Source organism: Staurois parvus, unplaced genomic scaffold (assembly GCF_062004578.1).
Source record: "Staurois parvus isolate SC_StPar_1 unplaced genomic scaffold, SC_StPar_1.0 ptg000417l, whole genome shotgun sequence".
NCBI lineage: Eukaryota > Metazoa > Chordata > Amphibia > Anura > Ranidae > Staurois > Staurois parvus.
This window is the reverse complement of record NW_028318213.1, coordinates 2,674,438-2,746,526: the sequence shown is the minus strand read 5'-3', so window position 1 is coordinate 2,746,526 and position 72,089 is coordinate 2,674,438. Positions and strand designations below refer to the sequence as shown.

The 72,089-nt window shown below is 42.6% G+C and overlaps 1 protein-coding gene across 1 annotated transcript; it reads left to right on the top strand.

The window, feature by feature from the left end:
* The first annotated feature begins 30,709 nt into the window (after window positions 1–30,709).
* On the top strand, window positions 30,710–68,330 carry LOC149454792 (ribosomal protein S6 kinase 2 beta-like). Its single transcript, XM_089687115.1, has 10 exons — window positions 30,710–30,775; window positions 39,896–40,064; window positions 40,733–40,935; window positions 41,220–41,819; window positions 41,913–42,002; window positions 47,955–48,001; window positions 64,140–64,256; window positions 66,455–66,630; window positions 67,206–67,408; window positions 67,797–68,330. The coding sequence occupies exons 1-10, from the start codon at window positions 30,710–30,712 to the stop codon at window positions 68,328–68,330; spliced, it is 2,205 nt and encodes a 734-aa protein (XP_089543241.1).
* The last annotated feature ends 3,759 nt before the right edge of the window (window positions 68,331–72,089 follow it).

Sequence of the window (72,089 nt, the reverse complement as noted above, 5' to 3'; positions counted from 1 at the left end):
ACTTCTCTCTGTCCCCAATTCTCGTTTCTGTGGCCCTAACTCTGTCCCTGTCCCTAGTACAGAGCGGTCTGCCTCTGTTCAATGACTGCAGGCAAATGAAGATTTCCAAAATGGCCGCTATATATACCTCGACCATTACACAGTGCTGGCTGGCTGGCTGCTGATTGGCTGATGCGATCACATGTCGTTGAGGAATGCATTATGGGGCAGCGCGCCTTGTCTGCGCGCCTTCCCCGACATCCCCGCTCCGTCGCCGCACATGTCAGCCGCCATTTTCGGAAAAATTTCGATTCGCGCGTCCGAATTAGGCTGTTTTTCGGATTCGGCACGAATCGAAATTTTTCCGATATTCGACTCGAATTCCACTTCGGATGCTTCGATTCGCTCATCTCTACTCATTATAAGGAGAATCTGATTCCATCTTATCATATTTGTTGTAATTCACCTCTTCTCATTATTGTTCTACCTGTCTGAACAGACTGAATAAAATCAATACACTTGCTGTGTAGCTTCCCCCTCATGTCAGCTGTTGTTCATCAAGGAGGCCTACTGCATGGAGATGGTCACTAAAAGAAGCACCTAAAATCTGAAATGTAGTGAAAAATATAAAACAAATAATGTAACAATTTAGGTAAATGTAACAATACAATAGAGATTGTGATATTCACTAAAATACACTTTGGTTTTGCTTCATAGCAAAATGTAGTTGCTAAATATAGAGAGAACTTTTACCCCCAGGACAGAACTGACCATAATAATGGTGATGGACTTGTGAACTGATATGGTAAAGAGGAGGTAGAACACCTGGCTGAGGTGTGACTGATGATACTGTTCCCATCACAATGGACATATTTATGGAAGCCACCCTCCATTGTTGGGACTAGGGGTGTCCAACTGTGGCCCTCAGGACTGCCAATTTTGCATGATAATCTTAGTATTGGAAGGGACACAACTGCTTACATTAGCAACCATTGCAAGAGTTGCCATAAACATCAACAACGCAACTATTACACAGGTCTGCAAAAAATACATATCAGACCAGTTGGACAACTAAAATACCTTAAGATACATGCATCTGCACAAAGGCAATGGGAGGGAGCATCCGGGCATACCATGAGAGGCCAGTCAATGAGGGGACCCCACAAAGTTGGGGGGGGGCAAGCCGCCTGCCCTGTGTAAATACCTGATGTATAGAAAGTATGTAATATTTGAAAACAGTATAATTGGACCCTCTTAATGGTTAATACCACTATGATTATAAAAATCCGAGGAAAGGAGAGGAGAGGAGAGATTGGGAAAGAGAGAGAGAACAGGGGAGGAGGATGAGAGAGAGAAGGAGTAGAAATGAGGAAGAAAGAATGGAAAAGAGAGGAAGCGAGAATGGTGGGTAGGGAAGGCAAAGAGAGAAAGGAAAGGGGACAGGATGGGTGAAAGAAAGGAGGGGAAGAGAGAAAAGAGAGGAGAAAGATTGGAAGGGATGGAAAGAGAGAGAGAGAGGGTGGAGGAAAGTGAGAGAGTGAAGGGGGGGGGTAAAGAAAAGGGAAGAGAAAATGGAAAGAGAGAGAGAGCAGGAAATTGGAGTGGAAGGAGGATGGAGAGGAGAATAGAAAGTTGAGAGGAAAATGGATAAAAAGAGAGAAGGAAAAACAAGGGAGTGAGAGAGAGAACCTCTAATGAGATCATTACAGAGTCACTGCTGACCTTTCATTCTAAAGATTCTATGTACCTGACTGTCCTACACAATCTGGTTGTTTTGCTGAGGATTAAAGATGAAGAGATGATGAACCCAATTCATGCAAGAAATATGGCTAAGTGGTTGACTTACTAATGTATGCATATAGGCATGTATTTCTAAACCTGGCGGCTGAAAGATTTGCTTGAAATTTCAGTGCAACAGAAAAAGTGTTGTTAGATCAAACAGGAATTTAGGAGCTCACTGGACTTCTGGCAGGATCAAACTGTATTTTTCTGTACAGAGACACATCAAGAGCACCACCCGGTGCAAAGGAGGAGTAACTACTTATATATGTACAAGTTACATCTCCCATGTACCAGGCAGGGGTCTTGTTCATCCATTGGGGATAGTCCAGACTTGTCATCTAAAAAAATTAAAGAAATATTGTTAGAAGAAAATAAAGAAATGATCTGTGAAATGCAAACAAGAAAATGAAATTTATAATGATAAACTGCATGTGGTCAGTTCAACAGTGGTAATATGGTGGGACAAAGAGTAATGACTACACACTTAGATCAGAAATGCTAGTGTGGCTTGCCCCTAAAAGTTTGAATTGTGGAGCTGACTACTACAAAATACATATAGGATCTTTTGATGCTTTAATTTTCTCAAGAAAGCCACATACCTGAGAAAGTTGACCATATGTGATGTTCTTTCAGATGTGCCATCACTCACCAATTCTTCTTTACTCAATGTGTATTTCTGCTCCAATGTGTAAAGAGAATTCATTGTCAAAAATCACTAGTGCCTCTTCCATGTCATCTTTGGGTGGATCTGGAGTCATCTCCGACTGGGATTCAGAAGTGTCTATGATCAACTGGCCAGATGTGGAGCTGAAACTTGACACAATGGATTTGCTGCTCTGGTGGGAGGCCTCACACAAGGGTTCATCAGATTCCAAAGACGAATAGATTTCTATGGCATCTTCATCCTTTTGCCTTGTGGCTAAACCTGGGCTTTCTGCTTTCCAGCTTTCCTTTGTGTATTTCAGCACTTCCGTAGTCCAACTTCTTTTAGTATGGTCAATGGCCAGAAGATCACTAATCATCCTTTGTATCCCAGAGGCGACCTTGGTCAATGCTTCCGGAGGATTCTCACTCTTGACATTGTTTTGCCAGTCAACAAAACCTTGATATTTTTCATCGTCCGGAATGGCATCCTCCCATGGAAGCTCTCCTGTAAGTAGACAACAGATGACTACTCCAAACGCCCACACATCAAGGCTGCCACCTACAACCAGGCCAACTGAAGTGTCAATTTGGAACATTTCTGGAGCCATGAAGGACATGGTGCCACACTTGCCTCGAATCACTGTGCCTTTGACCTTAGCAAGGCCAAAGTCTGTGAGCTTGATGGAATAGCAGTCCCGGTCAAAGACTAAAACATTCTCTGGCTTCACATCCATGTGCACCAGTCCTTTTTCTGACATGAATTCAAGGGCACTTGAAATTTGCACAGAACACCTCTTTACTGCATCTTCTGGAATTCCCACCTAAAAAAATAAAGGGGAACTTCAGATTAATTATCCAGAGATTGGAAATATAGAGTATTTATCCAGAAACAATTAAATGATATGTATAGCTGCAACATTTTTAGTTTTAGACTAGGGATGGATTATTTTGTCATAAGTATATCTGTATGTGCTCAGAACAAGTACGAGTAGTCAGAACAAAAGGCAAGTGAAAATCTTTCAACATGGACACCTCTACTAATGTCAAATAAGAGAGTTTCCCTCACTTCCTGTTGCATCTCTAGGCGAGGAAGTGAAAGGAAATCTTTCCAAAAGGATACAGACAACATAAAATAACTTGACAGGAGTTGTAACTCTTCTTAACTCTATGCAAACCAAAGAAAAAATAATTCTCTATACTTCAATCTTAATGTACTTACATTTGGTATAATCATGGAGAGCAGATCACCAAAAGGTGCCAATTCTTGGATAAATCCAAAGTGGTCGGTGGTGGTGAAGGCGTTGCCATAGCATCTGATGATGTTAGGATGAATGGAAAGTAAGCACGAAATACTGAATTCCCAGAGGAAAGACCGCTGAGTGGTTCGGTTTTTTTCTGTGACCTTCAATGCCATTCTTCCACCTGTGCAAAAAAAATAAATTTACCTTAGATCAATAACTGGACATTTTAAGCCAGTAATTTCTGAATATTTTACTTGAAAATCATTCTAATAAGATCTCTTGCACCCAGATGTATTCCTTTCATAAAGATGTCATAAATTCTATCATTGGGCCATATAGGTTCACTCCATATTCCTGATATTCTTCATTTAAAGTGTTACATGGGAATTCTACTTTACTTCTGCTTTTAGAGTACATCTAAAATCAGTGAGCTCTTGAAAAAAAAGTCTATGTGTTGCAGATCGTATTTACATGCATATACATAAATATTTATAGAGGATATTGAAATGGTGGATAGAAATATTCACTGACCTGTTTTCCTGTCGTTTGCCAAGAATACTTTCCCAAATCCACCTTCTCCAAGTTTCTTCACAATGTGGACGTGCTTCTCTAAGTCTATCTTCTTTAATCCTCGGGAATAGAAGGAGACCTTTCTATCCAGAAGACGTTCCACATAATAAGCACCGGAGTCCATAGTGTGCTGGAGAGAAAAAAAAGAAAAGGATGAAAGTGACCTTACCCTAATGTGGTGAAGATTCCGCTGTGATGAAGTCCAATTAGTTTTCTTTGAGTATTGGGTTCCTCTGCAGATCAACACCGGACAACGTCCCCAAATCTCCAGCTGGGCTGTAGTAGATGAGTATACCGGAATCTCTGGAAGTAGAGTCACTGATTAGAGGAGGGAGAGGCCCGCTTTATACAAGGGAGATGGGCGGGAAAGGCAGAGAAGGGAGGTTTTTGATTGGCTGACTTCTAATAGAAATGTTGTGTAAATAAACCCGGACTGTTGCTGCTGATTTGCATATTAAAAGGTTTTCTAGAGAATAGGTGATACAATTAAACATGATGAAACCCAAGAATGTTGAAACTTTACTGAATTTTAAAATGAAACTTTCCACCATATTAACAATGAAATGGAAAATTAGTTTTATTTTATAAGATTTATATTTTTAGAAGAACTTAGAATTTTAAAATAACTAATGCAAGAGTGAGTATTAACCAGATAATGAAATATGAAAAAAAATGAAAAAAATCTCATTGTCACAATGGCTGTAGGTTCTTACTGTTCTTTTATACCATTAGGTCTTATTTCTGGCAGCATTGTACACCAATGGGGTTAGTTTAAAAATGACTTGATTGAAAATAAAAAATAAATGACTATAAACTGTAATCAATAGAAAACGAGTTTTCAGGATTAAAAGGACCTGTCAGGATAGAAATATTGGAGCTTCCATATCTGAGTTTATTTCTAGAGATTCATCTCCAAACATCCTCATCATTTCTTCACTACTTGGTGGGTCAGTGACCTAGAACAAGCCATGTGTAGATCAAGTAATGGAAAATATCATACTGACATGATGTTCTGGGTGAATGACAAACCAAGTGTTGAGGCAAGGAACCCAGATCTGTAGATATTTAGATATCCCATAAATATGTTGGAAGAACCATCAAAAACAATTCAATTGAATGGGGAGGATATCAGAAGGAATTTTTGGGTTTAATTTGATATGTTTAAAAATGTGCTCAACTTACTTCAGTTTCTTAGGTTTGTGTTTTTGTTGGTGACATAATTTTATGAGAAAGAAGCAATTTCTGCCACTGACACCAATGATCTTTTCAAGCTATCTGTAGGGGGCATTTTCTTCCATTGACCACAAATGTAAGGAACATTCTTCCCACTGACCATCACACTAATGTACACAGAGATGAAGCTCTATCTATTATTAGCAGAGGTTCTCTGAGACTTGGAAGTTATGTCAAAGGTTCCTCCTTGTTGAAAAAGTTGAGAATGGATGGCATAGACACTCTTTCTACAAAATGTAAATCATTTAGATTTGTATATGACAATGTTCAGCTTAAAGTGGAATTATACATAATGGTCCCCATGAGTTACAATCTACGTTTATGTGACATCTCCATTGACAGATGTAAATAATCTGATAACAAGAAATATATTTTATTTAGAGTTTGATGGATGTGGTTGTGTAATATGTTGTCTTATCTGTCCAAGTTCTGAAGAAAGATGGGAATTGTTTGATATTCTATTATTAATTACAGGTGATACTGTATGCCTGAAAGTGTGACAATAGGTGGAGATTATCCAGTGCCTGGGTAGTTATCTAGACAATGGGATCCAAATCTTTGTTTTCCAGATATCCATTTCAAAGGATCCTCTTGGTTAGATATTCAATAAGGGTGTCCAGCCTTCCAGGAATGCATAACTTGACCATTGGAGACCCTGTAATTCTTGTTCCAAAAAAATGTGCTGAAAGGTTGCTGAGACAATGAACTCTCTGAGATCTATTATCTCTAGTGGTATAATTTAGTAAAGTATATTGATTGGGTAACTGAATTTGTGACCACTTGTCAGAACACTCAACTGAGGGTTTCAGGGCAACATAGTGGGTATTAGAAGACCTCCAAAACAAACAGGGAGGATACACCACAGAATTGTTTTTCAATATTTAGATCTCCCATAAATATATTGGAAGAACCATTAAACACAGTTCAATTTAATGGGGAGGATACCAGTAGAGGGAATTTTTGGGTTTAATTTGATTTGGTTAAAATGTGCTCAACTTACTTCAGTTTCTTGGGTTTGTGTTTTTGTTGGTGACATATTTTTATTAAGAAGGAACAGAAAGATTGTTTTTTTTTTTGTTAAAGTTTTTACTTATTTTTTTCTCAGTATGGTTTTTTTTTTTTATAAGGCAAAAAAGCTTGACTTTTTTTAATAAAAGCATTAACAGTTTTTTCATTATTGAAATTTTGTGTCACCTAAATGCATTGGGGTTGATTTATTAAAACTGGAGAGTGAAAAATCTGGTTCAACTTTGCATGGCAGCCAATCAGCTTCTAACTTCAGCTCGTTCAGTTAAGCTTTGACAAAAAAACCTGGAAGCTGATTGGTTTCTATGCAGGGATGCACCAGATTTTGCACTCTCCAGTTTTACTAAATCAACCCCATTGCATTTTGCAGGAAAGTGAAACTAGGAGAAACTTATGGAGATGATTTTAATGTTTTAAGCATTCTCATTGCTGGGAAAGTGGAAATGAATTCATTACTTCCAATTATTTTAAATAGATGAGTTTTGGTCTTTCTGTGCAAGGCTAAAAAACACGTTCTAGGGTATGGAGCTGTGTATGTGTGGTCAGTTTAGCAGATACGTATTTGTTGGATTGTGTTTTTAATATCTGTTACATCTAGAATACATTATTATAAGTTGAGGATGACTTTTGAGGTGTACTGCCCCCCTAACATTGGCTGTTGAATGGGTTGTGGTAGTTATTAGCATAACACTGCCAATGTTTACTGTTCCTATTGTCTTCCTGGGGGGTCCACCTGTACTATTGTTCATTCCATGCTTACTGTACATACAGGATCCCATCACCATTGTTCATCATGTCCCCTCTGTCTATTGACTATCAGGTGTTGGCTATTCAAAGTAGACACCATTGTTATTCTAAATTTTGTGCCTCAATCCTGTGTATGGGATATTCCAGTCTTAGAACATTGTGGGATACGTTTTTTTTTATTTGGTGGTGGTGTACCCATGAATAGCTACTAAAAATGTTGAGCTTTATGGAGAAGTTGATGGACAAGATTGGTTAAGTTGAAGAAAGGACTGAAATGATAAAAGTAATGAAGGAAGCCCATGGCACCAGACACAGGAGGATGTGAAATTAAAGCTTATCGATAAAATTCAGTAAATGTGATGGAAAGACTAGACTAACATTTGCTGCTGTTGGTTGGCTGAGCAGTGTGAATATTTAAAGGTTCAAAAAGAAGAACTTTGAATGAGTATCTTTGGATACCCGGGCCTCCTATCCCTCTTGTATTGAACTGTATTGTTGCTGTATTGTCTCCCGTTATATTGTAAAGCGCTGAGCAAACTGCTGGCGCTATATAAATCCTGTATAATAATAATAATTTGTGCTCACACTAAAAAAGTATAATTTCAGGAAGTCAAGAGAGCTGATCCAAAGGACTTAACTAAGTCAGCTATACCAAATTAAAATCTTTATGGAAGGATGTTCAAGAAAAAAATGCAACATGATCAGATCGCATTTCAGACTTATTTATTATTGGACTGCTGAGAACTGTGATCTGTGATTTTTTTTTCTTTTGTGATTATGAACTTAGTACATCCAGAGCAAATGATGGACTACAGATATTGAGATCCAGATCTATGGAAGAGAGATCACAGAGCTGTACTGGAGTCTACCTCCATGCTGCCTGCCAATGGGGTCCAATCTGCCTCCATTCTGCCTGGCTATGGGGTCTAGTCCCCCTCCCTGCTGCCTGCCTATGGGGTCTAGTCCCCCCAAAGCTAGAGTTTGATCAATGTGGTTGTGTAATATGTCTTATATTGTATGTCTGGTTCTGAAGATAGAAGGGAATTGTTTGATTTAAATGTAAGCTGCCAAGGGGCGATATTCTATTAATTACAGGTGATACTGTATGACATAACAATAGACCGGGTTGCAGGAAGGTAGTCATATTGGCTCATTATAAGGAGAATCTGATTCCATCTTATCATATTTGTTGTAATTCACCTCTTCTCATTATTGTTCTACCTGTCTGAACAGACTGAATACAATCAATACACTTGCTGTGTAGCTTCCCCCTCATGTCAGCTGTTGTTCATCAAGGAGGCCTACTGCATGGAGATGGTCACTAAAAGAAGCACCTAAAATCTGAAATGTAGTGAAAAATATAAAACAAATAATGTAACAATTTAGGTAAATGTAACAATACAATAGAGATTGTGATATTCACTAAAATACACTTTGGTTTTGCTTCATAGCAAAATGTAGTTGCTAAATATAGAGAGAACTTTTACCCCCAGGACAGAACTGACCATAATAATGGTGATGGACTTGTGAACTGATATGGTAAAGAGGAGGTAGAACACCTGGCTGAGGCGTGACTGATGATACTGTTCCCATCACAATGGACATGTTTATGGAAGCCACCCTCCATTGTTGGGACTAGGGGTGTCCAACTGTGGCCCTCAGGAATGCCAATTTTGCATGATAATCTTAGTATTGGAAGGGACACAACTGCTTACATTAGCAACCATTGCAAGAGTTGCCATAAACATCAACAACCCAACTATTACACAGGTCTGCAAAAAAATTTTTTTGAAGAGCTGTTTTGGTTATTTCCCGTAATCTTTATGTTTTTTTGGTGCGCTGAACCTGAACATGACCTCCATTTTGTCATAGGACATCACGTTTCCTGACAATTTAGGTAACTATGTTAAATAAGGCAATACCTCAAAATAAATGGAAATAGACTTATAAAATTAAAGTTTTATTACAATTTTTTCATGAAAATCCTTTTTTGAACTGAAATGAGCTCACCTACACACACTAAACTCGATTCTTCTTCCCTGTGAGGCTCCTCTTGGTGCATTTAGGCTTGTGAGTAGCATCTGGAATGTCTCTCTGAAGCATTCAACAGTAGTCTGCCATCATTGTAATTAGAGATGAGCAAATCGAACATGACGAAGTGGAATTCGTTCCGAAGATTTGGAAAAATTATATTCGCGACGAATCCGAAGATTAGCAAACTTCGGATGCACGAATCGAATTTTCCCAAAAATGGCGGCGACGTGTGTGGCGACGGAGAAAATGGACAGAGAAGATGGGGCGGGGATCTCTGGGAAGGCGCAGACAAGGTGCGCTGACCCATAATGCATTCATGACATGTGATCGCATTAGCCAATCAGCAGCCAGCCAGCACTGTGTAATGTTGGAGCTATAAATCGCGGCCATCTTAGAATTCTCCATTAGCCTCCGGTCATTCAAGAGAGACAGACCTGTGTGTATTAAGGGACAGAGTTAGGGCCACAGAGACTTTAGGGCCACAGAATCGTTACTCAGGGACACAGAATCGTTACTCAGGGACACAGAATCGTTACTCAGGGACACAGAATCGTTACTTAGGGCCACAGCTATCAAAGAATCAAAAATTTAAAGGGACTTACACCCTTTTTTTTTTGGTGGCTGTCGTGCACAGTTGGTGCTGCAGTTTGCCGATTGTGCAAAATAAACTGACTTTCTGCTTCACAACCACTATTGTACGTTCAAAGAGTTAGATCCATTTACACGCCGGGTGGCGGTAAATATATAATATACGATGTGAAGATCCTTCTGAAAGGACTTGTCTCCTCATCATCACAAGGTCTACAGGAGATAGACTTACAGGAGAGATTCCACCTCATAAAGGAACTTGGAAGTGGAAGACACGGTTCAGTGCTGCTGGTGGAGAACAAAGAAACAAGTAAGTGCCCAGTTATACAGGATGTTTTAATTTTCTACATCTCTCCATACCCATAACATGATTTAAATATATATGTACACAAATGCTGTGCTTAATATCAATCTAATCATGTCCTATTTACAGATCAGAAGATGGCTTTGAAGATTATGGAAAAGAAAAGAACAAGTAAAAGGCAATTTCTGATAGAGTTCAGTGTGTCCTCCTACCTTTCTCCTCATCCCAACATCATCAGGAGTTTTGGCATGGCCTTCAAGACCCAAGACCACTTCGTATTTGGCCTAGAGGCGGCACCAATTGGTGACCTGTCCTCTATAATTGTACGCAATGTAAGTCTGATTCCAGCTGATTCCGAATTTTAGCAATTTTCTGGATCATTCTATTTCAGGGTAATAACTTTTTTTTTCTATATTCCAGGTTGGACTTCCAGAGGTCAGTGTTAAAAGATGTGCCATGCAGATTTCCAGTGCTCTGGAATTTATTGCCGAGAAAGGACTGGTGCACATGGACATAAAATGTAAAAACATTTTGGTATTTGACCAGGAGTGTCGTTGTGTGAAAATCACTGACTTTGGCCTTACTCGTATGAAAGGAACAGTGATTAGATCTAAGTCTGGCAGCACCTCCTACAGGGCCCCTGAGATGTGTGAACTCACTGGACAGGAAGAACTGGCTGTAGACTCCACTCTGGATGTATGGAGTTTTGGAGTGCTCCTCTACTGCCTGATCACAGGAAAATTTCCCTGGAAGGTGGCCACAGATAAAGACAAAAGATTCAGCAGATTTGTTGCCTGGCAAAACAATCATTGTGATGACCCTCCAGCATCATGGAACAAACTGCCCACATGTCTGCAGAGAATGTTCGGATGTCTCTTAGCTGTGGACTACAGTCAGAGGACCAAAACCGACTGAAGTCTTGTGTTATATGGAGGAGAGCTGGAAATCAGATTCAACCTATTCAACAGATTGAACCTAAGTGGCATCCATTCCAGCTAATCTACAAGATCTAATGACTCCTTCAGACACTTCCAGTTCACTCACCAGATCTAAGGACTCTTTCAGCCATTACACAACTTGTTTAATCAACCACCTTGACAGAAGTGTTGGTTCTCACCTCCATATCTTCCCATTTCTGGATCTCAGTTCAGGCGGTTACCAAGTCAAAGGCAGGATAATACCTTATATCCAGTAATATCGATGGATGATGAAATGTCCATCAAATGGGCACACTGCTATCTGGGTCATTGTGGATTTCTTAGGTAAAATGATGTAAGAAATGCCCATCACCAATATGTAATATGTTTATATATGTTATATGGGAATAATAGGATATTTGTGACTACATAGTGATATGACTATGCAAGTAGCTGGTTTAAAGTAAGTTTGTAAACCATATGGGACAAAATGTCTTCCTGATTCTCAAAAGAACTAACCGTCCATGACTTTATTAGTATTTCAAAGCCAAATGCTAGACATTGTAAATAAGATGGCCATTTTTGTCTTTAGGGCCTGCTGAAAGGTGGTGGTCAGACACTGGGTCTCCATTTTGTTAAAGGGCTTTAGCATGATAATATGGGGTCTGTTTATCTAAAAGTCTAGGGTGATGGCAGATTTAATGAATGCATACATCCTGTAGACATCTTGTCACCAACTAGTAGGCAGAGGTGTTAACATTGGACAGCCATCACATTAAAGTAGGACTTGAGCTCCATCCAATCGCTTTCTCCGGAAAGATATGATTGTACCACTTAGAAATTCCTTGATGATGGGTAATGGAGGGAACTAGTATAAGAATAGCTAGACTGGATATTAAAGGGGGGGCTTTATTGACAAGCTCTACTGGAGACTTGATGGGGGGAGCTTGACTGGGGAGTTGCCTGGAGACCTTGAGTGGAGGCTGACTATGGAGAGTGGTAATATGTGATATACTTGCTAGCTAGATATCTTGTTGGCTAGCTAAATATATTTACTGGACTTTTGGTTTTTTTTTGGATTTGTTTCCCATGATGCAGAGGTTCTATTGCTTGAAGGTATTGGGTCATATTGCTGCTAATCCTTGTCTATGATTTATATGCCTATTGGTTATATTTCTATGTAATTAAAGTTATATTTTCTTGTCTGCAGCAAAGCTGTTCATGTTTATTCTTTGTACAATAGAATCTTTTTCACCTACAGTGTGTGTTTCCTTGCTGTCCTACCCCTGAAAGAACAGTGAGAAGTGGGTGGGGGTCAATAACAATTATATTATTATTAATGTCTGTATTATTTGTTTAATCACACTCCCCATTTCCTTACAATGGCCCACGCAATTCTATTTCTTAAGCTACCCTTTTTATATTCTAATATTTTTATTTAATTTTTGTCTTCCTGGGGGGGTCCACCTGTACTATTGTTCATTCCATGCTTACTATACATACAGGTTCCCATCACCATTGTTATTCATGTCCCCTCTGTCTATTGACTATCAGGTGTTGGCTATTCAAAGTAGACACCATTGTTATTCTAAATTTTGTGTCTCAATCCTTTCTATGGAATATTCCAGTCTTAGAACATTGTGGGATACGGTTTTCTTTTTTATTTGGTGGTGGTGTACTGTTGAATAGCTACTAAAAATTTTGAGCTTTATGGAGAAGTTGATGGACAAGATTGGTAAAGTTGAAGAAAGGACTGAAATGATAAAAGTAATGAAGGAAGCCCATGGCACCAGACACAGGAGGATGTGAAATGAAGGCTTATTGATAAAATTCAGTAAATGTGATGGAAAGACAAGGCTAACATTTGCTGCTGTTGGTTGGTTGAGCAATGTGAACATTTAAAGGTTCAAAAAGAACTTTGAATGAGTATCTTTGGATACCCGGGCCTCCTATCCTTCTTGTATTGAACTGTATTGTCTCCCGTTATATTGTAAAGCGCTGAGAAAACTGTTGACGCCATAAATCCTGTATAATAATATTAAATTAATTTTCTTTTGTGATTATGAACTGAGTACATCCAGAGCAAATGATGGACTAAAGATATTGAGATCCAGATCTATGGAAGAGAGATCACAGAGCTGTACTGGAGTCTACATCCATGCTGCCTGCCAATGGGGTCCATTCTGCCTGGCTATGGGGTCTAGTCCCCCTCCCTGCCAAAGGGGTCCAATGTGTCAGTAGATATCATTTTGTGCTTAAAGCGTCTTCAGAATACAAAGGCAAAAAACTTTAAATCTTAAAGGAGATTGCATATAAACCATTATTACATGTGTGGTCTAGTTTTACTGGCTACAAGGGGGTGACGGTTACAATATGAGTTTATGTGAAATCTCCATTGGTAGATATCAATAGTTCTTGTACTGAGAAATATATATTAGCTAGAGTTTGATCAATGTGGTTGTGTAATACGTCTTATACTGTATGTCCGGGTTATGAAGATAGATGGGAATTGTTTGATTTAAATGTAAGCTGCCAAGGGGCGATATTCTATTAATTACAGGTGATACTGTATGACATAACAATAGACCGGGGTGCAGGAAGGTAGTCATATTGGCTCATTATAAGGAGAATCTGTTTCCATCTTATCATATTTGTTGTAATTCACCTCTTCTCATTATTGTTCTACCTGTCTGAACCGACTGAATACAATCAATACACTTGCTGTGTAGCTTCCCCCTCATGTCAGCTGTTGTTCATCAAGGAGGCCTACTGCATGGAGATGGTCACTAAAAGAAACAGCTGAAATATAGTGAAAACTATAAAACAAATTTTACAAGTTAGGTAAATGTAACAATACAACAGAGATTGTGATATTCACTGAAATATGCTTTTGGTTTTTCTTCATTCTATGACAATGACTATGTAGTTGCAGAATAAAGAGAAATGTTACCCCCCAGGACAGAACTGATCATCTCAATGGTGAAGGGCTTGTGAATAGATGTTAAAGAGGAGGTAGAACACCTGGCTGAGATGTAACTGATGATACTGTTTCTTTCACAATGGCCTTGTTTATGGAAGCCAACCTCCATTGTTGGGACTAGTAATGTCCAACTGTGGACTTCTGGTAATGACAAATTTGCAGGATTATCTCAGCATAGGAAAGGACACAGCTGCTTACATTAGTAACTGCTACAAGAGTTGCCATAAACAACCCAACTATTATCAGATCAAATGTGTTGTGCTAGCCCTGTATCATCTCAATGAATCCAGGGATGCATATAATCAAATCATGAAAATTACAAATTTGTATTAAACCATATAAATAATTCATTGCATATCCTTGTGGGGGTGGAGAAACATGAATACCAGCTGCGTTTTTGGCTGAATTCCTGGAAGTGGATCATTTGCACTAAGTCACTTCTTTTGCACGCAGCTCAGTTATATTTTATTGATCACAAGGATATGTAATGGTTTAACTAGAAGTATAATTTATAGGAATTGATGAGAATTAATGTGTCACTTTCATGGATTATATGCTTCACTGCGGAAGTGTGAATCTTGATGGAAAATGATGGGTGAATCCTCTTTGAATTTAAATGCGATGGACAAATCTTAGTTTAGTTGACATTATGCTGTATGTAGATGACGGTTAAATATTGTTTACCTTTCTCAAATAAGATTCATCCATCTGCTGCATTTTTCCAAGAGAATGAATCTCCAGTTAGTGGCATAAAATACAGATGAATGAATGTCCATCAAACCTTTGCCGTAAATACTTTAGAAATATTGCATTATAACAAAACCAAATCTGGCTATTTATAAACATGTTAGAGAGAAGTTTAAGTGAAGAATTAAAAAAAAAAAAAAAAAAAAAAGCTGTATCAAATCTTAGTTCAGTTTATTTTTTTGTTTACAAAGTTTTTATTGAAAGATAGACTACAAAAACTGCACATCATACATGAGGTAGAATGAACAGCAGGAAAAAAATGCACATAATAATTTACAATGAAATAAAGCTAATCACAAAAAAAGATCAAATACATGAAAGAGGAAGTCAACATTGTAGGCAGATTAACCACATAACTGACAAGAGTCAAAGACAAATAATGGTACAGCTGAGATTTAATCATTAAGTGCCAATGCATCATCCAACCATCCCATTTTCTGTTGAATAAATGCATCCTGTCCAGTAATGTGTACTGAATACGTTCCATGAGCATGACCATATCAACTACCCACAATACAGAGACCAGAGGGACTACTGGGGACTTCCAATGGCCCATAGGGTGGAAATGCAAATACTATGGAGTATCCTATTATGTTCACTGGAATCCTCCTCATATTGATTGGACACAAGGATTTCCCATTCTTTACCTTTGTAGTAGGTCATAATGATTAAAAACCAGTGCAAAAAAGAAAAAAATAAATTAATTAAGCACATATATGTATAATAATGCAATTCACAGTATATAAACACAGACTTGTGGTTGGGCAGAAGGAATTTAAGGATTCTGAACTCAGCCTTTTAAATTATGTAAAATGTTGTAGAGAAAAGTATTTTTTTGGCACGTACAATCTTTTGAAAATTACATCAAAGAGGATATCAATCCCAAGTTCAAATCCTTCCACCTTGGAAAAAGGTCAGTTCAACTTTGGAGGAATGAGGGAAAAAAAAAAAACACACCTCACAATACACTCAAAAAATATGATGTCTATTGATTGATGATTGATGAGTATAATCGTAAATTAAAAGAAATTGATGATATACATGCAAAGTCATTGACTAAACAATCATCCTAAATGTGTTCAATTTACTGTACTGTGTAATATACTGTATATAAAGTGATCATCTATAGCCCAGCAAACGCTGATACTCCTGAACCTCAAGTCTTCCTTGTTTCTTTGTATTCATTCTCACATTCTGATTACAGTCTACAAGTGATCAGTTCAAATGCAAATTGGCAAAAACAATGTTGGCTTACTTGTACAACGTATGTAAATTCCCAGGCCAATCAGAATGCTTCAACTTTACCCCCCCCCCCCCCAATTAAACTCTCATTTGAAGGTGACCTTCTCTTCCCTCTTTCGTTCCTCTCCAACACCAGATCTATGGTGACATTGGAGAATAGCTGAAGATCTCACCTTGAAATCAGTGGAGCCTGATAACAGAGGAACACTTTGTAGGATACATTGAAGAGTCATCTCAGCATTTCCTAAGGTAAGTCATTATATTTGTACTATTATAAGGAATATTTTGTTACTTCCTCACTATTATAGAATGACACTTGTCAATCAATACACAAATATAACTGAGCTGTATATAGTAATGTTGTAGTTTTACATCGGCCTTCAGTTGTATGTGTTTATGAAAATGTGAATTTAATTGGAGCTTTTTCTATCAATCCTATTTTCCATCTCATTCCCTACCAGCCTGTACATATAGTTGGTACAAATGAAGACTTTAAGTCAATATTTTAGTATATGTTTTATTATGTTGTGTGTTTTGGTTGTATTACAAGAAGGATATTTTACATATTCAAATAACATCTCAACCCCCCCAAATAAACCACATTTTCCATGTTATTTCTTACCAGTCTGTACATATAGTTGGTACAAATGAAGACTTTAAGTCGATATTTTAATATGTTTTATTATTAGAGATGAGCGAATTATTCAAAAATTCGATTCGGCTGATTCGCCGAATTCGCGGAATAAATTCGATTTGAGGCAAATATATTCGCTGCGAATTTAACTTATAAAAAGGGTGTTTCTAGGCTTCAGAGAGCCTTTATATTAGTGCAGAACACTGTACCTTTAATTTAAATGCCCTTGGAGTCTGCTGGGGAAGAGAAATAATACTGTCAGTCAGTATGACATGCAGATGAGTGCCGTCGATCTTAGAATCACCGCACACTTCACTCATTTGGGCAGTCACGGGGCCAAAACCAGAGTGTGGAGCCACAGTGTGGCGGTGGAGGCAGCAGCAATGGGAGGCCATACAGCACCCTATGACAAAATGGAACCCACCTGCAGTGTGAGGAGACCTGAAAGTGGCACATGGCAGAGTGTGTCGATGGAGACAGCAGCAATGGGAGGCCGTACAGGGACCCATGACACACTCTGGACCTGGCAGCAGCATGAGGAGGCGGTACAGGGGCCCATGACAGATTACGGGCCTGGCAGCAGCATGAGGAGTCGGTACGGGGGCCCATGGCAGATTACGGGCCTGGCAGCAGCATGAGGAGGCGGTACAGGGGCCCATGGCAGAGTGGCGGAGCGTAAGCAGCTAAAATTGAAGGCCATACAGAGGCCTATGTTAAAAAGTCCCCCCAGCAGCAGCGTGGGGAGACGACTATCAAGAGTCCAATGGCAGAGTGGCGGAGCAGAAGCAGCTTCAATTGAAGGCCATACACAGGCCTAGGTTAAAAAGCGGAAGCCATCAGCAGCGTGAGCAGACGACAGAGACAGATGGCGCAGGGTGACGGTGGAGGCAGCAGTATTCGGAAGCCAAACACAGGCCTCGGTTAAAAAGCGGAAGCTGTCAGCAGCGTGAGCAGACGACAGAGACACATGGCGCAGGGTGGCGGTGGAGGCAGCAGTATTCGGAAGCCAAACACAGGCCTCGGTTAAAAAGCGGAAGCCGTCATCAGCGTGAGCAGACGACAGAGGCACATGGCGCAGGGTGGCGGTGGAGGCAGCAGCATTGGAAGGCCATACAGCACCCTATCACAAAATGGAACCCACCAACAGTGTAAGGAGACCTGAAAGTGGCACATGGCGCAGGGTGGCGGTGGAGGCAGCAGTATTCGGAAGCCAAACACAGGCCTCGGTTAAAAAGCGGAAGCTGTCAGCAGCGTGAGCAGACGACAGAGACACATGGCGCAGGGTGGCGGTGGATGCAGCAGTATTCGGAAGCCATACACAGGCCTAGGTTTAAAACTGGAACCCAGCAGCCTGAGCAGACGACAAAGACGCACATGGCAGAGGATGGATCTGGCAGCAGTATGAGAAGGCGGTACAGGGGCCCGTGGCACAGTGTGGTGATGGGGGCTACAGCAACTGGATGCCAGAAAGTGGCCGATAGGGCTATATACTGCATGGAATTATAAAGTTGTAAAGACAGCGGCCTATTTGTCCCTAATAACATGTTTGGGGCATGATTCATGGCGGATTTAGTCAGTTGTGTCAGGAACTGGTGGTTTGAAATCCAGACTAATCCACGCCTGATTCATTTTCACAAACGTGAGTCTCTCCACACTTTGGGTGGACAGTCGTGTCCTCCGCGGAGTTACAATACCTCCTGCCACGCTACTGGCCGGGCATGACAGCCTTTCAAGGGCAAATTCAGCTAGTTGGGGCCAAAGGTCAAGTTTTGTTGCCCAGTAGTCAAGGGGATTGTCTACCTCGGTTGGCAGGGTGCTGTCCAAGTAGGCCCAAGCCTGTTGTTTGAGGTCCTGCTCCAGGTCCACCTGATGCTGCTGCGGCTGGTTAGTAGTTTCCTCACTGCGCTGGTGAAGAAAGCTACTCATCATCGACTGCAGACTGAGGCAGCCGCTGCTGGTGGAGCTGCCACTGCTCCTACAACCCCACCCCTCCCCTGCTGCCATGGCAGCGGAACGCGAGCGCACAGGGCCCACAGTGTCTGAGGATGGACGTTGGTGCAGAAAGGCAGAGACCAGCTGACTACATAGGTGGTTTTTATAGTACTTTATTTTGGCCTCCCTCTCAGCAGGTGTGAAAGGCTACCATTTTTGAACGGTAGCGAGGGTCCAACAAGGTGGACAGCCAAAAGTCATCCCTCTGTCTGATGGTTATTATTCGGCTGTCGCTACGCAAGCAACCGAGCATGCTATGGGCCATTTGTGCCAAGGAATGCGAGGGACTCCCTGCCTCCATCTCCACAGCATACTGCCACGGTGCGTCTGGGTCCTCTGTCTCCTCCTCCTCCTCTACCAGATGCTCCTGCTCCTCCACTCCTGTCCGCTGAGTGGAAAAACCACCCATTTCACTCAATAATTCCTGAGCACCAATGTCCTCCTCTACCTCCTCCTCTTCTTCCTGTCCTGCCCCCACAGGGGTCATGTGGCGTTGAGATCTGTGCGCCACGTCTACCGCACCCTGACCAGCCATTGTTAACAGCATTTGTTCCAGGACGTGCAACAGAGGAATGACGTCGTTCATTCCATAGTCCTGCCGACTCACGAATAGCGTGGCCTCCTCAAAGGGCCTGAGCAAGCGGCAGGTGTCACGCATGAGCTGCCAATGGCTGACATCAAAGTTACACAGGGGAGTACCTTTATCCGCTTGTAACATCAGGAAATCGGTGATGGCCTTTCGCTGTTCGTAAAGGCGGTCTAACATATGTAGGGTTGAATTCCACCTTGTTGCAACGTCGCAGATCAGGCGATGCTGTGGAATTCCGTTCTGCCGCTGCAGCTCAAGGAGGGTGTGCTTTGCGGTGTAGGAATGGCTGAAATGCATGCAAAGTTTACGTGACATTTTAAGGATGTCTTGCAGTGGGATGGTGGATTTTAGGAACTGCTTGACAACCAGATTGAACACGTGAGCCATGCATGGCGCATGGCACAACCTTCCTTGACGCAGAGCAGACACCATGTTCTTTCCGTTGTCGGTCAACATGGTTCCGATTTTCAGTTTGCGCGGAGACAGCCATCTGTCGATTTCTCTGTTCATTACACTCAGAAGTTCCTCCCCTGTGTGACTACGTTCGCCAAGGCATACCAGGTGCAGCACAGCGTGACACCGTTGCGCCCTGCACATGTGATATGCCGGTCGGGTAATGGGACTTGGCACGGGGGTGGCGGCTGAAGACACGGCGGAAGAAGAGGTGGTAGAGGCGGACATCTTTGCTGGACCAAGGACGTGCAAACGTGGAGGCAAAAGCGGCGTGACCTGTCCAAGTTGCTGGTGCGGCTGTGACGGCACCACGTTCACCCAGTGGGCCGTAAATGACATGTACTGTCCCTGACCGTAGTTACAGCTCCACACGTTGGCGCTGCCGTGCACTTTGGCAGAGACCGACATGCTCAAAGACTGGCCCACCATCTCTTCTACATGTGAATGGAGGGCTGGCGCTGCCTTTTTGGCGAAGAAATGCCGGCTTGGCACTCTCCACCGCGGCTCGGCACAAGCCATCATTTCTCGGAAAGGTGCTGAGTCCACCACTTGGAAAGGGAGGGACTGCAGCACCAGCAACTTGGACAGGAGGACGTTCAGCTTCTGCACCGTCGGGTGCGTGCTCGCAAACTGTTGTCTCTTGGAAACGGATTCCAAGAAAGACTGCTGACGGAATCCGTGAAGAGGAGTAGCAGGAGAAGGAGCATCTGAATGAGCGGAAGATGCCAACGAGCGACAACTCCCCTCAGCAGAGGTGTTTGAGCCTTGACTGGCTGATAGAGGGCGATTGACGTCGGGTGACGGAGCAAGTAACGGAGCGGGTGATGGAGCTGGGGCTGGGGCAGGCAGAACCGCCGTATCTTTATCACGGTTTTCCCAGGCCACCAAATGGCGACGCTGCATATGCTGACGCAACGCTGTAGTCCCAACATGGGCCCCCTGGCCACGCTTGACTTTCTGGCCACATAGTTGACATACGGCTACGTTTACTTCCTCAGGCGGCTTGACGAAAAATTGCCACACCGCCGAGTAGGAAACTTTGCCCCCGCTACTCCTCACTGGCTGACTGCTACTTCCTCCGTGCACACAGGCACCACTACTGGCCGTGGTGGTAGGCTGCAGTGGAGCTGGTGCTCTACTCCGTGGCCGTTTGGCTCCACTGACACTGCTGCGACCCTGCTGCCTCCTGGGCAACCCACCGACTGTTTTGCTCGCTGCCAAGCTGGCACCCTCTTCTCCTGATGATGCGGAAGCAATAGCCTGATGACGACGAGGCTGCCAAGTGCGATCAGCCTCATCATCATCAATTAGGGTCTCCGCGTCACTACTAGCCCCCTCGGCTGCGTGTGGGTCAGGAGACAGACCTGTCTCTAGACCGACTACCGAGCCACTCTCCTCGCCAGTACTTCTTCGCCTGGCTGCTGAAGAGGCGGATGTCTCCCCCCGTTCCTGACCGCCCTCTGTTAGCTCTTCCTCACTGTACAGTGGGGCTGAGCCCACAGCATGCGATACTTCGCTTGGTGAGAGGAACACCAAAGGACAGAGGCAGGTAGAGGACACGTGATTTCAGTGGGCTTGGTCCCGGGCCATGCCAACTAACGGTTGTGTCTGACGTACCCACCGACCGTTGGCTGTAGGTGTCAGAGGTGACCTGGGAAGAGGAAGACGACCGAGTCAACCAATCGATGACGGCAGGGTTGTCGGTGGAGACACGACCGCTGGATGACACCGGGAGCAATGGCCTCTGGCTGCGACTAGTGCTGCCTCGACCCCTTCCTCTGCTGCCACGTCTGCTCGCTCCTAAAACATTGCCTCCTCTGCCACTCCTCTGCGTGTTGTCTGACATACTCTTTAATTCAATAGTGGTTGTGAAGCAGAAAGTAACGATTCTGTGTCCCTGAGTAACGATTCTGTGTCCCCGAGTAACGATTCTGTGTCCCCGAGTAACGATTCTGTGTCCCCGAGTAACGATTCTGTGTCCCCGAGTAACGATTCTGTGTCTGTCCCTGAGTAACGATTCTGTGTCCCTGAGTAACGATTCTGTGTCCCTGAGTAACGATTCTGTGGCCCTCAAGTCTCTGTGGCCCTAACTCTGTCCCTAATACAGACAGGTCTGTCTCTCTTGAATGACCGGAGGCTAATGGAGAATTCTAAGATGGCCGCGATTTATAGCTCCACCATTACACAGTGCTGGCTGGCTGGCTGCTGATTGGCTAATGCGATCACATGTCATGAATGAATGCATTATGGGTCAGCGCGCCTTGTCTGCGCGCCTTCCCAGAGATCCCCGCTCCGTGGCCACACATGTCGCCGCCACTTTTGGGAAAATTCGATTCGTGCATCCGAAGTTTGCTAATTTTCGGATTTGGTGCTAATCGAATTTTTCCTAATCTTCGAAACGAATTCCACTTCGCCATGTTCAATTCGCTCATCTCTAGTTACAATGTTGAAAAGTTTAATATTAAAACTCTGTAAAGTTTCAAAGTATTTGGTTTTCATCATGTTTAATCCTATCACCTATTCTCAGGGCACACTTTTTATATGCAAATCAGCAAGAACAATCCGGGGTTATTTACACAACATTTACATCAGGAGTCAGCCAATGGAAAGCCTTCATTCTCTGCCTTCCCCACCCATCTCCCTTGTATAAAGAGGTCCTCTCCTTCCCCTATTCAATGACTCTACTTCCAGAGATACCGGTATACTCATCTATTACAGCCCAGCTGGAGATTTGGTGACGTTGTCCGGAGCTGATCTGCAGAGGAACCCAATACTCAAGAAAACTAATTGGACTTCATCACAGCGGAATCCTCACCACATTAAGGTAAGGTCACTTTCATCTAACCAATCAATGGATCTTTATTATTTAATGAACATTCTGATAATTATCCTGCAGAGGTTTATGAGGCATATTTAATAAATATATGGAAAACTGACACAAAGGGGCAAGGAGTGGAGGTTTAGGACAGGAAATTGACTGAACAATGTTGAATTCTTTGCTATGAAATACTACCTCTCACCAAAACAGGAGTACAACATTCTACTTCATAATCTCACTGAAAATTCACTTCATGATGTCTGTCCGTCTGATGCTATGTGGTCTTCCTGAGAACATAAAGATGACATTTAGCAGGAAAACGCCTTGAAAATGTTTTTAAGATGCTTGAAAAGGGATGTGACAGTTGAGTGTTTGGATGATATGACATCACTCATGGTTATTGTGGATCATTCTGGGACTTCACAGTTTTGGAGAGAATGTTTTAGGGAAATGCCACTAATATCTTCTGATATCCTTTAGCATGACCTCTGCTGTCTTCTGAGTACAAAAAGTGAGGCATCCGTTTTTTATATTTTCCTTGAGAGTTTTGATTAAATTACACTTTTTAACTGCCTGAGCTCCGTGTTCATCCTCCTGAATTTATGTAATCAAAACTGGAAAGTTGGCATAGCTGGTCGGCAACAAGAGAGCAGAGTATCTCTTGTAGATTATTCTTAAGGAATGTTTAATCTTTTCATGGAAGTATCTGCCAGAAATATGAGGGTCACCAAAACTCTTCTGGCAGCAGATACACCTTTCCATCAATGATGACCAAAGTTTATTACATTCTCTTCCTGAAGGATACTTGGGGGTTAAATGAGTCTCCTGACCACCAATTACCAATAGCCTCTCCCCCCGCACACAACTGCACTTATAGCTATTGGATATATTTATGTGTTGCTATGTCTTGGCTTTTCCATTTGTTTTGCACTTGATAAAGTTATAACCTTACTTGATAATTTTCTTATATAAGGATTGCTGGCTTTCCATATTCAGCTCATTTAACTATACTCCATAAATTTCTATTGTTGTGTTCAAACTCTTACCTTAATAACTGAACCTTATTCCCGAGCCCCATTCAATAAGATGTGAAGCTTTAGTGAGCATCTCATATATATATATATGTATATCAATGTGGGTAATAGTATTCATATTTGAAACATTTCTATAGTTTTTCTAAAACAATTTGTTTTCTTCTTAATAATTCAACAAGTTTTCTTTTTTCGCTCTCCAGGACACTATGGCCTCCATTACTCATGGTGTTGAAGGATTTCTGAATAGAATGATCTCCTTCTATTCACAAGAAATAAAGCAGGTAGACTTACAGGAGTACTTCACCATTATGAAGGAACTTGGAGAAGGTGGATATGGAAGAGTATTATTGGCAAAGGACAAGATAACAGGTCAGTGAACTATTCTAAGTACCGTTTCAGTATCCTCTGCAAATATGTATGTATATGTTTGTACATTTGTACACTATAGACTTTATATTTATTAAATCTCCATAATATATCATGTTTAAATATTTTTTCATGTTGGTAGAATGATTTAGGGAACTAAGCATTGGGCTGATTCTTGGGAGCAGTTATGCAAATATTAAAATGCCTTGATGGGTACATATCTGTCTGGAGCAGTGGACTGTATTTCCATGCAGACTGTCCTAGATAATGATGATCACATGTGATGCTGAGCCTCCATGATTAAAAGGACAGACATATAATGAATGAAAGGGGCAGGCCAGCAATAGTCAGGCTGGGAAGGCTTTGATGCTAACAATGCTGGACGTCCTCCAGCCAGGAAACGAGATGGGATCTGTATGACTTGCTGAAGCTTCCGATGCACAATGAGAGACTATCCCTGTGTTCAGTGAAATCAAAGTAGGACATTTCAGCCCAGGAAAGGTTCTTGTACAGCTGATTGATGGCTGAAATTTAGCTATGAATGAAGCATAATACATTCTCAAACATTTTAATAAGATCCGTTGCTCGAATATTGAGATTTTCAAGTGGCTAGAAAAAATGATCAGCTAAAAATTTCCATTTCTTAATCAAAGTTAAATTATTTTTTTCTACAGGTCAAAGAATGGCATTGAAGACCATGGATAAAAACAGAACCAGCCAGCGGTCTTTCCTCCAGGAGTTCTGCGTTTCATACTTTCTTTCATCTCATCCCAATATCATTGGATGTAATGGCATCGCCTTCACCCCCATCGACTACTTTGTGTTTGCCCAGGAACTAGCCCCTGTTGGTGATCTCTTCTCCATGATTACACCATACGTAAGTATATTAAGGTTTCAGTATGCCCTTTTTTTTTAAGTTTTGGATAAGGGAGGGATAAAACTAATGTTTTGAATTGCCCATCACTTTGTCTTAATAATGGAGATCACCGGAACATTTAGAAAAAGAGAATCTCTTTTGGGGAACACAAACGGCAATAGACTCCACTCCTAGTCTAAAACTAGATCAAAAGTGATGGCCATGCTTATACTTTAACTGATTCTGAATTACTCTTTATATTCTATCTTACTGTATTTAACAACTATTGTATTTTGATTTTGTTTTCCTAGGTGGGAATTCCAGAAGACTCAGTTAAGAGGTGTGCTCTTCAGATCTCCAATGCTCTCGAATTCATATCCGAGAAAGGACTGGTGCATATGGATTTGAAGCCAGAAAACATTTTGGTGTTTGACCAGGACTGTCACTTCATCAAGATCACAGACTTTGGTCTTGCGAAGGTCAGAGGGACAGTGATAACATCCAGGTGTGGTAGAAAAACCTACATGGCCCCAGAACTACGTGACATGACCATTACGGATGGACTGGTTGTAGATGGCAGCCTTGATGTGTGGGCGTTTGGTGTTACCATCTACTGCCTACTCCTAGGGGAGTATCCGTGGCAGGTGGCCATGCCTGAAGATGAAGGATATAGAGGTTTTGCTGACTGGCAAAACAATTTTCATCTGGACAATCCTCCTGAAGCATGGAGAAAGTTTTCAACTGGAATAAGAAGGATGTTTGGTGATCTTTTGGCCATTGACTTTTCTAAAAGAAGTAAATCTACAGAAATCCTGAAATACATGAACGAAAGCTGGAAGGAAGAAATCCCAGATGCAATCACAGGACAAGAAGATGAGGATCCCATCAAAAGCAGCTCTGTACAATCTGAGGTAACCTCCATTTCTCACCTGAACACCTCACAGCGTAGTGTTACTAACAAGTCCTTGTCTTACTTTTTGACCACAGACACTTCTGTATCTCAGTCTGAGATGACTCCATTGCCCCAGAAGGATGACATGGAAGAAGCACTGATCATATTCGATGATGAGTTCTCCTTACTTGTTGGTGCAGAGGTAAACATTGGATGAAGAAGAATCATGAGTGATGGTACGTCTGAAAGAACATCACATATGGCCAACTTCCCCAGGTATGTGCCTTTCTCAATTCACAATTTAATCTTTTAGGGCCATGTCACACTAGCAGTTCAGCACTAAGTCATCACTTTTTCCACCACAATATCCATCACTGATTTTGCTTTGATACTAAAGCAATCCAGTTTAAGTCAATAAATAGCCGCCACCTTATCTTCCTATAGAGGGATTATATTCTTTTAGAGGCTCTCTGTACCTCTTCTGATCTGCAGATCTCTATAAAATGTATTACCGATCTACCAAGAATGTTGTAACACACTAAACCTTTCATCCCAACTCTACATTTTTGTAAGAATGGCAGGGGTGCAGTCTATACCTACATACGTGCATTATGCAGCCTTCACTTTCATCTCAGATGGTTGGGGGGGGGGGGGGGTACGTCAGTGATAGAACTCTTGTTAGCAACTCACAAAGGGGTTGGGTTAGGCCTTGTAGTTCAGAAGTTTAAAGTGAAGCTTGAAGCAAAGGGGCCGATACTATAGTCCTTCTAGCTAACAATGGTACCTACCTACCTTCTAGCTAACAGGACTATTGTTGGATATGATATTAGAAGTTTGCGGTAAAATATTTGAAATTGTTAGTATTTTATTATGGCATTGCCAAGACCATTTATAGTACATTTAGAGAGAGCCTTCGTCATTCATTTTATTTATGAATCTAGAGCAGTCAGATCAGTGAAGGATGGTTGCTTTTTGGTTGCTGTAGGTCTCTATCCATTTTTATTTTGTCTTTTTGACTAGATTTGTGTACTCTGTGGATAGTTTGTAATTTACACAACCACAATCTGTCATATAACCTCTTGGCGGAACCTTTTAAACATTTTTGTAACGTTTTTAACTGAACCACAACCGGTGATTTCATTTATTACTCCAGGATACTCAGTTTTTCTATATAGATATTCAGAACTGACCACATGCATTTTGTCCTGTTACATTTCCTGTTCATGTTTGCATTTCACAGATCATTTCTATATTTTGCTCTAACAATATTTCTTTACATTTTTCAGATGACAAGTCTGGACTATCCCCAGTGGATGAACAAGGCCCCTGCCTGGTACATGGGGGAATGTAACTTGTAGATATATGAGTAGTTACTCCTCCTGTGCACTGGGTGGGGCTCTTGAATTTTCTCTGTACAGAAAAATGCCCATTGATCCTGCCAGAAATCCTTTGAGTTCATAAATTACTTTTTGAGCTGACAACACTGCCTCTGTTGCATCTGAAATGCTAAGCAGTGTTGTCAGCCAGGTTTAGAAGGACCTGTTTAGCACTGACAGAGGTATATACTGGTAGGTCAACCACTTTGCCACATGATTTAACATTTGTAACTGTGTGTACTGGTAAGTCAACCACCAAATTACTTTTTGGTGAATTGGATTCATCATTGAGGCAAATTGTAGCTTCCAGGCAACTCCTGCTTGGAGTAAACCATGAGAATCATATAGTATATCCGGGTAAATAGTATCTTCAGGTTTTCTTTAAATTCACCATTTTCACCTCACTATGTGAATTATTCTCAAAATTTATCATATTTTTGGGGGCGCATCCGCGGCCGGCTCTGGGATTACAGCTCCGTGAAGAGAGCTCCGCATCCCCGCCAGCAATAACCCGGCACTCACCAATCCCAGCAGCGGCACTGACCTCTCCCCACGCTGATAAGGGGACGCAGGTCTCCACTGGATCCCCAGGGAATATGCCCCGATGCCGCAGATCACCAGGGAAGCCAGGAAAGCTGACAAACTTTTTCCAAGCTCTCAGCCCCTGCAGGCAAGATGGTGCCGGCTCCTCACAGACAGATGCCTTACAGACAGAACGGAGACCAGAGCACACCACAGACCCCAGGCTCAAAGCAGCATTATACCCTGGAGACCCTGGTGAGTCCTCTACGCCCCAGTCTCCCACCACAAGTAGCCCTGCTAAGTCCAGACCTAGGCTGGACATAGAAAATCCTCCTGTCACTCAGCCTTCCTATTCTACACTCAATCCTGCTATTTCTACTCCATCCTTAATAGAAAATTTTCCTGCTTCAGACCAACCTATCACTGAACTGTCTATGAACAGTATGCTTCTCTCACTGTGACAAACATTACATGATGACCTGACGACGACACTATCGCAAATTTCAACCGCGGTACAACGACAGGACCACCGTATCCGCCATATTGAAAATAAAATGGGGGAAATGTTCGCAGCTCACAACGACCTAATAGACGCATACACCGACCAGGGCACCGACATAGAACAGATTAACCTCAAACTAGCGGATCCTGAAGACCGCTCTAGGCGGAACAACATCAAATTCCACGCAATCCTAGAAAACATCAATTTGGACACCATAGAACCATATTTACAACAATACATGAAACACCTCATTCCTTCCCTATCAGATGTAGAGCTCGCTATAGGTCCTGTGCGCAGATTACCAAAACCATTGTTCCTACCGGCCGCAGTCCCTAGGGACATCCTGGCACGCATCCACTTTTACCATGTGAAAGAAAAAATTACGATAACCACGAGAAACATTGCATGACTACCGCCAGACCAAGCAAATATAAAATTATTTGCAGACCTATCTAAAGCCACTCTTCTAAACCTCAAGAAGCATGTCACCATAACAAAAGTGCTGTGGAACCACGGAATTGGCTACCAATGGGGTTTCCCCACAAAGGTCATTGTTAAACAACAAGGAAGGTTCTTTACAAGTAAATCTCTTGAAGCAGGCATCGACCTCTTGAAAGTTTGGAAGATCCTATCAGCGAACTCCCACCAACCCACCTCCAACCATACGCAACACATGGAAGCAGAATGGTCAAGATCCTAAGATCACCACCATCAACAACCAACCAACAAGCTGGGACCCTATAAACCACTAATGGCTGGCAGACGGCCCCATTACAACCATCATCAAACTCCAAGTTACCCGTCAATATGACTTACCATGTAAGTCATGTATGTTCAAATCCCCCCGTTACATAGTAGCAATAAGTGCTACACATACCACTTGTGTTTTCAACAAGTTTTTTTTACCCCCTTACCCTCCTAGTTATACCAGTCGATTGACTCAACCTCTCCACATTCGAAATACCGTCCTACAAGATGAAACATCCTCATCAAACCAGCGACCACATCCAGCATGTTACCTCTTCTTTGTGGAAACTTCTCAAAAACATAAGATATGCCATTACTCTACATTATCCATGAAATACCTCTGCTACTTCGAACAACTCGCCTACATCCAGGACTATGATTAAAATATCATCCTTAAATGTCCGTGGCCTCAACTCACCATTCACAAGATCTCTACTACAAAAAGAAGCTCGCTCGTTGCAGGCTGATGTCCTATTCCTTCAAGAATCCCACTTTGCCACCAACAAAATCCACAAATTTCACTTACACCATTTTTCTCCAATCTATATGGCAACCAGCCAAAAGAAGACCGGTGTCATCACAGCCATTAGAGACTCTCTCCAATACCACTGCATCTCAGCAGTCGCAGACCCTCAAGGGCGCTACCATATCCTGATATGCAAAATTAATGGAATCCTGTACACCCTGGTCAACATCTATGGTCCAAACACCAATCAACTCCAATTCTACAACAAAATCATTTCCACTATTTCCGCTCAGAAACAAGGCAGACTAATTATAGGAGAAGACTTCAACATTATCAGCAACCCACTCCTGGACTCTTCTTCTAGCAAACGCACCTCCAAACAATCGTTTAACGTCTTTCTACACAAAAATGACCTCTACGACATCTGGCGATGCCATCACAGTACAGAAAAAGACTACACCTACTACTCCCCTCTCAACTCTCCTACTCCAGAATTTACTTTTTCATCACGGACAAGTGGACTTTACAACACGCCACATCCTCCAAAATTGGTACCATAACCTGGTCAGATCGCGCTCCAATCTCCATCTCCTTAGATCACAATCAACACTCAACAATCCCCTGTATCTGGAGACTTAACACATTCTTATTGAAGAACCCGGACCACAAAAAACTCATATTGGACGCTCACAATATGTTTTTTTACATAAATGACTCACCTGAAACATCAATACACACACTATGGTCCACATATAAGGCATACATGAGAGGTATCCTTATACAATTAAATTCCCGAATCTCCAAACAGAGAAACCAACAAATCGACAAAATCCTCCTCAACATTAAAACAAAAGAAGAATTAAACAAAAAATCCCCAAACTCCGCAACATCTGCCCAACTCACCACTGACAGAAACAAACTTAGAACCCTCCTGCTCTACAAATCCTCAACCTTTAAAAAACAAAAACTACATTCTACTCCCTTAGCAACAAAGCCAACTCCTTACTAATCAGAATGATTAAACAACGATGACTAAGAATTAAAATATCTTCAGTTTATCATCCATCCTCTTGATCCCTAACCACAAACCCGCAGGATATAGCTAATGCCTTCTCGACCTATTACCAACAACTATACAACCTTAAAGACGACCCCAACACCATTCACCCAACACCTACGTCCATACAAGGCCTCTGCCTGGTACATGGGGGAATGTAACTTGTAGATATATTTTCACCTCACTATGTGAATTGTTCTCAAAGTTTATCATATTTTTGGGGGCGCATGCGCGGCCGGCTCTGGGATTACAGCTCCGTGAAGAGAGCTCCGCATCCCGGCCAGCCATAACCCGGCACTCACCAATCCCAGCAGCGGCACTGACCTCTCCCCGCGCTAATCTCCACTGGATCCCCAGGGAATATGCCCCGATGCCGCAGATCACCAGAGAAGCCGGGAAAGCTGACAAACTTTTTCCCAGCTCTCAGCCCCTGCAGGCAAGATGGTGCCCGCTCCTCACAGACAGATGCCTTACAGACAGAACGGAGACCAGAGCACACCACAGACCAATCTTTGGTTCCATTTTAAAAATCCTTCCCTCCTGAAATGTAATCTCCCCATTGAAGTATTTAAAGGTTTAAGTCATATCCCTCCCCTGTGCATGTTTTCCTCCAGACTTGCATATTAAGTCTCTACTGATATTTTATCCCTCAGACCTTTCACCATTTTTGTTGCTCAGCGCTGGATTCATTCTATTTTATCAATACCTTTTTGTAAGTGAGATCTCTAGAACTTAACACAGTATTCCTGCCCTGAAGATACAAAAAGAAAATGTACAAAGTGAGGGAATTCCCCTCTTAGACAGTAGTCAGTGGAACAGGTATTCCCATTGGACGAATTCCCCTCTAGTCCTGTTTTGGTTACAACTGTAAAATTGTGGATTTCTGATCGGTTTCTGTTTTAGAGACAATGGTCACCAGGACAAATAAAGGGTGGATCTCCCCAGAAGTGACACATACAGAAAATCAGAACCTGACAAAAGATATAATCCTTCACCAGTTATGGAGAACTCAAAAATATTTTTTACCATTACATAAACTTTGGACAGGTTTGTTTCTCATTCATTTTTTTTGTTTTGTAAATTTCTCTGCTGGTGGAATAATCTGACCAAGATCAAGTCTGGATTAATTTCAATGCACGTTCTACTGTCTAAAATGTACACTGATGGAGCAAAATCTACACGAGTGCATCACATGGATCAAAGTGCAGGGAAGTGTGTCTGCTGGATTAACATTGTAGAGTTTAGTAAAAGATGAATTTTTATCATACAGTGAGGACCCCCCCCCCCCCAATTTTCTTCATAAACAAAGAAAATTAAGTCTCCGGTGACTTTTAGTGTATGGATTGTATTATACGGGTCAGAAAATCTCTTCTGCCCAAAGCATTGGACTCCAGTCCCCAAAGCCTCCCAAAAGGCCAATTTCCCCCAACAGAGTAGATAAGTGTTGTTGTCTCAGGCTGCCCATCGATAAACCGCTTTAGTCATGGGCAAATACATCTGTGACATGCAGAGGTTTGTTATGGTTCTTGACTTTCACCCCAAATCTATTTACATTAAGATGTAATATCTCTAAAGATATGATTTGGTAGAGTGTTCACACAACTGACTGAAAGCTTCAACACAACAACAGAAATATATTGGTAAAAAGGTTTAAATCTAACAAACCATCAATCTATTCATTTACACAGAAATGATTAAAGTGACACTAATGTTTTGTTTTTTCTTAAAAACATCAAACATGTCATACTTATCCGCTGTGTGCAATGGTTTTGCACAGAGCAGCTGGGATTGTCCTCTTCACGGGTCCTCCGCTGGTGCTCCTGGTCTTTCCCTTCTGTCGGGTGCCCCAATAGCAAATAGCTTGCTATGGGAAAATCTGAGCAGGCGCATTCCCAAACCATGGTTCTACGTATCCATTCACATACAAAGCTGTGTCTGAGCCCTGCCCCTCCCTCTCCTAATCGACTCACTGGCTGTGAATTGGCTCACGCTGCATCATCCAATCAAGAGTGAGGTCCCAGAAAACAGAGGCTGTCATGGACATCGAAGGATCAAGAGGGAGCTCAGATAAGTGTTGGGGGAGCTGCATACATAGAATGCATGAAGGTAAAAAACCCTGAGACTTTACAACCACTACAAAAAGAAAATTAAATGGATTGGTATAGAGCTCTTTCCGTAGACTTGCATGGTGTACTACCAATTGGTGGGTCTATCTATTCCATCTACTCAAATATTACTCATCTTTTCAGGATTGGACAATTTCCAATATACCTTTAGTTAGCATACTGTAATAAATCCTAAGCACAACCTTTTTGGAGGGAAAATTACATATAAATAGGACTGGGATTTCAAAGGTCAAATAACACATATCTGAAAGGATGGCCTCCTTCATTACATATCTAAACAAGGGGGATCCATTAAAGTGGATATTTTGGAGTTGGTTCCTTTGGGGGAGATTTACTAAAATTGATGCGCACACAGTCCGGTGCAGCTGTACATGGGAGCCAATCAGCTTCTAGCTTCAGCTTCCTCAATTAAGCTTTTCAATAAGACCTGGAAGCTCCAGTTTTAGTAAATCTACCCCATTGTGTAGATCACTACTGAGACACGGAATCATCTGAAAGAAGCTCCTCAGCCTATTGTCAGCCTTCTCATATACAGTATCATCTGTAATGAATAGAATGAGCCCCTTGGCAGCTTCCATTCAGATCACACCATTCCCTTCTATCTTCAGAACCTGGGGATATCCAGACATATTACACACTAGATATGGGCTGCATGTTAGACTCGAACATGGGCCGTTCGTGTGTTCACTGAACACAGCTCAGATGCATTGCTTTAACCAATCACAGTGTGTGATGATGTCACAAGGGGTAGGATGAACCCCCGCCCCCTTGTGCCATAATGACAGTATATCAGAACTGTGATCGTGGGTGCAGCTGTCAGACAGTGAGAGCCAGCATGGAGCGCGGAGTGTTTTTTTCTTTTTTTGGGTAGTGGCAGCAGCGGGCATCGTGATTGATGTTGGATCTACTTTGGGGGACATTTTTCTAATTTGTATGTTTAATAAAGAACTTGTCAAAAACTGTCTGCTGTCTTTTTTACACTACACTTTTTCTTTGCGAATGGGTAGCGGTACTATGTGCCGCATACTCATTTACATGGGGGGGGTGGTTAGGATCTTGTAAAGGGGGCTTCCATATTCTGATAAGCTCTCCACCCGCATATCCCCACAATCACAGACCGCTGTTGTGGGGAAGAGGCCCTTGTCCCCATCAACATGAGGCAAGGTGCTTTGGGAAAGGGGATCCCCTGCCCTAAGTGCCCCTCAATATTGAGGACATGTAGTCTGGTATGGTTCATAAGGGGAGGTACTCGCTCATCTCACCCCCTTTCCTGTCTTGCCGGGCTCCATTGTCGGATAAGGGTCTGGAATTTTTTTGGCGGAACCCCCACACCATTTTTTTTTACTTTTTGGCGTGGGACTTCCCCTCAAAATCCATATCAGATCCCAAGGGCTTGGTATGAATGGGAGGGGGGACCCCACGCTGTTTTTTTTTTAAAGTAATTGTCGTGAAATGCCAACAATTCTGTTTACATTCACCTGTCAGCAGGGAACCCCACTGACAGCTGAAACATGAATGAATGTTTCACTACTAAAAAACGCATGACTTTATAACAGAACTCATGTCAGATTTTAGTAACTGAGCGGGATCTCACCACATACTCAGATGCAGTCAGATACCACTCAGTTGTTCAGTTTGTGTACGAAATTCACGGTCAAACATTCTGTAGGTTCCAATGTTCAACCGCGAACCAAACAGAGCAGTGTTCGGCCCATCACTATTACTCACCCACATTGATCAAACTCTAACTAAAATATATTTCTAACCACAAGATTATTTACATCTATGAATGGAGATTTCACATAACCTCATAAATAACGGTGGGCTCACCTCATGAAAGGATATTGCATGTGGTATTTGGGTCACGTGACACATTTCCCAAATATCGCATGTGATACTGAAAATGATAATTCATAATCCCTTTTATCCGGTATTTACCTCAAAAAGCAGAAATACTTGGTAAACTTTAGTATATTCACTAAACACACGGCTGGTGACGACTCTGGAAGAACCAGCTGAAATTTCATACATTACTTGAATATCGCATACCTGGACCTCTACTTATTTAACATTTACATTTATTTAGTTATGTACTTTTGGTGAATCGACTTTAACACTTTTAGGAAATATTTATCTAGTTTTAGCATTTTGAAGTAAATTCCACATAAACGGATAATAAATTGACATTTCCAGTATCGCATATGATATTTGGGAAAAATGTGTCATGTGACCCAAATATCACATGCAATATCCTTATGTGAATTGAGCCCAGAGTGCTTTGTTCATTCCTTCTTCATAGATGAGTTAGGAATCAGAAGACTTCAGTGTTTATGAAGACATGTGACTCTTTGTATACACTCATAAAGCCGGGCTGTGTTCCTGTGACTCTTGTTTTCACCACATGGAGAGGTTGTAGAAGGTCGGGCTTGTAAGGATCAGGTGTAATAGTTGGGTTGTTCATGTAATTCCTGCACAGGTTACTACTGAGATAATCATGAAAAGTTGGCATTTCCTGAGGGCCACAGTTGGACATCAGGAGTCCCAACAATAGAGGTTGGTGTCCATAAACATGGTCATTGTAATGGAAACCATATCGGCAGTCACACCTCAGCCAGGTATTCTCCCTCCTCTTTAACATATCAATTCACAAGCCCATCACCATTGAGATGATCAGTTCTGTCCTGGGGGATAAAAGTTCTCTTTATATTCTACAGCTAGATAGTCAAAGTTTTACGCAAAAAAAAGTGTATTTTAGTGAATAACATAATCTTGGTTGTTATATTTACAGAATTTTTTAAATAGTTTTTTTTTAAATAGTTGCTCATTTATTTTTTATTTTCATTTAATTTTTATTTTCATTTATTTTTTTCACTACATTTCAGATTTTCAGATTCTTCTTTTACTGGCCATTTCCATGCAGTAGGCCTCCCTGAATGAACAACAAGTGACATAAAGGGGAAGCAACATAGCATTGATTTTATATGGTTTGTTCAGGCTGGTAGAGCTATATTGGGATGAGGTGAAGTAATACAAAATTGTTAAGATGAAATCATATTCTCTGTATGGAATGAGCAATTATGAATCCCTTCTTATACACATTATTGTATGATAGTCATTGGGAAGAATATTCCTTACATTTGAGGTCACTGCAAACCCCCCTTACAGAAAGCTAGAAAGATCATTGGTGTCAGTGGCAATATATCAATGAGGCAGAAATTGCTCCTTGCTCAAGGAATCCTCAGCAACCTCTGGAGGAACCTTAGTGTTCCATGCAATGATGGCTGAGAAAGGCTGATCTAGACAAATCCTCTTCTTAAAGAAATTCAAAGTTTTCCAGCAGTAAAGGAAAGGCTATTTTGGCCAACAGGATCATTCTGTGGTGGTTTTCTATTGATAATACTATGGTTAAGGTTTCTTTAAGTATGCCAAAATCCAGTGTTGTGTTATTGTTCAGAATAATTATATCTAACCCACGTTAATTGTACAATATTCAGAAGCAGCCATTTTTAAAGTTTGCTTTTGAAGGTGAAAGTTACAGATCTGGGTTCCTTGCCTCAATACTTGGCTTGTTATTCACCCAGAACATCATGTCAGTATATTTTCCATTACTTGATATACACCTGGCTTGTTCTAGGTCACTGATCACCAAGTAGTGAAGAAATGATCAGGATGTTTGGAGATGAATCTCTAAAAATAAGCTCAGACATGGCAGCTCCAATATTCCTATCCTGAGAGGTCTGTTTAATCCTCATGAAAATATTTCTATGCTAATTACATTTTTTAAGTTCATTTAAATCTTTTTTGTCAATAAAGTATTTTTTAAGTTAAACCCATTGGTGTTCAATGTTGCTGGAAATAGGGAAAATGGTATAAGATCCATCAAGGGGCCACAACCCATATTACACAGATACTTCTTTATTCAAAATAAATTCCTGTTTTCACCTCATGGAGAGGTCATAGAGGTTCTTATAGATGGAAGTGATTCTTTGCTTTGTGAGGATCAGATATAACATTTGGGTTTATTCATCTCAATGACAACTCTTGTACAGATTATTATTTAAGCACTTATGTCCCTTCCTATACTAATATAATCATGCAAATTTGGCATCCACAGAGGGCCACAGTTGGGCACCACTAGTCCTAACAATGGAGGTTGGCTTCCATAAACATGGTCATTGTGATGGAAACAGTATCGGCAGTCACACCTCAGCCAGGTATTCTACTTCCTCTTTACCATATCAATCCACAAGCCCATCACCATTGAGATGGCCAGTTCTGTCCTGGGGGTAAAAGTTCTCTCAATATTCTGCAGATACATTGTCATTGTCAACGCAAAACCAAAGTGTATTTTAGTGAATAACACAATCTCAGTTGTATTATTACATTCATATGAATATTTAAATTGTTTGTTTGTTTTTACTACATTTCAGGTTTTCAGGTCCTTCTTTTAGTGGCCATCTCCATGCAGTAGTCCTCCTTGATGAACTACAGGTGACATGAAGGGGAAATAACATAGCAGGAGTATTGATTTTATATACTAGTGGAGTTATATTGAGATGAGGTGAAGTAAAACAAAAAGTGATAAGATGGAAGCAGATTCTCCATGTGGAACGAGCAACTTTGACTCCGTCTTTGTACACATAATCTTTTCTTTTTACCTTAATGCTTAACTCCACAAAGTTACATAAAACCTGGCCAGTCAATAAAAAAGCTGAAGACTCTGGAACCAGAAGACCAGGAGAAGGTGGCAATGGAGCAACTAGGTGAAACCTGGACATCATGTGAGGGAAGTCTGCCATAATGTACAAAAATGATGTGTGTACTTGAACATTATCGCACGAGCCCTGGATTCCTTATGTTTAGTTCCACTTTAAGCTGGCCCTAAAGTCATGTCTAAACCATCATTTCTCAGATTTGTGAAAATGGTCCTCTGCAACAACTTTCAAGTCTCAGAGAACCCCTGCTAATAATTACTCTACAGTATGTACAGCTCTGTGTATGTTAGTGTGATGGTCAGTGCAAAGAATGTCCTTTGCCTTTGTGGTCAATAGGAAGAATCCCCTTTACAGATAGCTAGACAGATAACTGGTGTTAGCCTCAACTCATGAATGAGGTAGAATTTGCTCCATGGTCAAGGAGCCCTTAGCAACCTCTGGAGGAACCTTAGGCTTCCATGGAACACTGATTGAGAGAAGCTGATCTAGACCAATTCTCTTATTATTGGAGCTAAGTTTCCAGCAGTTAAGGAATGACAAGTGTGGGCCAATGGGGCCATTCTGCAGCAGCTTTCCATTTAGACTTATAAGGTTCAAGGCATCCTTTATGCCAAGACAAACTGTAGTTTTATGCTGAATTCATTTTAAATTCATTGTTTTTTTTATTGGCAATAAAGCTTTTTTAGGTTTAGTTTTTTTTTTATTAAACCCATTGGTGTGCAATGTGCTAGAAATAAGGCATAATGTATAAAAGAACCAGCAAATAATGGGTACATTTGTTTTCAATAAATGAGCTGGTTACTATTTCCTCTTGTATTATTTATTTAAATTAGAATCAGGTAAAAAAAAAAAAATCTTATAAAGCAAAAATAATTTCCCATTTTATAGTTACAATGTTGAAAAGTTTAATATTAAAACTCTGTAAAGTTTCAAAGTATTTGGTTTTCATCATGTTTAATCCTATCACCTATTCTCAGGACACACTTTTTATATGCAAATCAGCAAGAACAACCCGGGGTTATTTACACAACATTTACATCAGGAGTCAGCCAATGGAAAGCCTTCATTCTCTGCCTTCCCCACCCATCTCCCTTGTATAAAGAGGTCCTCTCCTTCCCCTGATCAATGACTCTACTTCCAGAGATACTGGTATACTCATCTATTACAGCCCAGCTGGAGATTTGGTGACGTTGTCCGGAGCTGATCTGCAGAGGAACCCAATACTCAAAGAAAACTAATTGGACTTCATCACAGCGGAATCCTCACCACATTAAGGTAAGGTCGCCTTCATCTAACCAATCAAGGGATCTTTATTATTTAATGAACATTCTGATAATAATCCTGCAGAGGTTTATGAGGCATATTTAATAAATATATGGAAAACTGACACAAAGGGGCAAGGAGTGGAGGTTTAGGACAGGATAATATGTAATACAATGTATACAGAAGATAGGATAGCCATTGGAGGCTTCCCATAATCAGCCTGATGAAAAAGTTGTTCGTATTACAGGATATAATAAACGTTGTGGCAGTAATTTGTGTGATGTAATACAATTTCAAACATATGTTTAGGTGGCCAAATAATGTATATTTTTTTTCTAAATCTCCTTTTACAAGTATATTCCAATCTGTACAAAAAAATTGACTGAACAATGTTGAATTCTTTGCTATGAAATACTACCTCTCACCAAAACAGGAGTACAACATTCTACTTCATAATCTCACTGAAAATTCACTTCATGTCTGTCCGTCTGATGCTATGTGGTCTTCCTGAGAACATAAAGATGACATTTAGCAGGAAAATGCCTTAAATGTTTTTAAGGTGCTTGAAAAGGGATGTGACAGTTGAGTGTTTGGATGATATGACATCACTCATGGTTATTGTGGCTCATTCTAGGACTTCACAGTTTTGGAGAGAATGTTTTAGGGAAATGCCACTAATATCTTCTGATATCCTTTAGCATGACCTCTGCTGTCTTCTGAGTACAAAAAGTGAGGCAACCGTTTTTTATATTTTCCTTGAGAGTTTTGATTAAATTATGCTTTTTAACTGACTGAGCTCTGTGTTCATCCCCCTGAATTTATGTAATCAAAACTGGAAAGTTGACATAGCAGGTCGGCAACAAGAGAGCAGAGTATCTGTTGTAGATTATTCTTAAGGAATGTTTAATCTTTTCATGGAAGTATCTGCCAGAAATATGAGGGTCACCAAAACTCTTCTGGCAGCAGATACACCTTTCCATCAATGATGACCAAAGTTTATTACATTCTCTTCCTGAAGGATACTTGGGGGTTAAATGAGTCTCCTGACCACCAATTACTGAGAGCCTCTCCCCCCGCACACAACTGCACTTATAGCTATTGGATATATTTATGTGTTGCTATGTCTTGGCTTTTCCATTTGTTTTGCACTTGATAAAGTTATAACCTTACTTGATAATTTTCTTATATAAGGATTGCTGGCTTTCCATATTCAGCTCATTTAACTATACTCCATAAATTTCTATTGTTGTGTTCAAACTCTTACTTTAATAACTGAAACTTATTCCCGAGCCCCATTCAATAAGATGTGAAGCTTTAGTGAGCATCTCATATATATATATATATGTATATCAATGTGGGTAATAGTATTCATATTTGAAACATTTCTATAGTTTTTCTAAAACAATTTGTTTTCTTCTTAATAATTCAACGTTTTCTTTTTTCGCTCTCCAGGACACTATGGCCTCCATTACTCATGGTGTTGAAGGATTTCTGAATAGAATGGTCTCCTTCTATTCACAAGAAATAAAGCAGGTAGACTTACAGGAGTACTTCACCATTATGAAGGAACTTGGAGAAGGTGGATATGGAAGAGTTTTATTGGCAAAGGACAAGATAACAGGTCAGTGAACTATTCTAAGTACCGTTTCAGTATCCTCTGCAAATATTGATGTATATGTTTGTACATTTGTACACTATAGACTTTATATTTATTAAATCTCCATAATATATCATGTTTAAATATTTTTTCATGTTGGTAGAATGATTTAGGGAACTAAGCATTGGGCTGATTCTTGGGAGCAGTTATGCAAATATTAAAATGCCTTGATGGGTACATATCTGTCTGGAGCAGTGGACTGTATTTCCATGCAGACTGTCCTAGATAATGATCACATGTGATGCTGAGCCTCCATGATTAAAAGGACAGACATATAATGAATGAAAGGGGCAGGCCAGGAATAGTCAGGCTGGGAAGGATATGATGCTAACAATGCTGGACGTCCTCCAGCCAGGAAACGAGATGGGATCTGTATGACTTGCTGAAGCTTCCGATGCACAATGAGAGACTATCGCTGTGTTCAGTGAAATCAGAGTAGGACATTTCAGCCCAGGAAAGGTTCTTGTACAGCTGATTGATGGCTGAAATTTAGCTATGAATGAAGCATAATACATTCTCAAACATTTTAATAAGATCCGTTGCTCGAATATTGAGATTTTCAAGTGGATAGAAAAAATGATCAGCTAAAAATTTCCATTTCTTAATCAAAGTTAAATTATTTTTTTCTACAGGTCAAAGAATGGCATTGAAGACCATGGATAAAAACAGAACCAGCCAGCGGTCTTTCCTCCAGGAGTTCTGCGTTTCATACTTTCTTTCATCTCATCCCAATATCATTGGATGTAATGGCATCGCCTTCACCACCATCGACTACTTTGTGTTTGCCCAGGAACTAGCCCCTGTTGGTGATCTCTTCTCCATGATTACACCATACGTAAGTACATTAAGGTTTCAGTATGCCCTTTTTTTTAAAGTTTTGGATAAGGGAGGGATAAAACTAATAATGCCCATCACTTTGTCTTAATGATGGAGATTGCCGGAACATTTATAAAAAGAGAATCTCTTTTGGGGGAAAACAAACGGCAATAGACTCCACTCCTAGTCTAAAACTAGATCAAAAGTGATGGCCATGCTTATACTTTAACTGATTCTGAATTACTCTTTATATTCTATCTTACTGTATTTAACAACTATTATATTTTGATTTTGTATTCCTAGGTGGGAATTCCAGAAGACTCAGTTAAGAGGTGTGCTCTTCAGATCTCCAATGCTCTCGAATTCATATCCGAGAAAGGACTGGTGCATATGGATTTGAAGCCAGAAAACATTTTGGTGTTTGACCAGGACTGTCACTTCATCAAGATCACAGACTTTGGCCTTGCGAAGGTCAGAGGGACAGTGATAACATCCAGGTGTGGTAGCAAAACCTACATGGCCCCAGAACTACGTGACATGACCATTACGGATGGACTGGTTGTAGATGGCTGCCTTGATGTGTGGGTGTTTGGTGTTACCATCTACTGCCTACTTCTAGGGGAGTATCCATGGCAGGTGGCCATGCCTGAAGATGAAGGATATAGAGGTTTTGTTGACTGGCAAAACAATTTTCATATGGACAATCCTCCTGAAGCATGGAGAAAGATTTCAACTGGAATAAGAAGGATGTTTGGTGATCTTTTGGCCATTGACTTTTCTAAAAGAAGTAAATCTACAGAAATCCTGAAATACATGAACGAAAGCTGGAAGGAAGAAATCCCAGATGCAATCACAGGACAAGAAGATGAGGATCCCATCAAAATCAGCTCTGTACAATCTGAGGTAACCTCCATTTCTCACCTGAACACCTCACAGCGTAGTGTTACTAACACGTCTTTGTCTTACTTTTTGACCACAGACACTTCTGTATCTCAGTCTGAGATGACTCCATTGCCCCAGAAGAATGACATGGAAGAAGCACTGATCATATTCGATGATGAGTTCTCCTTACTTGTTGGTGCAGAGGTAAACATTGGATGATGAAGAATCATGAGTGATGGTGCGTCCGAAAGAACATCACATATGGCCAACTTCCCCAGGTATGTGCCTTTCTCAATTCACAATTTAATCTTTTAGGGCCATGTCACACTAGCAGTTCAGCACTAAGTCATCACTTTTTCCACCACAATATCCATCACTGATTTTGCTTTGATACTAAAGCAATCCAGTTTCAGTCAATAAATAGCCGCCACCTTATCTTCCTATAGAGGGATTATATTCTTTTAGAGGCTCTCTGTACCTCTTCTGATCTGCAGATCTCTATAAAATGTATTACCGATCTACCAATTTTGATCCGGACGTCCGGCGAGACGGACGTGTCTCGGCGAGCTCCTGCTCCCCCGGCCCCAATCCGCTGCCATCTGGGCGGCAGCGGACCCTGACGGGGGCCCCACGACCCTCCGGTCCCTGTTCTCCAGCCAGGGAAGGCCACTGGACCTTTCTCCCGGAGCTCCGGGACTTGCGGCCTACCCGGCACCCGAAGCCGTGGCCTCGATTTTTGGCGCGGCCGACCAGGATCGCCGGACATCAGCCCGGACTACTGCCACTCCGCTCCTCGGTCCCCGCCGATCAGGGGATCACCCCTGTGCCCCTACCGCTGCCATCAGGGCCCATCCGGGCCCCTGTGTCTGCTGCCGAGGTCCCCACCAACACCCACAGTCACTCCATCCCTCCAGCGGAGCTCCGGCGATTCGCAGCAGCCTGAGGCCTACCACGGCACCCGAAGCCGCGGTGTTTCCTGCCAGCCGTGGCTGGAATCGCGGCGGGAATTGCGGCCGCGGCGGGACGCCTCCGCTCCTCCGGGAAGCTACCACCACCACCAACGGTCCTGCTAACCCAGGATGGATCCACCTCCACCCCGACGCTCCAGGACACCAGGTACTTCACCAGGGGCGCCCACTACCCACCAGGGAGCCCAACCACCATCACACCGCCAGCCTCCAGGGACTCACTCACTCAGGGATCCCACCATCCACCTGAAACCCCAAACCACCAGGGACCCTAAGCCACTATCCCTCCAGGGATTGCTACTACCCCACCAGGGATAGCACGGCCACCATCCCACTGGGGATCCCCTGCCCACCACCCCACCTGGGATTACCAGCCAGCCACCACACCAGGGACCGCTCGCCCAGCACCCTGATTTCCGGCACGCTATTCCCTCTGGCGATGCCCCGGCGACTAATGGCCCACCACGACCCTTGAAGCCGCGGTCTCTCCTACCGGCCGCAACAGATCACGGTTGAGCACAAACCACGCAGGGCCGACGATCGCTACCGCAACGCCCCGCTCGACTCTGATGACGATCCTTCAACACCTTCAGCGCCTCACGACGCCGAGCCCTCAGCACCCGACGCCTGGCCTCAACAACCCCAGTCACCGAGCCGCCAGCATCTCCAGTCGCCGTGCCTACCATCACCCCCAGCCATCGCACCCTACGACCCCTCCACTAGCCGAACCACCGTACCCACTGAAGACATGCCACAGCACCCATGGTCGCCAGCTTACTGCACCCACAGACTGCTGCCAACCAGCTGCCGCCCTCCACCCTCACTCTACCCCTACAGAAAGACTCAAATGACTCTCCCACGGTAATACAGATTCCCCACACCACCTTGCCCTGACCTGTATCCCTTCACCTCCCCTGACCCAACTGTCACCCCACCCACCCCAACATGCCTCCTGCACTCCTCCTCATTTTCCTCTCCACCATCCCAAAAATCGCCTCCCTCTACCCGCCTACCCCCCCAAAACAGCTCTACATTGCCCCTTCACTACTCCCCTCTCCCCACTACGGCACTCACCACCTCCTCCTGCTACTCCACTCCCCCGTCGACCCACGTGCCACCACTATCAGACCCACACGCTCCTACACTTCCCATCCCCATGCCACCTTCCTCACCCTTCTCCTTCTCCTATCTGCTGGGGACATCTCCCCGAACCCTGGCCCCTCGCCACCTCACCCCTCCTCTAGGGACCCCCCCGCTCCCGCCAGCTGCCGTAACCCCCTCAACCTCATATCTGTGCCCCTTCTCCCCGCATCCATCCCCCCTCTCTCGGTTGCACTCCTGAACGCCCGCTCGGTCTGCAACAAACTTACTGCCATCCATGACCTCTTTATCTCCAGCTCCCTTAACCTCCTAGCCATCACCGAAACCTGGGTACAGGCCACTGACTCCACCTCCCCTGCGGCACTCTCCTATGGAGGTCTCGTCTGGTCCCATTCTCCAAGACTGAGCGGTCACAAAGGTGGTGGGGTCGGCCTGCTCCTATCACCACTGAGCACCTTCCAGGTCCTCCCTAATCCTCCCTCCCTAACTTTCTCCTCCTTCGAGGCTCACTGCATCCGGCTCTTCTCACCCACCCCCCTAAGGATCGCAGTGATCTACAGGCCTCCTGGATCCATACCCCGCTTCCTGGATGACTTCGCTGCCTGGCTTCCCTTCTTCCTCTCCTCTGAGCTACCAACCATCATCCTCGGGGACTTCAATATCCCCATCAATGACAACAGCCCGGCTACTTCCCAATTCCTCCACCTAACCTCCTCCTTCGCGCTCACACAGCACACTCAATCCTCCACCCACATCATTGGGAACACCCTGGACCTCGTCTTCTCCCACCTCTGTACCCTCAACCAGTTCTCTAACACCCCCTTCCCTCTCTCCGACCACCACCTCCTCACGTTCTCCATCTCCCCTTCCCCTAACTCCCCCCCCCCAGAGCGCCAAACCATCACCAGCCGCAACCTCCGCAACCTGAACCCGGCCCCCCTCCACTCAGCTGCCGACCGCCTACACGACAGCATCCTTCCACTGTCTTGTCCTGACCTAGCCACCACCGCGTACAACGACTCACTATCAGCCACCCTAGACTCTCTGGCACCCCTAACCACACGCTACATCAAACCCAGACCGCTCCAACCATGGCAGAATGACCACACTAAATGCCTCAAACGTCGCAGTCGTGCGCTGGAGAGACTATGGCGCAAAACCAGGTCCCCCCGTTCATTCTCCCTCTACAAATCTGCCTTCCTCACTTACACCTCCTCCCTCCACGCCGCCAAGCAGGCTTACTTCGTAAACCTGATTAACACCCTCTCCTCCTGCCCTCGCCGGCTCTTCTCCACCTTCAACTCCCTGCTCTCTCCCCCCCCTCCTCCACTCAGTACCTCACTCACCGCCCACGAGATTGCCACTCATTTCCACAACAAAATTGATGCAATCCATCAGGACATAGTCAACTCGCAATCTACCTCCCCACCTAGCCTCCCCCCCCCTATCTCCCCCTCATCTCTTCCCTCCTCTGACCTCGCAACATCACTGCCCCCCTCCACACCCAAGACCCCGCTTACCGTAACCCCACCAGCTCTGCACTCCTTCTGCCCCGCTACCACTGAGGAAGTCACCAGGGTCTTCTCTGAAGCCCGCCTCACTACCTGCCCCCTAGACCCTATCCCCTCTCGACTCCTCCAGCCACCCCCCTCTTCCCTCATCTGCTCCCTCACCCACATCTTCAATCTCTCCCTCTCTACCGGCGTATTCCCCTCCCCCCTAAAGCATGCGCACATCACCCCCATACTCAAAAAGCCCTCCCTGGACCCCTCTGACCCAAACAACCTCAGACCCATCTCCCTGCTGCCACTCACTTCCAAACTCCTGGAGCGCTTAGTCTACAACCGCCTAAGCGCCCACCTAACTGACAACAACCTCCTTGATCCACTACAGTCCGGCTTCCGTCCCCTACACTCCACCGAAACCGCCCTCCTCAAAATCACCAACGACCTACTAACCGCCAAAGCCAACTACTCTGTCCTCCTCCTCCTGGACCTCTCCGCGGCCTTCGACACAGTTGACCACCCCCTCCTCCTTAATAAACTATTCTCCCTTGGCATCAGAGACACCGCTCTCTCCTGGTTCTCCTCTTACCTATCCCGACGCTCCTTCAGCGTTTCCTACAATGGTGCCACCTCCCCTTCCCTCCCCCTCTCTGTTGGGGTCCCCCAGGGCTCTGTCCTTGGACCCCTTCTCTTCTCCATCTACACCTCCTCCCTTGGCAAACTCATACACTCCCACGGCTTCAACTACCATCTCTATGCTGATGACACTCAAATTTACCTCTCCACCCCTCACCTCACCCCCACATTCTCCGCCCGCATCACTCACCTCCTAAACGACATCTCTGACTGGATGTCGCTCCATTTCCTCAAACTCAACCTCTCCAAAACCGAGCTTCTCGTCTTCCCTCCTGCCCGCGCCCCCCCCCATCCTATCCATCACTACTAACATCACCACCATCAATCCCGCCCCGCAAGCCAAAGTCCTTGGAGTCATTCTGGACTCTAACCTCTCCTTCCAACCTCATGTCAAATCACTGACAAACACATGCAGGCTCCACCTCCGCAATATCGCCAAAATACGCTCCTTCCTTACCCCAGACACCGCTAAACTACTTGTGCACTCCCTGATTATCTCACGCCTTGACTACTGCAACTCCCTCCTCACCGGCCTACCCCAGTGCAGGCTCTCCCCGCTTCAGACCATCCTCAACTCAGCGGCTAGACTCATCCACCTCACCACCCGCTCCACCTCTGCCACCCCCCTCTGCCTCTCCCTCCACTGGCTCCCTATCGCCCAACGCATCAAATTCAAACTACTCACTCTGACCTACAAAGCCATTCACAACACTGCCCCTAACTACCTCACCGACCTGATTCCCAAGTACCACCCTACCCGTACCCTTCGCTCTTCACAGGACCTCCTTCTATCTTGCTCCCTGGTCTCCTCCTCCCACGCACGACTTCAAGACTTCTCCAGGTCCTCCCCCATCCTCTGGAACTCACTACCCCAATCCATCAGACTGTCACCTTCCCTCCTCACCTTCAGGCGCTCCCTGAAAACCCATCTCTTCAGGGAAGCCTACCCCACCCTCACCTAACTGCTGCTCTCCTTCATTCCTCCTACCACTCCATCCCCCACAGCCACTTCCTCCTGTGCCTCTACACCCTCCCTCCTAGATTGTAAGCTCGAAAGAGTAGGGCCCTCTTACCCCTCGTGTGCTGTTCGTAGTTGCTGTAATGTTTCATGTATTGTCCCCCCTCTATTGTACAGCGCTGAGCAAACCCTTCGGCGCTATATAAACTCAATGTAATGTAATGTAATAATGTAATAATACCAAGAATGTTGTAACACACTAAACCTTTCATCCCAACTCTACATTTTTGTAAGAATGGCAGGGGTGCAGTCTATACCTACATACTTGCATTATGCAGCCTTCACTTTCATCTCAGATGGTTGGGGGGGGGGGGTACGTCCGTGATAGAACTCTTGTTAGCAACTCACAAAGGGGTTGGGTTAGGCCTTGTAGTTCAGAAGTTTAAAGTGAAGCTTGAATCAAAGGGGCCGATACTAAAGTCCTTCTAGCTAACAATGGTAATAGCAGGACTATTGTTGGATATGATATTAGAAGTTTGCGGTAAAATATTTGAAATTGTTAGTATTTTATTATGGCATTGCCAAGACCATTTATAGTACATTATGAGAGAGCCTTAGTCATTCATTTTATTTATGAATCTAGAGCAGTCAGATCAATGAAGGATGGTTGCTTTTTGGTTGCTGTAGGTCTCTATCCATTTTTATTTTGTCTTTTTGACTAGATTTGTCTATTCTGGGGATAGTTTGTAATTTACACAACCACAATCTGTCATATAACCTCTTGGCGGAACCTTTTAAACATTTTTGTAACCTTTTTAACTGAACCACAACCGGTGATTTCATTTATTACTCCAGGATACTCAGTTTTTCTATATAGATATTCAGAACTGACCACATGCATTTTGTCCTGTTACATTCCCTGTTCATGTTTGCATTTCACAGATCATTTCTATATTTTGCTCTAACAATATTTCTTTACATTTTTCAGATGACAAGTCTGGACTATCCACAGTGGATGAACAAGGCCCCTGCCTGGTACATGGGGGAATGTAACTTGTAGATATATGAGTAGTTACTCCTCCTGTGCACTGGGTGGGGCTCTTGAATTTTCTCTGTACAGAAAAATGCCCATTGATCCTGCCAGAAATCCTTTGAGTTCATAAATTACTTTTTGAGCTGACAACACTGCCTCTGTTGCATCTGAAATGCTAAGCAGTGTTGTCAGCCAGGTTTAGAAGGACCTGTTTAGCACTGACAGAGGTATATACTGGTATGTCAACCACTTTGCCACATGATTTAACATTTGTAACTGTGTGTACTGGAAAGTCAACCACCAAATTACTTTTTGGTGAATTGGATTCATCATTGAGGCAAATTGTAGCTTCCAGGCAACTCCTGCTTGGAGTAAACCATGATAATCATATAGTATATCCGGGTAAATAGTATCTTAAGGTTTTCTTTAAATTCACCATTTTCACCTCACTATGTGAATTATTCTCAAAGTTTATCATATTTTTGGGGGCGCATGCACGGCCGGCTCTGGGATTACAGCTCCGTGAAGAGAGCTCCGCATCCCCGCCAGCAATAACCCGGCACTCACCAATCCCAGCAGCGGCAGTGACCTCTCCCCACGCTGATAAGGGGACACAGGTCTCCACTGGATCCCCAGGGAATATGCCCCGATGCCGCAGATCACCAGGGAAGCCAGGAAAGCTGGCAAACTTTTTCCCAGCTCTCAGCCCCTGCAGGCAAGATGGTGCTGGCTTCTCACAGACAGATGCCTTACAGACAGAATGGAGACCAGAGCACACCACAGACCCCAGGCTCAAAGCAACATTATACCCTGGAGACCCTGGTGAGTCCTCTCCGCCCCTGTCTCCCACCACAAGTAGCCCTGCTAAGTCCAGACCTAGGCTGGACATAGAAATTCCTCCTGTCACTCAGCCTTCCTATTCTACACTCAATTCTGCTATTTCTACTCCATCCTTAATAGAAAATTTTCCTGCTTCAGACCAACCTATCACTGAACTGTCTATGAACAGTATGCTTCTCTCACTGTGACAAACATTACATGATGACCTGACGACGACACTATCACAAATTTCAACCATGGTACAACGACAGGACCACCATATCCGCCATATTGAAAATAAAATGGGGGAAATGTTCGCAGCTCACAACGACCTAATAGACGCATACACCGACCAGGGCACCGACATAGAACAGATTAACCTCAAACTAGCGGATCCTGAAGACCGCTCTAGGCGGAACAACATCAAATTCCACGCAATCCTAGAAAACATCAATTTGGACACCATAGAACCATATTTTCAACAATACATGAAACACCTCATTCCTTCCCTATGAGATGTAGAGCTCGCTATAGGTCCTGTGCGCAGATTACCAAAACTATCGTTCCTACTGGCCGCAGTCCCTAGGGACATCCTGGCACGCATCCACTTTTACCATGTGAAAGAAAAAATTACGATAACCACAAGAAACATTGCATGACTACCGCCAGACCAAGCAAATATAAAATTATTTGCAGACCTATCTAAAGCCACTCTTCTAAACCGCAAGAAGCTTGTCACCATAACAAAAGCTCCGTGGAACCACGGAATGGGCTACCAATGGGGTTTCCCCACAAAGGTCATTGTTAAACAACAAGGAAGGTTCTTTACAATTAAATCTCTTGAAGCAGGCTTCGACCTCTTGAAAGTCTGGAAGATCCTATCAGCGGACTCCCACCAACCCACCTCCAACCATACTCCTAGGGGAGTATCCATGGCAGGTGGCCATGCCTGAAGATGAAGGATATAAAGGTTTTGTTGACTGGCAAAACAATTTTCATATGGACAATCCTCCTGAAGCATGGAAAAAGATTTCATCCAGAATAAGAAGGATGTTTGGTGATCTTGTGGCCATTGACTTTTCTAAAAGAAGTAAATCTACATAAATCCTGAAATACATGAGAGAAAGCTGGAAGGAAGAAATCCCAGATGCAATCACAGGACAAGAAGATGAGGTACCCATCAAAAGCAGTTCTGTACAATCTGAGGTAATCTCCATTTCTCACCTGAACACCTCACAGCGTAGTGTTACTAACAAGTCCTTGTCTTACTTTTTGACCACAGACACTTCTGGATCTCAGTCTGAGATGGCTCCAGTGCCACAGAAGGACGACATGGAATAGGCACTGATCATATTGTATGATGAGTTCTCCTTACATGATGCAGAGGTAGACATTGGATGAAGGATAATCGTGAGTGATGGTGCATCAGAAAGAACATCACATATGGCCAACTTCCCCAGGTATGTGCCTTTCTCAATTCACAATTTAATCTTTTAGGGCCATGTCACACTAGCAGTTCAGCACTAAGTCATCACTTTTTCCACCACAATATCCATCACTGATTTTGCTTTTATACTAAAGCAATTCAGTTTCAGTCAATAAATAGCTGCCATCTTGTCTTTTTTAAGAGTGATTACCATTGATGGGAGTGCGCATGCGCGGCCGGCGGGACGGACATGTCCCGATGAGGCTCCATCTCCCCGTCGGGTGACAGCGCCGAGGAGCAGCGGGTCCCGGCCCGCAATACAGCCTGGGGGGATCCGATCCCCGAGGCAACCCTCCCAGGGTCTGATCCACCCTGGTCTACGGCGGATCCTCCGCAGCAGGTCGGAGAAATCTGACAGGGGACTCTGTCCCCATTGTGAGCCGTGCACAGGCCCGCCCACCGCTGTCTACACAGCGCCGAGGCTGAGGAGAGAGAGCAGGGGGGCTGAGATCAGCATAACAGCCCCCCCCTGACAAGCAGCAAAATGGTTAAGGGGGCACCCCGGCACCAGGTCCCCCCTTCAACCAAAACAATCAAAGAGGCCCTGGCAAAGGCCTCCACAAAGATGGCCACCGCCCCAGCTCGTGGAAGCAAGCAAGCAGCAGGGGCATATGCAGCCCTGCAGGATCCGCAGCCCAGCCATCCCTGCACATCTGAGGGCGAGTCTGACACTGAAACTGATGTCCCTGCACAATCCCTGACGCCTGACCTTACACCCCCTGACCTATTGTCACGCTTTGAAAAAATGCTACATAAAGCTTTGAAGCAAACCTCGGACCGCATCACTGCCATGCTATCTAGGGAAATCCATGAACTAGGACAATGCACTGTGGACCTAGAACAGAGAGTAGACGGTCTTGACACCTTGCTTCAGACACATACGGATGACCTTGATCTCCTGTGTGACGAAAATGCAACATTATTAACACGACTGGAGGACTTTGAAAACCGAGCACGGCGCTCAAATTTACGTATCTGTTGCCTTCCGGAAACGATCGTCGATGTCCAATCAACGGTAACAGCTCTGTTCCAAGAGCTTGCCCCAGCTATCCCAATCGAAAGATTAGAATTGGATAGAGTTCACAGGGCGTTAGCATCATGACGCACGGGCGGTCCACCACTCAACATTATAGCCAAGCTCCACTTTTTCCGTACCAAGGAGCAACTCCTACAAGCTGCCCGTAACGCAGAATCTGTACAGTTCCAGTGTCATACCTACCAATTATTCCAGGATCTGAGCCCCACAACTATCTCCAAGCACAGGGCTATGAAACCTCACCTACAAGTACTTCAACAACACGCTATACCATATAGGTGGAGCTTCCCCTTTGCAGTGCGATTCCGATATCAGACCCGAGATTACACCTTCAAGACTCCAGAGGACCTTTTAGACACCTTGCGGATCCTACAACTACATCCCCCAGCGATGCCTTCAGAAAGCGCCAAGCGGAGGTCCACATCCTGCTCGCCGCGGAAGTCCTTCCCCGCACATACAACTGAAGGTCAACTCAGCCTCCACAAAAGAGGGCGTTTTTCGTCTCCGGGCCTATCTTCGCAAGATACCATGGACTGAACTATGTCCCACGCTTATCTTTTTTTTTCCTTTTTTTGCCACACACACCAAACGGTGTACTTTTTTGACTAACATTGATATCCTTTCTCCCTCTAACTGTTAAATTTTGGTTGCCCCGCAACCTGGGGATTGTTCTGCACCCCCCCTCCTGGGCTTCATTTTAGTTTATATTTTGGAGCCTAGGCTTTGGCAGCATGCGATGCCACACCCCTACACCCAAGATGTCTCACTAGTACTGCTAGTGCCGTCTGAGTCTGGGACACCCTGATTTTCTCGGATGTTTTTTTTTTTATATATATACCTGTTTTTTCTACCGGGACCTCGCCACCATTTATTAATCACATTGCTGTCATCCTCACGGTCCGCGTACCTGCACACTCCACCCTAGTCCCTGTGTTATTGGTTATTTAATAACACTTGGGCTACTATTGCTCCCTAGCCCACCCTGATCCAGGGTGTCCTTGGGAACCCACCTTTTAGGCCTTAAATGGCCTCCTACACCCCTTCTTTCATGTTACCTCTCTCATACCGTACCCCTCCTCCCTCCCCCCAACATGACTCCATGACTTTGTGCAACATACTCTGCAACGTTCTCATCCCCCACAGTAATCGTCAGGCTCCATTCCGGGCGGTAGTGCCATGCTATCCAAACCACTATGCACTTTCCCCATGGGCTCGTTAAATATCCTTACCGTGAATGTACAGGGCCTTAATATTCCATAGAAACTGAATAAGGCTTTCCGAACCTTTGCTACACTTCAAGCTCACGTGGTCTGTCTACAGGAAACACACTTCACTCCCAACTCCACCCCTAAGTTTTTTGGCCCTCGATATCCTCAGGTCTATACAGCCTCTGCCACCATCAAACGCAGGGGGGTACTGATTGCCTTCCATCGCACAACACCTATGCACCGAAATCAAAGACCCGGAGGGTCGTTACCTCCTGTTAGTAGGGCAACTCCTAGACGTAGATGTCACTATTGTTGCATACTATGCCTCAAACCAAGACCCTTTACCATTCCCTTCCCACATACTCTCGGTTATAGACCACCATAAGCGCAGAACTTTAATTGTTAGCGGAGACTCTAACAGTGTAATATATCCCTTTCTAGACAAATCTCCTCAACCATCCCCTGTCCCTGCCTCTAAACAAACCTTCCAAGCCATACTACAACGTTATTCTTTGATAGATACATGGCGGGAACTCAACCCGACTAAACGCCAATACACCTTCTATTCTCACCCCCACCAGTCATTCTCCAGGATAGATCATATTTTCATTACCACCGCCTCTTCCCCCCGGCTCCTGACTTCTGAAATAATTCCAATCCCTTGGTCTGACCATTGCACCATATTCACGACTATGACCTCGTTAGCCCCATCCCCGCTGAATCCTCTTGGATCATTAACGATAACCTGCTTGCAAATCCAGCTCACTGTCTAGAAATCGAAGCAGCCCTTAAAGACTATTTCTCTCTTAACCAATCACCTGATATTTCCCCTCTCCTGTTATGGGAAGCACACAAACCGGTATTGCGAGGGTTTTGCATTAGCAAAGCATCCTTCTTAAATAAAACCAAAAGACAACAACGTCTCTCACTGGAGCAAACCTATGATTGTTCTCATCAAGCCTTCCAGGCGGCTCCTACGCCTGCCAACCGTGAGGCCCTGGAGCGATCTAGATTGGTTCTAGATCTCTTTCTCACAGATCAAGCGGAACTCTCACTCCGTAGATCTAGGCACAAATATTATATTAGGGCAAATAAACCCAATACATTCCTGGCTCTCTCACTTCGCAGGTTCGACCAGCTCACTAAACCTATCCGAATTCGCACCTCTTCTGGCAACCTCACTAGTAACCCAGAACACATTCTACAGACTTTCCATAAACACCTGTCACAGCTTTATTCTTCTTCCACACCTTTTGACCCTACAGAAGCTGATACCCTTCTAACTTCCATTTCTTTACCGAAACTCTCAGAGTGCCAATTAGCGACATCTCCCCAGCCGAAACCTTAGATGCTATTAAAAGTCTAAAACTACGTAAACGCCCAGGACCAGATGGCTTCTCAGCCACTTACTATAAAAAATTTGCTCATCTCCTCACACCTATCCTCACTAATGCTTTTAACACTTTACTATCTGGCCAAACCTTCAACCATGAAACAGTGCAAGCGAACATTTCAATGATCCCAAAGCCGAATTCTGATGACACGCAGTGGGCCAATTATAGGCCAATCTCTCTCCTGAACATTGATATCAAACTTTTAGCAAAAATCCTCTCTTCACGTCTTAACCTGTGTATTGGCTCTCTAATTCATAACGACCAAGTGGGCTTTATCCCAACTAGACAAGCGGGAGATAACATCAGACGTGCATCTCTTTTGGCAAATTTTAGCCAGGTCTCGCAATATTCCCGCCTGTTTCCTGTCCTTAGATATCCGGAAAGCATTCGATACAGTCTCATGGCCATACCTCAACTATATTTTGCACCGTTGGGGTTTTTGGCCCACACTTTTTAACCTGGATCTTCTCACTGTATCGAGAACCCTCGGCCAGAATTAGGTATCTGGGGCACAGGTCAGCTCAGTTCCGATCTCTAGAGGCACAAGACAGGGCTGCCCTCTGTCCCCCTTGCTCTTTTCCCTGGCTATAGAGTCTCTGGCCCTCTTAATCAGAGCTAACCCGGATGTCAGGGGACTCGAGATAGGGGGCACACATCATAAGTTATGTCTCTTTGCGGATGACGTCTTGCTCTTTCTCACATCCCCATTGACTTCCTCTCCTTCCCTACTACGGCTTCTCGAGGCGTTTGGTTCACTCTCTGGTCTAATAATAAACCACAATAAATCAACAGCACTCAACATTTCTCTCCCCCCTATAGAGCTGACGCATCTGAAGCAGATTTTACCATTCCCATGGTCACAGTGTCATATCCCTTTCTTAGGAATCAAACTGACTCCTAAGTTATCAGACCTTTACGCAGCTAACTATCTTCCGGTGCTAAACCATCTTTCTGCTCTTCTGACCAAATGGTCTTCCCTTCCCCTCGCATGGCTAGGCAGAATAGCAGTGATAAAAGTGTGGTATAGGCATCATCCTGTAAATCTGGAGTGTCTAAAGATTGATTAGTTTTGTTTTTTGTATACATGGTTTTTAGAATTAACTTCCTCGCAAACAGTTGTATGGTGTGTTTTTTAGGCTTCAAATTTGTCCATGTTGGTGTTAGGACAGAAGCCAAGACCCTTGTTAAGGATACTAATTTTATGTTCAGATAAACTATAACTTGTAAGATTGATGCTCATTTCATTGTCCTTACTAGGTATGCTGGATTCATCAGCAATCAATTTCTGTGACCTATGTTGGAATTTGAAATAATTGTGGTTTGGTTCTAAAAAAACCTTCCTTGGGTGTATATGAAATATTTCCTGGACTACGTGGGGCTGAATGTGAGGTATTTTGAGTGCATGTGCAGTAGATGGAGTAGCAATGCAATCCTCACCACTTAAATTACCACCTGATCCGGTTAGGTCCCTATTTGGAACATTAAAAGGTGCTTGATCAGTAGTGCATTTTTCTTAAATGATTGTTTGACCAGCCCATCGCCAGGGGGACTTCTTTTTTCCCTTTTTATGGGATTTTTTTTTTTTAAACCTGTTTAACTCCTCTTGGCCTCCATTGAATTTTGTGAAACGTTGGAAAAATTAGGAGTGTGCATCATCAAAATTTCTATACATGATTTTCTTTCTACCAATCCTAGGGTTTGAATGCCATTTATAAGCTTTTTGTTCACCAAATGCTAATTTATCCCTACGAACTTCTCTCCTTACCAATTAAAATTTCTTTGGTATATTCTATGTGTGTTTTTAAGATCACTTTCAAATTGAACAAATTTAGGATGATTGTTAAATAACTTTGCATGTATATCAATTGTTTTATCAATGTATTTTAATTTATGATGATACTTGTCAATCAATAGACATATTTTGAGGTTTTTTTTTTTTCCCCCCTTGGCCTGTCTCACCTGTCTTTAATCATCATGACCTACTACAAAGGTAAAGAATGGGAAATCCTTATGTCCAGTCTATGAGGAGGATTCCAGCAAACATTACACCCCGACCGCTTCAACCCTGGCAGAATGACCATACCAAAAACCTCAAGCGACGCAGTCGTGCACTGGAGCGACTATGGCGCAAAACCAGATCCCAACAAGCGTTCACCTGATATAAATCCGCCTTCCTCACCTACACTTCCTCCCTCCACACCACCAAGCAAGCCTACTTTGTAACCCTCATCAATACCCTCTCCTCCAGTCCTCGCCGGCTCTTTAGTTTTAACTCTACTCTCTCCGCCCCCACCTCCACCCAGTACCTCACTCACCGCCCACGAGATTGCTAACCACTTCCAAAGCAAGATCGATGCAAATCATAGGGACATTGCCACTGCTCAGACTTCCGCCCCACCTAGCACCCCCACACAAAAACCCCCTCAACACTCCTCTCCTTCAACCTCGCCACTGTCCAGACCTCCACCCCGCCCAACATTCCTCACACTATAACCCCCTCAACACTCCACTCCTTCGACCCTGCTACCACTGAAGAGGTTGCTAAGGTCTTCTGAAGCTCGCTTTACCACCTGCCCCCTTGACCCTGTCCCTACACAACTCCTACGATCTCCATCCTATGCTCCCTCACTCACATCTTTAATCTCTCCCTCTCTACTGGCGCATTCCCCTCCCCTCTGAAGCATGCGCACATCACTCTCATACTTAAAAAACCCTCCCTGGATCCCACCAACCCGAACAACCTCAGACCCATCTCCCTGCTGCCATTTACATCCAAACTCTTTGAGCGCTTAGTCTATAATCGCCTGAGTTCCCACCTCACCGACAACAACTTCCTTGATCCCCTACAGTCTGGCTTTCGTCCCCTACATTCCACCGAAACCGCCCTACTCAAACTCTCCAATGACCTGCTAACCGCCAAAGCTAATGGCCACTACTCAGAGCTCCTATTCCTTGACCTCTCTGCGGCTTTTGACATGGTTGACCACCCCCTCCTCCTCAAAACTATAATTTCTTGGCCTCTGACTCTGTTCTCTTCCTATCTATCACAGCGCTCCTTCAGTGTTACCTATAACGCTACCAACTCCCCCTGACTCCCCCTCTCTGTTGGGGTCCCTCAAGGTTCTGTCCTCTGGCCCTTTCTCTTCTCCATCTACACCTCCTCCCTTGGCCAACTGATACACTCCCACGGCTTCAACTACCATCTCTTTGCCGATGACATGCAAAGCTCTACCCCTTTCCTCACACCTTCAGTCTCCGCCTGAATCACTAGCCTTCTGATCGACATATCGGATTGAATGTCACTCCACTTCCTCAAATTAAACCTTTCCAAAACCGAGCTCCTAGTTTTGTTTTTTTTTCTCCCCAGCCTGCGCCCCCCCACCCCAACTTCTCCATCACGACCAACGCCACCATATGCCCCACCCCGCAAGCCAGAGTACTAGGTGTCATCCTAGACTCCAATCTGTCTTTACAGCCCCAGGTCCAATCACTGGCATTTATGTAGACTCCACCTCCGCAACATCTCCAAAACACATCCGTTCCTAACCCCGGAAACTATTAAGCAACTCATTCACTCCCTTATTATATCATTACTTGACTACTGTAACTCCCTCCTCACTGGCTCACCTCACCGCAGGCTTTCCCCGCTTCAGTCTATGCTGAATTCTGCAGCCAGACTCATCCACCTCACCAACTGCTCTGTATCCGCCACCCCCCTCTGCCAATCCCTCCACTGGCTTCTGATTGCCCAACGCATAAAATTCAAATTACTAACCTTGATGTACAAAGCTGTTCATAACACTGCCCCAAACGTCATCACCGACCTGGTATCCATTTACCACTCAAAACGTACTCTCCGCTCCCCATAAGACCTCCTACTCTCGAGTTCCCTGGTCTCCTCCTCCCATGCCCGTCTCCAGGGCTTCCCCCATCCTCTGAAACTCACTACCCCAATCCATCAGACTGTCGCCTACCCTCCTCATGTTTAGGCGCACCCTGAAAACCCATCTCTTCAGGGAAGCCTACCCTGCCCTCAGCTAATTGCCAATCTCCTCCACTCTTCCTACCACTCTATCCCCCACAGCTATTTCCTCCGGTACCACTATAACCTCCCTCCTAGATTGCAAGCTCCAAGGAGCAGAGCCCTCGAATCCCTCGTGTATTGTTACTGTACTGTCTCATGTACTGTCTCCCATTATAATGTACAGCGTTGAGCAAACCGTTGGCGCTATATAAATATTGTATAATAATAGACTTATCCATATTATTTGCATTTCCACCTTATGGGCCATTGCTCTCCATTGGAAGTCCCCAGTAGTCCCTCTGGCCTCTGTATTGTGGGTAGTTGATATGGTCATGCTCATGGAATGTATTCAGTACACATTACTGGACAGGATGCATTCGTTCAACAGAAAATGGGATGGTTGGATGACGCATTGACACTTAATGATAGATTAAATCTCTGCTGTACCATTATTTGTCTTTGACTCTTGTCAGTTATGTGGTTAATCTGCCTACAATGATGACTTCCTCTCTCATGTACTTGATCTTTCATTTTTTGTGATTATCTTTATTTCATTGTAAAATTATTTATGTACATTTTTCTTGCTGTTCATTCTATCTCATGTATGATGTGCAGTTTTTGTAGTCCCATCTTTTAATAAAAACTTTTGTAAACAAAAAAAGACTGAATTAAGTTTGATGTAAATTTTTTTTTGCTTCATTTAAACTTCTCTTTAACATGTTTACAAATATTGCATTATAACAAAAGCAAATCTGTGGCTATTTATAAAGGATTTACTGCAAAGGTTTGCTGGACATTCATTCATCTGTATTTTATGCCACTAACAGGGGATTCATTCTCTTGGAAAAATGCAGCAGATGGATGAATCTTATTTGAGAAAGGTAAACAATATTTAACCGTCATCTACATACAGCATAATAGATTTCTACTAAATTTAGATTTGTCCATTGCATTTAAATTCAAAGAGGATTCACCCATCATTTTCCATCAAGATTCACTCATCAGCAGTGAAAAATATAATCAATTCGTGAAAGTGACAAATTCTCATCAATTCCTATAAATCATACTTTTAGTTAAACCATTACATATCCATGTGATCAATAAAATATAACTGCTCTGTGCAAAAGAAGTGACTTAGTGCAAATGATCCACTTCCAGGAATCCAGCCAAAAATCGCAGCTGGTATTCGTTTTTCTCCACCATCACAAGGATATGCAATTAATTATTTAAGTATCATTTATATGGTTTAATACAAATGTATTTGTCATTTTCATGAATTGATTATGTGCATTCCTGGATTCATTGAGATGTTACAGGGCTAGCACAGCACATTTGATCTGATAATAGTTGGGTTGTTGGTGTTTATGGCAACTCTTGTAGCAGTTGCTAATGTAAGCAGTTGTGTCCCTTCCTATGCTGAGATAATCCTGCAAATTTGGCATTCCCAGAGGTCCACAGTGGGACACCCCTAGTTCCAACAATGGAGGGTGGCTCCCATAAACATGTCCATTGTGATGCAAGCAGTATCATCAGTTACATCTCAGCCAGGTGTTCTACCTCCTCTTTAACATATCAATTCACAAGTCCATCACCATTGAGATGATCAGTTCTGTCTTGGGGGTAACATTTCTCTCTTTATTCTGCAACTACATAGTCATTGTCATAGAATGAAGAAAAATGAAAGCATATTTTATTAAATATCACAATCTCTGTTGTATTGTTACATTTTACCTAAATTGTTAAATTATTTGTTTTATACTTTTCACTACATTTCAGATTTCAGCTGTTTTTTAGTTACCATCTCCATGCAGTAGGCCTCCTTGATGAACAACAGCTGACATGAGGGGGAAGCTACACAGCAAGTGTATTGATTGTATTCAGTCTGTTCAGACAGGTAGAACAATAATGAGAAGAGGTGAATTACAACAAATATGATAAGATGGAATCAGATTCTCCTTATAATGATCCAATATGACTACCTTCCTGCAACCCGGTCTATTGTTATGTCATACAGTATCACCTGTAATTAATAGAATATCGCCCCTTGGCAGCTTACATTTAAATCAAACAATTCCCTTCTATCTTCAGAACCCGGACATACAATATAAGACGTATTACACAACCACATTGATCAAACTCTAGCTAATATATATTTCTCAGTACAAGAACTATTGATATCTACCAATGGAGATTTCACATAAACTCATATTATAACAGGCACCCCCTTGTAGCCAGTAAAACTAGACCACACATGTAATAATGGTTTATATGCAATCTCCTTTAAGATTTCAAGTTTTGCCTTTGTATTCTGAAGACTCTTTAATCACAAAATGATATCTATTCTCACATTGGACCCCTTTGGCAGGGAGGGGGACTAGACCCCATAGGCAGGCAGAATGGAGGCAGATTGGACCCCATTGGAAGGCAGAATGGAGGTAGACTCCAGTACAGCTCTGTGATCTCTCTTCCATAGATCTGGATCTTAATGTCTGTAGTCCATCATTTTTGCTCTGGATGTACTAAGTTCATAATCACAAAAGAAAAAAAAAATCAGTTCTCGGTAGTCCAATAATAAATAAGTCTGAAATGCCGATCTGATCATGTTGCACTTGTTTCTTGAACATCCTTTCATAAATAAATTTGGTAAAGCTGACTTGGTAAAGTATTTTTGGATACGCTTTCCTGGCTTTCTGAAATAAAACAAATAAAAAATGTATCCCACAATGTTCTAAGACTGGAATATTCCATACACAGGATGGAGACACAAAATTTAGAATAACAATGGTGTCTACTTTGAATAGCCAACACCTGATAGTCAATAGATAGAGGGGACATGATGAACAATGGTGATGGGATCCTGTATGTACAGTAAGCATGGAATGAACAATAGTACAGGTGGACCCCCCCAGGAAGACAATAGGAACAGTAAACATTGGCAGTGTTATGCTAATAACTACCACAACCCATTCAACAGCCAATGTTAGGGGGGCAGTACACCTCAAAAGTCAACCTCAACTTATAATAATGTATTCTAGATGTAACAGATATTAAAAACACAATCCAACAAATACGTATCTGCTAAACTGACCACACACACACAGCTCCATACCCTAGAACGTTTTTTAGCCTTGCACAGAAAGACCAAAACTCATCTATTTAAAATAATTGGAAGTAATGAATTAATTTCCACTTTCCCATCAATGAGAATGCTTAAAACATTAAAATCATCTCCATAAGTTTCTCCTAGTTTCACTTTCCTGCAAAATGCAATGGGGTAGATTTAGTAAAACTGGAGAGTGCAAAATCTGGTGCATCCCTGCATAGAAACCAATCAGCTTCCAGGTTTTTTGTCAAGGTTTAATTGAACGAGCTGAAGTTAGAAGCTGATTGGCTACCATGCAAAGTTGCACCAGTTTTTGCACTCTCCAGTTTTAATAAATCAACCCCAATGCATTTAGGTGACACAAAATTTAAATGAAAAAACTGTTAAGGCTTTTATTAAAAAAAAAAGGTCCAGCTTTTTGCCTTATAAAATAAAAATATCATAGTGAGAAAAAAGATTAAACCCAAAAATTTCCATTACTGAAATCTTCCCCATTAAATTAACTGTGTTTAATGGTTCTTCCAATATATTTATGGGAGATCTAAATATTGAAAAACAATTCTGTGGTGTATCCTCCCTGTTTGTTTTGGAGGTCTTCTAATACCCACTATGTTGCACTGAAACCCTCAGTTGAGTGTTCTGACAAGTGGTCACAAATTAAGTTACCCAATCAATATACTTTACTAAATTATACCACTAGAGATAATAGATCCCAAAGAGTTTATAGTCTTATAGTCACGGGGTGCAGGAAGCAAAATCACTTGAGTCTCCCATCAACACAGTCAGTGTTGATGGGGGAATCCCTCCCATTGAGCTATTGTGTTCCCCTGGTGGAGATAGGTGGTGAAGGGAGTCTATTAGCTGTACCCAATTTGATCGATCAATCAACTTTGGTACATTCACCACACCTATACATAGGTTAAATATTGACAGGTCCCTGCTGAACCGTCCAAGATTTGAACCTTCTATGGCGGGCTTTAGTTACAAAGCTTTCCATACTAAACATGGCAGCCATTTCCAGCAGATGGTGCCCACAGTTTCCAAGTAATTACCTTAAAACTTTTCAGAGTTCCACTAACAAGTTGAGCTTATTTATTTTTTTAAGCAATTAGTTTAAGACTACAATATTCAGTACACCCAAGGTGTTGGAGCACAGAAATTTACCATAACAATTAGATTTACCCTGAATGGTTTCAGCCTACACCCAACAGACAATACACAGAGGAGGAACTGAAGGCAATGGTGATGGGATTTGGTAATTACAGTAAACAAACAATAATAGAGGTGAACACCCAGACACTCTGCAGAAACAATTGACAATGACAATGGCTACCATTTCCACCAACAACAATGTTTTGTATTGTATACCAAAAGAACCTAAAAATACTCCATACTCTGGTCCACTGACCACACACAGCTTTATACACTAGAAAGTTTTTACAATGCACAGAGAAAAAAATAAAGCTATAATTTATCTGCAACATCTGTATTCACTTTATTCATTTTCTACAAAGTTCCACTTTTCAAAAATGAGGAACCTAAAATGTGAACATTACCAAACATCCTCCCTGCAACATTTAGCTTTAATTTCATACAAATACAATGCATTTCAATAAAACAAATCACAATAAACTAAAACAAGTTTTAAAAAAATAAAAATCTGTCAATTCATGATTTTTTTACCTTAATAATAAAATAAACAAAAAATAAATAAAATCAAACAAACAAAATAACATTTCCTCTTCAGTTTACTATTATCCCTATTAAATTGACCGGCTTCAGTTGGTTCTTCCAATATCCTTTTCCTGAATATGGCAATCCTGCAATCTAGTAATATAGAAGGTAATTATCAAGCATGTTCTACTATCCAACCTAATGCAGAGTAGCTGGTTATTTCCTGCATTTCCTCCACATTTGGTCTATGATTCCCTATGCCTTGCTCAATAAACTACTGGAAGTATGGGGCACACTGGTGAGGCCACCTCCTTACCTTTACTATGGCACCCCAAAAACACTTCATTACCTTTAGGAGAGAAGAAAATCTGGATTTTACATCAGGGGGTTTATTAACCTTTTCAGTTAAAATAATTTGGCCCCCAATGTGATCTGGACTTGTCACAATGGAGTACTCTCTACTTTCGGTTTTGTGACCTCAAGGTGAACATTTAAAGTAAAGTAGATTGTGGAGACAAAATACAACAAATACAAAGCAAACATGACAATAAAGACATACATTTCACCATCTCAGGGAAAGTTCCTTCATCCCCCCAATGAACATATATGTGATGAGCGCAGTGCTGAGTCTGAGCAGTTCCACATTACTAAAAATGACTAGTGATGAAGCCCCATAGCAGAAAAATGTATTTTGGTCTCAAACTTTATATGTAAATCCTCTGCTTGTAAAAGATTAGTATATATCGTAAGAATCTGCAGAAGATTTTTGAAGCTTTTAGTGATGGAACATCTTTGTTAAAACCTTTAAAGAATAATTTTACTTTCAGGGTCCAATCACAGCTCAGCATTCCAGCCTTTGTCAGTTCATATATATTGCCCACTTTATAGTCTCAGGTGGGTGGAGTTCTCTGTTGGTTTTAGATTGTATATTTATGATTTATATATGGATGCATGTTTATATTTCATTTATTTAGACACATTTTATACATAAACTTTCCATGGCTAAATTGGGTCAATGTGATATTTTGCATTTTTGTAAATTTATGTTGAACGATTTAATACAAATATATTATTAAAAGAAAATTAAGACATTTTATACATTATCTCTATAAAGCTTAGCATCTACAAACTGTTTCCTTGGTTAATTAAATCATTTAAAATTAGTTTCAGAGTAATTTCCCGCCCTCATCACACTGGCACAGCATAAACAATCCCCATTCATATGGACCTACCTGCTCCACCCTTCAGGAGCCCATTACAAACTCACCAATCATATGTTAATGAGCAGCTCCTCTGTGTTGGCCAATCAGAATCTCCTTTAACAAATTCTTTTTTCTCCCCACATATATACCAGACCTCCAGTTCTTACTTTCAGTGACTCTCATTTTGCTTGTAGCAAAAGTGATTCATTTCCTCCATTGACTGCTTCCCACCAGAATTGCTTTTCAGAAGACCACATAGATTTCCTCCGTGAAGACCGACTTGGAGACCATCTATACCTTCATTTTCCAAAGTAAGTCATATAGAACTTCATAGTTTTATAATCCTCAGTTTTATCCTTTTCTAGGGTTTTTCTACTATTAGAAGATGTACTTAGCAGAAAGTTAGATAGTAAAACTGTTTAATGTTCTCTATTTTTCACACTTACCTGTTATTTATTGTCACACAAATAGCTAGAGGCCAACTCCAGCCAATCCAATTTATTTGCTTGATTTATGAATGAGTTATAACTTCTGTCAGGTTTTTATTACCACCTGGGTCCTTATTGGGAAGATCCACTAGTGACCCAATACTGGGACACACATGGCAATAAACACCTGACAAAGATATGAGTCTGAGTGCTCCAACTATCTTGTCCTATGACATGCTCAGATCATTTGTTGTACTTTGTACTTAACATTTAAATATACTGTGTGTGTATATATATAAAAACATTTTTCTGTTTATCTTCATCCCTTGCTAGTCTGGCTAGAGTATTCTATGGCATTCTTTTGCAACCAGCATGCCCAGGTACCCTGGGGTGCCTTCTGGGTTCTTCAGCAATGCCTTGGTAGTATTGCCCCAAAAACTGTAAACAAGACAGTAAGAGGATCAGTCCTGCCTTTTTGTTACACAAACCACAAGTTTGTATTGTGCAGCATTCCAACCTTGGGTTCTGTGGGGTCCAGCCGCTGACATTCCTAACAACGGATGATGTAATTGGTTGAAAAGGAGGACATCAGTCACCTGAATCCTTGTTTGCCCCTCTCCATCAGCACTGGGGTCACTTTAGCTGAGTGAGGGAGAATGTTGGGACATGTCGGTAGCAATGTGCAAAGGTGCAATAGCTATGAAAGAACAAACCACTTCTAATGTTGGGGGTCCTACTTGTGTGGATGTTGCTGCGTTACGTAAAACTATTTGTTTAGTTCTTTACATTTTAGCATGGGGTGCCTCAAGATTGTGTGGAATTTTAAAGGGCACGTTGACTAAGAAAAGGTTGAGAAACACTGTTCTATGGTGTATGCATAGCAAGACCAGTATAGGTCCATGATGAGGGACCCCTTGTATTTCCCTGTTACTATATCATGCTAGAATGCGGTTTTTCATTGTCCAGTTATACCTGACTCTGGAATATTTCCTGTTGTGAATTGATTTTGGTCACCTTTGGAAATAGCCGCCAAATCTTCTTTCTGTTTATGTACCTGTTATTAATCTTTAATAAAAATATTATGGGACAAAAAAATGTACAAAACCTAATAAAGGTTTTCATTCTTGCCCCACTTGTGCCCTCTTATAGAGGTTTTGCTGAGCACACACATGAAGTGAGGGAAGATCGGACGTCAGAGATGGCAATAAAAAGTTAAAAGATGTTCTAACCCTTTTCGGTTTTTGTCCAAATTCTTTGGCTGGATTTGTGCTTGAAGTCTCAGGAAGTCACATATCTTTAGTAAATAATTTTACTGTATTACAGCAAAGTAAAACCAGGGACTTCCTAGGATGGCATCTAAGGACAGAAAGTCAACACCCAGCTATAAAAGATATTTTCATAAATGTTAGTCATATCATGCAAAAGTTTAAAAGATTCACACATGATGTTCAATACAAAAACGTTTGTATGATGTGACTAATACATTTGGAATTTGTATCCCTATGTTTTGAATTGATATCCCTGGCTGCCATCCTAGGAAGTCCCCGCTTGTTACCTTGTTGTAGACATTTGTTGGTTTGGAATGATGGCACTCTCGGTCCTTTGCCCAGTGCCATTCTACATCACTCCTTTCTCTCTATGGAATCTATAAAATAATTGGACTTCTTACATATAACTTGTATGTATCAGAGTAAGGGTTCGTGTCCATAGAATCAGTTTGATTGTCCATTTGAGACCCTTCTAAAATAATTTATAATACTGTATATTGACAGGTGAATTTGATCAGCTTCAAGTGGGTTTTGCATTACCATAGACTTATATAGGAAAACAATATCCACTTGCTGTGAATAAAAGCTCATCAACATAAGCCCAACATGTATTTAATAAGAATTGTAAGCATATATCAGCTTTAAAATGTAAAATAACTGTCTTTAGTTACAATACTACCCCTCCCCCCACCTCTAATGAAGGTGACAATTAATAACAGTAACTGGGTGATATCCAGAGAGATGATTAATGCCGCTTACTAATGATTAGTGCCAAATGAAACTAATTTGTATGTTTTGATGTTGTGATTCCAGAATGGCTTCTAACATCGTAGAAGTAACCAAGAACACTGCAAGGAAACTTCCTGAGCTCATTGCCGAAACCTCCGAAAACTTGAGGATGATGGAAGTCACAGACCACTTCCACCCCATCAAAGAGCTCGGGACAGGATCGTACGGAAAGGTTCTCTTGGCCAAACATCGGGGTTCAGGTAAATTTGTAGCCTAATTCATGTAAAGAGAATGATTTACAGAATCAGTTGTGCTTCTGAATGAGTGGAAATAAACTAAGGAAAAGAGTAACTAGCAGGTAAAGGTTCTTCGGTTGCATGGTGCAACAAGGGGGATCATACTGTAGATATTGCATCACCAGAGGAGGGGAGACTATAATGAGCAAGTCTGCCATAATATACAAGTCTGATATTTACATATTCTAGTTAATGCTCTGGGTGCCCTCTGCAGATTTATTTCTATTTAGAGCTCAGATGTGTAAAGGATCTTTACTTCTAAACTGAGATATGAGTGTGACATCCAAGATCTAAGAATCAACAGAATGCTTCGGCTGCAGAACATTTCCAAACCTTTGAGCAGCATTTTTAAGTTTCTAAGTTTTCCAAGCCCCCCTTACTTCCAGTTTTTGAGTGATGGTTATGGATCTTAATAAGTCAGAGCTTTTAGATTTACAGAAACTTTTAACTAACTTTAGCAGGTTTTTAGCAAGCTTCATCATTTCTCTAATGTTGTTTTTATGATACTCATTGTCTTTTTTTGTCTTTCTTTTCAACAGATGAGTTGGTGGCTATGAAACTGATGAGCAAAGAGACAACTCCAAAAGACAACTTCCTAGTGGAATACGGAATGTCTCTTAGTCTCAGTGGCCATCCAAATATCATCGCAACCCATGAAATCGCTTTCCAAACCAGCAACGACTATGTCTTTGTCCAGAAGGTGGCACCAGCTGGAAACCTTCATTCAATAGTAAAGCTAAATGTAAGTTTGTATCAAAACTTTATTGATATTTATAAAGTCACGATTTCTAGTTTTAGTTACTTTAAAGCATTTCTGAGTTTTAAAGATTCCTTTCCCAGGGCAGTGAGTTGGTAGGATGTATAGTTGGCATACGCTTGTTGTTTTAGGTATGTGTATCACTCAAGTTATGAAGCAAGGTTTAAAATGGAGTAATATGGGTTAAGAGGGATCTTGCACCATTAATGGCAACATTTTGTATGCTGACAGGTTTCCTTTAATCCTAGTCCTTGTGTATTCAGCTAATGTATGTTTGTTTCCCTGTACAAGAGGTAAGGTGGGTTCAATATGTTGGGTAACATTGTGCTATATTTGTGTCTAGTGACTAATTTTCTCTTTTTTTCCCCTACAGGTTGGTTTAAATGAAGATGTTATAAAGGGTTTTGTTCCACAGGTAGCGAGTGCCTTAGACTTTATGCACAGCAGAGGAATGGTCCATCGGGACATTAAACTGGACAACATTTTGCTCATGGACATTGAATGTAAGGAAGTCAAATTAGCAGATTTTGGACTGACGAGGCTCCGGGGCACTCAAGCACCACATATGTCCTGGTCCATCCCATATACTGCTCCGGAATTGTGCAGCTTAAAAGAAGGGGATCAATTGCTGCTGCACCCGAGCATTGACGTGTGGGCGTTTGGAATCCTGTTGTACACAGCTATGACCGGCTCATATCCTTGGAAAGAAGAAGAGGGTCATGACCCCATGTATCGGGAGTTTGCTTGGTGGCAAATGAAGAAAGACCTAACCTTGGCACCAGGAAAGTGGCAACAATTCTCCATTGAAGCCAGGCAGATGTTCTGCGACTTGTTGGCCCTCAATGCCTCTGAGAGGTGTTCTGCTATGGACATTTTAAAATATGTCCACCTGCCATGGAAAGCATAAATGCCTCCAGAGAATCTAACCAGGAAAACAGTCATACATGTGACATAACAGAGCGCATGATGTCCATTGTGGAGCCTCATCAAGTGTTGCCTCATACAAGACTCATGTCCTAGGGGAAGGTAAGTGTCTAAATCTTAGGACTGCTGGCTTGTTGTGTAGCTGGTCACATGTTTGCTTATCTACTGTAATTGCTGATTTCAGAAATACTAACTCATAGCGTAGGAAAACCGTATATAATGAGTCACAGAAGCACAGATCTAATTGGACCACATGTCCACTTCTTTCCACCACAGTTCTCAAAAGCAATTTCACTATTCAAACATATATCATTCTAAAGCTTTAACACTGATGTATGCTTACATGGTACCTACATTAATTACACATTCATTCTGTTTGGCTTTAGTCTCCCAATGCTTCCCTTGCCTAAGAAAATATTATATGGTCAAATTACGGGACCCTCTGCTCCAGGGCCACAGAGCAGCTAATGGCATGGTTATACTACATAGAAATTACATTGCACTTCTTCTCACCATTGATTTTATTGTTCTCCTTAAATGGCCTTAAAACCCATTTCCAGTTTTATTCTTTCATGTGGTAGGAGGGGGGCCTGTTTACAAAAACAAGCAATGTTCACCCTCCCCAGGCTCTAGTGCTGCCCCATATTGTCTTTGCTCCAGATTTGGTCTTTTCCAAGATTTGACACCCAATGTTATGCAACATCTTCTGTGAGCTGACAGGGAAATGATTCAGGGAGCCAAGCTCACCGCATCACATGAGCCCAGTTCTCTGCAGCAGCATTCAGGACCTGTTCCCTGCTGGAGGATAGATGAGGATGGGAAACACATGTCAATCATATGTCCAGCCCGGCCAGCAAGAAAAAAGACAGATTTAAATAAAGCTCCTAAACATGTGTACTATATTAGAACAAATTGATGTTTTTTACATTTTGTTGGTTTTCTTTTCACTTTTTTTTGTTCATTGTCAAGTGTATTGGAATGTGTTCTGCAATCCTTCTGTACAAGGCATGTATGGTAAGTATAATATTGTCATAATAAATGAAGACTTTAATGACTCTATTGCAGTATGGACTGAGGAATCCTTGGATACATTGATGGAATGATGTTACATTACCGAGCCTGAGATCAGCAAGCCCCCCCCCCCCCCCCAGCTGCATAGTGTAGTAACTTTTGCTAATCTGTGGTTACTCCTCCTGTGCACTGGGTGGTGCTCTTGTGCTTCTTCACCTCTGGTTTATTCAATATTGTATTATTATGTTTATACAGCAATATGACTATTACTAATACTACTATCACTTTATACTACTTTACTACTTCTGCTGCTATTACTCCCACATGTATGGAAAACCTCTATTTCTTTGATGTTCCAGTGTTCAGTTTTTGATTTCTCTGTTCTTTTTTTGCTACTAACATCATTTTGAAAACTTTACACTCTTTTACCTAGCAGGAGAAATGATGGGCTCCACTGATTGATACTTTCCAACCGTTCCCAATTTGCCAGGGCAGTCCCCATTTTGTAGTTTATTGTCCCATGACGGTTGTGTCTGGGCTGTGTCCTGGGATCACAGCATGAGGGTCTGATGGTTTCAGTAGTAACAGCATCAGTGTTGGCTTCTAGTCCTGTTCCTTGTTTGTCCACATTCCCAGCAGCAGCTGTGCCCACTGATCTCGCCCTTTACCAAGTCACAAATACCAGTGTATTGCATGCTGTGCCAGATGGCCCTTCTGGTCAAATTAGGAAAAGGATCTGATCTGATGGAGGCTCTTACTGACTTCATGGGTGTGTCCATTTTATAAGACACATTCTTGGTTGCCAGCTAAGGGTTATCCACAATCTCCTACAAGGACATTTTTTCCCACTCCATGTGCTGACCCAAGTTGTCAATCCAAACATCCAGGTTGTGAGCCACACATGCAGCTGCCAAGGCTGGTGCCACAGAGGGAGAACTTGCTTCCTAGATTATCCTAAGGAGGTCCTCTATCTTCCTATCCATTAGGGTTAAGATTTTTGTATTTCTAATTTGCATTGTTTATTGTAAACCCAGTATCGGGGAACAAGAAGATCACCGCAGCACATGATTCTGCGCATGTGCAGGATCCGGACAAGGCATACAGGCATGCGCGCACTAGGACCCAGGCGCGTCTGTCGGCGTTGGGAGGGCTATTTAAAGAGCACCTCGGTGCTCATTCAGTGCTGACTGGTCTTCAGCTTCCCCCGTGTCCTGCTTGTTTCCTGTGTGATTCCTTTGGTGCTGACCCGACTGAGTACTCTCCTGCCCCCCCGGTTCCTGACTTCGGCTCTGTTCCTGACTCTGGCATTTCCTCCTGATCCTGTACCGCGCTGCCCGACTGTTATGACCCTGGCTATCCTATGACTCCACTCCAGTCCTGTGTCCTGGCTACATACCTGGCTCTGCTGTGCATCTGGCAATCCACTGTACCTGCCTGGTCTATCTCCACAGTACCCAAATCAGAGGATATCCTGCTTATCAAGGTCATCATCTGCAAGAGTCGCAAGCAAAACCCTGGCGCTCTTGTCCCCCTGGTCCTTAGACGCCCTCTGTTCCAGCCTCAGCGGGCTCAGGATTAGTGACACAAGTGAGGCCGACCTCGTCAATTCAGTCTCCCATCAGGTACGTGACACCCAGTTATCTGATTTTTTTTTTTTTCCTTTTTTAATTTCTTGTTGATTTGTTTTTTGTCCAAAGTTATTTTTGTATCTTGTATTCTTTGTACTGTATTTTGTAATCTCTTAAATTCTGATCAATAAAATATTATGCAAAAAAAGGTCACATGCCTGAAGAAGGGGCCTTGAGGGTCTCAGAGACAACGATGTTGTTATGGTGTGATGTGATCATTTAATAAAATGTTTGGATGCTTTTTGGAGATCCTTCATGTGCTTCCGGCATATCTCTTGTTCTATTATATCTAAAGGTGAATTCCCAAAACATGACCTACTTGGGGTACTTGACAGCTAAGGTTGGGAACCATTGCTATACACAAATTTTGCTAACCCCAAAAAAGTAAATTCACTCTGGTGACCGTGGGTTACATTTGGCTTCCATATCCACTTCCCTCAAAAGAACCGTACCTGTACATCCTCTGGTTGAATTTGGTATAACAGGGCCATGGCTGGAGCTCCAGTCATGACCCCAATATTTTTTTTTTTTTATTTCAGCCAGCGATGTGAAATAAAGTAAAAGTGATCCAAGTGGCTAATGAATCACTGGATCGCTTTCTTATGCAACTGAAGGGGGCCCCCCCACTGCCTTCTTGGGCTCTCCCAACCCACCAGGGAGCCCCACACTGAAGTCGCTGGTTCTGCCTGCCAACCATAGAGATAACCAAAGATCAGAACATCCCCAATCATTTCTATGATCTAAGAAACTGGAAGCAACAAGTATTTTGTCATTTCTGGTTTTGGTCTAATGTAAACAAGCCATTACCAGCCTGTGAAAGCATCTGATCACACCAATCTAAGGGCAGAGAAGAGATCTGGAGTCTAATGGACCCCAGATGTCTCAGTAGAGAGGACCTGTCACTGCCCATGCTATCACAAGGGATTTTGTTTATCCCTTCTGATAGCAATAACAGTGATTTAAACAAATGAAAACAAATAATTATTAAAAAATAAATACAAAAATAAAAAAACACTTCAATACCAGAATCTCCCCCCCCCCCCCTTTCCTGCCCAGGCCAATTGTCAGTTCTCAGCTCTGTCGCACTTTGAATGACAATTGCA

Bases quoted from the DNA above. Each gene is read 5' to 3' on its own strand.
- LOC149454792 (XM_089687115.1), top strand. From the start codon at position 30,710: ATGCCGCAGATCACCAGAGAAGCCGGGAAAGCTGACAAACTTTTTCCC. The intron at 40,065-40,732 runs GTCAGTGAACTA...TTTTTTCTACAG, and splicing joins GGCAAAGGACAAGATAACAG to GTCAAAGAATGGCATTGAAG. The intron at 42,003-47,954 runs GTAAACATTGGA...TACATTTTTCAG, and splicing joins CCTTACTTGTTGGTGCAGAG to ATGACAAGTCTGGACTATCC.